Source organism: Bos grunniens, chromosome 27 (assembly GCF_055505025.1).
Source record: "Bos grunniens cultivar Pamir isolate PY7600 chromosome 27, Bosgru_T2T1.0, whole genome shotgun sequence".
Taxonomy (NCBI): Eukaryota; Metazoa; Chordata; class Mammalia; order Artiodactyla; family Bovidae; genus Bos; species Bos grunniens.
The window spans coordinates 8,078,685-8,133,277 of NC_141191.1; the positions used below are offsets into that span (position 1 = coordinate 8,078,685).

General features: G+C 46.5%; 1 long non-coding RNA gene across 1 annotated transcript; it reads left to right on the plus strand.

Annotated features, from left to right (window-relative positions):
• Positions 1 to 22,778: 22,778 nt before the first annotated feature.
• LOC147343479 (uncharacterized) lies at positions 22,779 to 24,662 on the plus strand. The gene is made up of 2 exons (XR_015156405.1): positions 22,779 to 22,929; positions 24,433 to 24,662. It is a non-coding gene; the product is annotated as an uncharacterized LOC147343479 (long non-coding RNA).
• The last annotated feature ends 29,931 nt before the right edge of the window (positions 24,663 to 54,593 follow it).

A 54,593-nucleotide genomic window follows, 5' to 3' on the forward strand; every position in this document is an offset into this window, starting at 1 on the left:
GACAAGAAAGATGAGAAGGTAAGACAGCTTCAAAGCTGGTTCAGAAGAGACTCCTTGCAAGTTCCTGGAAAGGAGAAAACAAACAGCACTTCAGCGGGTTGAATAAAAAGCGACCCAAAGCTTCTTTTATAGGTCCAATCAGGGTGACTGCATGTGGAAGACAGTGTTCAATTCTGATCTGAGTACTAACTAAAATATTTGCTGGACTTCGAAAGCCCATGATATGCACAGGAGCAATGATTAACAATGTTCCTGGCAAAGCTGGCGGGGTTGCTTTTGTTAGCTCTTAATGGGTGCAGGACCTGAAGAGAACAACAATGATGATGACAGTAAAAAAAAAAAAAAGAATGAATAGATGGGATCCCTGGCAGTCCAGTGGTTAAGACTTGGCCTTCTAATGCAGGTGATGTGGGTTCCAACCTTGACTGGGGAGCCAAGATCCCACATGCCTTGTGGTCAGAAAGACAAAACATAAAGCAGAAGCAATAGGGTAACAAATTCAATAAAGATTTTAAAATGATCCACATCAAAAAAATAAAAATCTAAAAGAATGATTAAAACTGATGGAGCACTTACTCTATGGGAACCTGTGAATAGTTCAGATGACGTTTTCCCATTTGCTTTCACGGAGTTAGTACCACCCGCTACTTCAACTCAGGCACAAGTACAGTCAAGATACAATCTTTTATTTTTCCGATAGTCACTCTTGCACTTAACCCAATGGGACTTTGAGAAGGAAAACTATCACAGGGTTTAGGACTCACTTCTCTTCAGATGCCGAGAGTTGTCTGAGATCTATTGTAGCATGTCACTTGGCTCAGTTTGTACAGAAGACGGTCCCCCTGAATCTGACAATGGGCTTTATCTGTGCTCTAGGAATGACCCTGCTGATTCATGGCCCTATGCAGGCCATGGTGATGTCTAGTGACCCATAAAGCCTCATGTTCTTGACTCTTGTGCTATAAAATACAGCATAGTTCCAGGGTAAGTGAAAGTCGAAGGGCTTTGCTCCTTAGCCAAAGCCTGAATCAAAACAAGTTTGGGACAGGGGCTTAGTGTCCCTGATGAAGTACAGAAGGAATGAAAACAGCTCACCAAACGGAGATGGCATCTTGAGACCAAAAAATGAGGAGGCCGCTGGGTATAATCAATAAGTCCATTATTTACCAAGATGGGGGGAGCAACTTACTTACTCACAGAGCAGGACTCCAAGGCTCCGTCTGAGGAGCCACTGGGGCTATTTTGTTGCTAACCTGGTGTATGTGGGTGGGGGCTTGGAAATAGGAATCTATTTTCCTAAGATTTGTGAAAGGGTAACTAGTCACATGGGAATACATCAGGGAAGGTTATCCTCATTGTTTGGGGACTAACAGAGCATAGGGGCTGCCTGGTCCTAATGGTTATTAAACAATATCTATTAACTACAAGACCCTCATGACAGAGATGTGATTCACCACACAGGCCAGTTCCGGGCAGGGTCAGCAGAAGGACAGCAGGAGCTGCACGAGCCCAAGATGGCATCAGTGATGCTAACAGACATCCAGGAACCCTCCTCCTGGTTTTCCTTAACCTGCTGTTTCTCTCTTCTGTCTCCGGGCTTTGGCTGAGCCATCCTTAACCTAAGTCTCAGCAGCTGGGGGTGAGATTTCAGTTTTTTCTCACCCAGAAAATCTTGGGCTTCTCATAAGAAATGATCCCCCTTATTCTGAATGAAGCATTTTTCTGTAACAAATGTCTTCAGAGTGACTGACTCAAGAATTCTTTTATTTTCCCTCTCATCTCAAGATGATGGCTGATTACTAATCCTACATTTATGCAATTAATCAGAACCCACCAAGTGAAGTGTATTGAAGGTGATTATGATGGCCTTCCTACAACCAGAAGTAAACTAGTCTTACCTTATACCAATACTAATATCATCCCTAATGGTATCCATGGGGAAAAAACAAGACTAGAGATATTCAGTGTGGTGTTCAAGTTTGTATGTGGTGAAATTAAAGTTGGAATCAGGAATCTGACTCTAGATACTGAATTCTTTATTACTGCAGGATGTTCTACTGGTCTCCTTCCTCAAGGATTAAGTATTAGAATCAAGTGAAAATTATTATACATTTTAAAAGAATGATAAATTGGCTCACGACCTTTCATACACTAGTAATAATCTAGAAATTAGGATTTAAAAATATTTTTATGTTGACCAAGTTGATTTTAAAATACCCTGTAAAGGGAAAACTTGCAAGAATAAGCAGGATAATTTTTATGAAGAAGAACGCAGTGACTTTCATTACCAGTTATTATAATTAATGATCGTGCTGAGGCTTGAAATATGTGACTTTGGCTGAGGAATTAAAAAAAATGAAACCTGAGGCAAAACAAAGAAGCCAGAAACAGTACACTGGTTGTTCATCTGCTAACCTGTTCTGAATTTTCTTTAATTATTCATGATTGAAAGTCAAGTGAAAGTGTTAGTTGCTCAGTGGTGTCTGACTCTTCCTGACCCCATGAACTGTAGCCCACCAGGCTCCTCTGTCCATGGGATTTCCTAGGCAAGAATACTAGAGTGGATTGCTGTCTCCTCCTCCAGGGGTTCTGTCCAACCCAGGAATCTGCATAGCAGGCCGATTATTTACCATCTGAGCCACAGGGAAGCCCACTCATCACTGATTGGGAGCCAGTTATAGAACTGGTCCTGGTCACATCACCACAATGCCAGTCACACTCTTTGTTTCCTGTGAGATTGTTCAGGTTTTGGAAGAATGCTCGTGTCTCTTGTCCTTCCTCTTTGTCCCCCACTTCCTGGGCACCTTGCGTCCTGTCTCCGTCCTCCTCGCCTAAACCTGCTCTGTAAACTGCAGAGAGCTGTGGTCCTGTCAAGGCCTGCTCCCTCCCCAGAGGGAGGAGAGTGACACTTGTATGGAGAGGCGGCCTACTCAGCTAACTACAGACGAGGCCACGCCTTGGACAAGACAAGTGAACAAGGAAGACACCGAATGATCGCACCTCTCTCAGGACTCCAGCCTCGGGCCAAAGTGGCTTAAGGGTCACATTTGGTCTGTGAATGAAAACACTGTTGCAACATTTGTGTTCAGTCACTCAGTCCTGCCGAACTCTTTGCAACCCCATGGACTGTACCCTGTCAGGTTCCTCTGTCCATGGAATTTTCCAGGCAAGAATTTAAAGCATAATAACTGTCTCCTTCCCACTGCCTACCCTGCCATAGAAAACATCAGTCCCAATGATAAAACATTCAATTGTGTAGATGTGAGAACTGTCTGCTTTTATTTGCACAAGAGGAGACCTGCTCAGGGTCTCCCGCCAGGTTCCTCAGCTGGGCTGCTTACATCAGCTCGACTTTATTTTGCAGCAAATGGTGGATGCCCGCAGGGTCCTCTGAAGGGCTCACAGCTCGGCGTCCCTTGCTTCAGGCAGATTCCACCCAGAAGACGGCAGGGTCTTTCAAAATTGAGCGCCCTAGTGCTGTCTAGAAGGAAAAGACATTTATATGAAGCCTCATGGAAGTCCCATGAGGAAATCTGGGGGTCTCAGCATCTGACTGGGATCCCCTTCTTTCCCAGCTAAACACCAATAGCAAACATCCCCCTCGTATCCCTCACCTTCTGTTCTGATGTAAGATGTCAGTGTTGCTGATGAACCTGGTTTGAGAAGATCCCACGTGTGGGAGCAACTAAGCCCCTGAGACACCACCGTGAGACTGTACTCCGGAGCCTGGGCTCCACAGCGAGAAGCCCCTGCAATGAGAAACCTGTGCCCTGCAACTGGAGAGTAGCCTGTGCTCTCCAAAACTAGAGAAAAGCCCATGCAGGAACGAAGACCCATCACAGCCAAAAGAAAGAAAGAAGAAAAAAAAAAAAAATATATATATATATATACACACACAAACCCTTCCTGCCACAGGAACACCTGGTTGTTAACCGCAGGGTCAGTAACCACTGCCCCGTGTGCCTCCCCAGTCACCCCACCTCCCCATCATGCAAAACCCACCCAGCTCTCACAGCCTCGTCAGATGGAAGCCTTGTCCAGTGGAACTCAAGGTCACACCGTGACAGGTGGCAAGAGGTCTCCAGTCTGGGCCTGAATAAAGGAACTTTGTCTCATACTGGGTTATACCAGCCAAGTGATTCAACTGATTTAGTTCACAAATCATCTAGATTATTCCAGGGATTTGGGAGGAGGGAGAAGGTTACCACCAACAAGACTTTTAAGGTCATGAAGACGCAACAACATGCTTTGGAAAGAATTCTCTAATCACTCAATGCCTACTTTTGGGTGTGGAAGTGACCTACTAGTAGCTCTATCATGCTTTACTTTCTGATGATGGTTGACTCAGGGAAGGAAAAACCAAGTAATGATAGGAAAGGGCATGATGGCTGGTATTTACAGGGCAGTACCTGGAAGAGGACCAAGAGAGCGGTGAGGAAGACACAGAGGAGCCTCATTGTCCCGGAATGGAGGTCCCAGAAGGCCTGGTGGGAGGATCAAGGACACAGTCAGAAATCCAAGCAGCTCAGGGCCTCCAGGACCAGAGCAGACACGACCTCCTGCCCCGGGGCCCTGTGCCTGCCTCAGCAGGAGGAGTGTGACTGCTCCGTCATTTCTTGCTCTCTGAGCCCCAGCTGTCGCTTGCCTTGGGTTCGCTCACACCTGGGGTTTAGATCTGGGGTTGAGGCCCTCCTGTGCCCACATCTATGGAGGCGGCATCCCCGTGAGGCAGAGGCTGGAGCATCCAAAGCCAGTCATAGGGCGGGAGTCCGGCTGTTACAAAAGGAGGGTAAGGCCAGACCCTTGCGGGTGAAGAGGTTCATTAGAAAAGATTTAGAGCCCAGTTGATTGGATCTTCAGGGCTACTTGAAAGGAAGATCCAGAATGGTGTTGGGTTATAATCTTCCTAGAGAATCCATGTTAAAGAAAGAAAGAGTTTGTATTGATTAAAAATTAGTGGAGAAATATACCCAATTATTTCTAGGATTTTAATTTACTTTCATTTAAATCTATCATAGTTTTTCTGATTATAAAAAATAATACACATCAGAAAGTTTCAACTAAAAACACCCAAAATTTCAGGTCATAAGTAAATGCAAAAATGAAAGATTTTTTAAAAACCCATAGGCCCACCCTTCAGTTATAACTACTACCTACAATTCAGAATATTTCAGCTCTTTTCCTTTGCAAATGAAATTGTGTAAATATTTATTTTTGTTTTAAAACATAGAATCTTACTTCACACTCAATGCCAATGTGTTTTTACCACTTAAATATTATCTTGAAAAAATTTTATATCTGTTCAAATGAATTTGCCTCATAAATTTGTATGACCATATATATATATCTTGAAAAATGTATACAACACTTACTTTTGTATAAATTCATACAAGTGGAATCTCTCTCTCTCTCTCTCTCTATATATATATATAATATGCATTTTTCATGTCTTAATGGGTTTTTCCTAATTGCCCATGCTAGAAACTGTTGTACCACTTTTTCCTCTTAATGACAATGTTAAAAAATATATTTGACAGTCAATATTCTCATTACTAGTGGTTTTAAAAAGTTTTTCAATTTTTCCAAATTGAATGAGGGGATAATATTTTCTTTTTTGTTTTAATATATTAAAAAAATTGTTTCTGAGGTTGAACATTTTTTTAAATGCTTTATGGTTATTTTTATCTCTTACACTTTACCCATTTTTCTATTCATCTTTCCTTGCTGACTTCTCAGAATCCCATGTATATTTAAGGTCCCTAATCCTATATTCGGAGAAGGCAATGGCACCCTACTCCAGTACTCTTGCCTAGAGAAACCCATGGACGGAGGAGCCTGGTAGGCTGCAGTCCATGGGGTCTCAAAGAGTCAGACATGGCTGAGTGACTTCACTTTCACTTTTCACTTTTCATGCATTGGAGAAGGAAATGGCAACCCACTCCAGTGTTCTTGCCTGGAGAACCCCAGGGGCAGGGGCACCTGGTGTGCTGCTGTCTATGGGGTCGCACAGAGTTGGACATGACTAAAGCGACTTAGCAGCAATCCTATATTCTATGTGTTGCAAAAATTGTTTCTGGCTTGCTTTTGGCTGTGTGCTTGCTCATCTAACAGATGAAATTTACAGCTACCCTTAGAGATTACCTTTGGTTTTCTTCAAAGATATTTATTAGTATGTTTATCTACTTCTGTCTGTATTCCTGGTTGGTTTCATCCTTAATTCTTTCAGTCCTGGAATGGAGGCTTTTCTGAAAACCTATGACAGACAAGTCCCCAGCAGTGACCTGAGAACTGTTGCTTGCACCATCCAGCATTATGAATTTCCTGAGCCCACAGACATGCCCTCACTCCCACATGTCTCATATGGAAGGCTGATGTCTGAGTTCACATCTCTGTCCTCTTAGGAAACCTAGTCTTGCATGGAAGAGAAACAAGCTCATACATGATTGGAAGGAATTGAAAATGATCAGGGCCACCCTGGTGATCCAAGTACAGCAGGCCGTCTGGGGGAGGACGGGGGCGAGACACATTTTGTACACCCATCAGAGCACCTAAACCACACAGCCTGCCTGGCACCTACCTAGTCCTGGTCAGAGACGGTTCTCTTCCTTCTGCTTCTCTGTTGGTCTCTGCCAGAGGCAGCACTAAGTGATCTGAGCTACTAATAACACAGCTCCTCGAGTTCAAGATAATCAAATCTCCCTCTTCAGTCTCTTTCAGAGTGCATGGCTAGGCTCAGTGATTCTCTATTACCAAATAACATTTAAATTACTCCATCAAGTTAAACACAATGTTATCACTTTATTGACTGATTCTTCATTGAAATTACAGGTTTTACTAAAGAAAAAAAAAAATGACACGTGGGTGATTGTGTCTAAGAACTAGATTTCCCTTTACATGTTTTCCTCCTTTTAGTATAACCTTTCTGGGTCCTTCAGAGTATTTTTTGTAACTTGATTCTTAAATATTGTATAGTTTTGCTTTTTCAGTCACCTTCTTTGGCTATATTTTATAATTGGCTACTGTCTGCATAAGAAAAGCTGTGAATTAGGAGTAATAATTTTGTCACTAGCCCACATTGAACTCTTATTCATTTAGATTTTTTTGTGGTTACTTCTTGATAGTTTTCCAGTCCTAAAACTATAGATCTGTAGGAATTATCATTAACCTCTTTGATTTGATGTATAGGCTTCTTATATTCTGCTCTTAATGAATGGCATTGACTCACAATGGCTGGAACCTTTGGAGACCATCTAAGCCAACTTCCTCTTCACAGAAGAGGAAACTGTGCCCAGGCAAGGTCAAAATCATGTCCTGGGTTTATCCTGTGGCAGATATCTTTTATGTTGCTAAATCTTCCTCAGTTGCGTGTGTGTGTGCTTTGTTACTTTAGTCATGTTTGACTCTTTGTGACCCTATGGACTGTAGCCCACCAGGCTCCTCTGTCCATGGGATTCTCCAGGCAAGAATATTGGAGTGGGCAGCCATTTCCTTCTCCAAGGGATCATCCTGACCCAGGGATTGAACCCAGATAGCCAACACTGCAGGCAGATTCTTTACTGCTGAGCCACCAGGCAAGACTCCTTTCTCAGTTACCACAATGCAAATATTACCCTATTTTTACGCATTTCCCCTGTTTTCTCATTTTTCTTATTCCTCCTTTAACGTCAAAGATCAACTTCCTCAGTCTTCAAAAATGAAACAAGGTTTTTCAAAAACAGTTCTTTAAAGACAGTTTTTTTTCTTTTTAAATAAATGCTTTCATTCTTTTTTTTTTTTAAACATGTGATTTATTCCGTAAAAATCTTTGATTTTTCTTCAAGAACTTAATGAAGAATTTCAGCTGATGCATGAAGCACAAATTGTGGTTTCAGCCAAGATGTCCCTGGGTGGTCAGAAATGACTGTGTCCAGTGAAGAAATTGAGGGAATTTTAATGACAACACTAACACCCACAGCTTCTGCGACCCTGGGATTGAATCTAACCAGTCTTGTGGAGTCAAAATTGAGATGACTGAGTTCACATCAAGATTTCTGTCTTAAAAGTTAGTTCAGTTCAGTTCAGTTCACTCGCTCAGTCATGTCCGACTCTTTGTGACCCCATGAACCACAGCACGCCAGGCCTCCCTGTCCATCACCAACTCCTGGAGTTCACTCAGACTCACGTCCATCGAGTCAGTGATGCCATCCAACCATCTAATCCTCCGTCAGCCCCTTCTCCTCTTGCCTTCAATCTTTCCCAGCATCAGGGTCTTTTCAAATGAGTCACATCTTTGAATCAGTTGGCCAAAGTATTGGAGTTTTAGCTTCAACATCAATCCTTCCAATGGACACCCAGGGCTGATCTCCTTTAGGGTGGACTGGTTGGATCTCATTACAGTTTAAGGAACTCTCAAGAGTCTTCTCCAACACCACAGTTCAAAAGCATCAATTCTTCGGCGCTCAGCTTTCTTCACAGTCCAACTCTCACATCCATACATGACCACTGGAAAAACCAGAGCCTTGACTAGACGAAAGTTAGAGCAAGATAAAAAAAACACATTGGGTCTAGGAATGTGGGCTACTACTATGTATTGACCCTGAGAGAAGTCGCTGGAGGATGTCTGCGCAGTGAGAGAAATTGTCCAAGGCAAGGATGGTTGCTACTTCAAAGGAGAGAAAATAGAAATGGAGGGGAAAAGGGAGGGAGAGAGAGCAGTCACAGAGTTTTTAAAAATTCTTCTTCAGTTTTGGGGCCATAAAAGGCCCCAGTCTGCTCCCCACGTGCTCCTCCAGCAGAGCAGGGCTGGGAGCATGTGGCCCTGGGTTAGCACGTCTCTTCTCTGTCAGGTGCTGGCAGCTCTGTTCCCACTCGGCTGTGCCCTGAGGAGCTTCCTGACTGCACTCTGACAGGACAGGCCTCACTCTGAGCCCTCGTTCTCTCCCTAGAGAAACAGAATGACGTCCTTGAGTCATGAACAAGTTGGGAGTCCTGTTACGTGTCGACCTTGTTTCACTTACAAGACTCCAAGGTCTTGAAAACCCAAGACTGAGTCTCCTCAGTGTTGAGCCCTTAGGTGTGAACCAGACAGAGAATAACTCAAGCCTGGAAACAGGAAGCACCTTTGACAGAACCATAGGAACATGGGATTCTTCTCCTTCTTCGTCTGTACCCAGACTTCTCCCATCTGACCCCGGGCTCCCACGCCTTCCGCACTGGACCCCGATGGGGCTCACTCATCGCTCCTGAATCAGGGGCTCAGGAACCCCGGCCCCCATCCCGCCCACCTCTGCACACACTCCAGTCTCAGGGTCCTACTTCCAGTGAGAACAAGAAGGGGCCCTTCAAGCCCCCGATGCTCTGCTCTGGTCGGTCTGGGGGAGGCACCATCCCACGTGCGCAGGGGCGGCTTCAGTGAAGTGCGTCAGTTGAGTCCGGAAGTGTGTGGGCATCGGGAGGCACCGTGCCAGCTTCGTGCGGAGCGCCCGGAGACCCTCTCCGTGTGGAGTGCGCTGGGACCCTCCATGCAGCCTCCGGGAGACAACCTCGAGCAGCCGTTCCCTTCATGAGGAGCAGGACCACACCGAGGTCAGGAGGACTGAGCCCCGGGTGGACGCAGAGCAGGCCCCGCCACCGCACGTGTCCTGTCCCGCAGCCCCCTCGCTCCCTCAGAAGCAGCCTCAGACACCTCTTGGATGTCGGGTGGAAAGATGACGCTGGACTGAGGCTTCGGACTCCGGGCTCCGGTCCCGGCTCCACCTCCAACTAAAGGTCACGTCCCTTTGCAGCGCCTCCGGGCCCTCGTCAGCGAGATGCCAGAGCTCGGTGAGCTGACCCCCAGGTCCCCCCGGTTCTGAGGCGGGTGGCTCCAGGTGCTTCCGAGAGGCACTGGGGCCCAACTCAGAGCGGGACCACAGGAGGACGGCCGCTCGCCTGGTCCTCTGGCTCCTGCCTGGGGTCCCCCGAGCCGAGACCCCATCCGTCCAGGCCCTGAGCTTCACTAACTTACTTCCTCTCCCTCCTGTGGGCAGCGGGGCCTGAGGAGACTCTTCTTTGTCCTCCAGGGCCTGTTCTGGAGGCGCCCTGATGGCCCGCCGTGTTCCCATCACCGGATGCTAGTGAACCAGAGAAATCAGAGTGGGCACCTGCGGACACGTGGCACCTCCTGGCAGGGACCCAAGGGCCAGGGCCTGGTGTCCGGGCTTCTGTACCCGTGCCTGGCTCATCTGCAGAGACTGGAGGGGAAGCGAGGCTGCAAAATGCGAGGGACTCATCACTACCTTGCCTCTCAGCAAGCTCAGGGATCCAGTCACCACCGACCCCCGAGAGCTGAGCTGCTGGGCGAGTGGAGGGTGTTGGAGGGTCCGAGCAGTGCTGTAGCGCCAGGAACACTGAGGATGGGAGGAGACAGAAGATGGAAAACAGCTCTCTGTGACACCGTGGCATGGCCTTCGGGCTCAGATGGTCAGATCCCCCTGCAGAAGGGAGGAAATCAAGAGGAAATAGGGCGGCATGCCAGCAAGAAAAAGAGAAAACCTATCTGGGGAGACAATGCCATAAATCATAGCTAGACGTGTGCTTTAATCATCGCATCAGCGGGCAAGCAGGGGGCAGGGACGGGGAAGCAAGGAACTCAGCTGAGAAGAGGCAGGAGTCTTGGGGTCTTCAGTACCTTGGTCTGTGGAGGGTGCTTCATCAGGTGCATTTGAAATAGGGAGACATAAAAATGGTTTAGGTTGAAAATGACAAAAATACTTTGGCAATAATATTAAAAAGTGCCCATAAAAGGAAGTAGCACAACATTGCCTAATTTCACCATTTTAATCTTTCATTTTCTGATTTCTCTTCTGATTATTATTCAGAACTCTAGACATTTCCTCCATGAAAGAGTGTCATTACTGAGTCTTAGGATTATCTGACAAAACACCAGTTTTAGAGTCAGGAAACCAAGGCTGTGGCTCCAGAGATACCACTTGCCTCTGGACCACTGGGAAGTAAGTAGCCTCTCTTTTCTGGACCTTACTTTTCTCATCTGGAAAATGCAATGATGACTTAGGCCCCTCCAACCCTGAGATACTACAGCATCGGAGCCCAGGGCTTCCACCTGCTGACACTGGGCTCCAATGAATGGTTTCTTAGCACAAAGATACTTCCTGCACTAAGTAAAAGCCAAATTATTTGCCTCTGGAGAAAATATGTTTGTCCCTCCTGCTTAATAAAAGGAAGTAAGTTACTCAGAATGTAGACTTATCTTCCTGCTTCATGTTACACGAGTATAGTAATCTAACATCCTTGAAGTTTCTGGGCAAAGCACTCAAGTGAGAGGAATTACACAAAGATAGGAAACAGTCAGATGGGTCCCTTCGGGCATCACCTGGTTCTCAGTTTCTAGTACTCTCCTGGCCCCCTTTCCAGGCACAGGGCAGCTTGGTTCAGCACCATTCTTCCTGAGACCCATTTCCTCTGTTCCCACAATTTCCAGTTCCTAGGCAGAATCAGATACAAAATGAACAAAATGTGCTCCCAGAATGCAGGAGATTTCAGCTGGATCAAACAGATCCACACTGTAACAGTTCATCACTATTCACTGGAGTGAGGAGGAGGGGTCTTAAAGGAAGGAAGGGCTGTTCCTGTTCCTATGGTGTGGGGGTGGGAGCAGGGGGATAGGTTGAGAAATCTTTGCTGTGAGGTCAGTTTTTGATTTATGGTCTAAGGGATGAGTCAGTATTTATGAGGCAGACACACACACAGTGGTGAAGCCAGTCCTGGAAAAAGGAAGATCATAGGCAAAGATAGAAAGGTGTAGATTGCAATGTGAATTTGGGAAGTCATGTGTCCTTTGGCTAAAGAAAAAGGAAACACTGTAGGATATGTAGACTCAGGTTTGGATATTTGAATTTGTCTTGTAAGCAGACAAGAAACTGAAGGACTTTAAATGAGAAAATAACACTGTCAAGTTTGTAATCTGGAAATAACTCGGTAGCTATATATAGACTGGATTCAGGAAGTGAAGGTAAAGGACTGTTATAAACCCACCATATATAAAACAGCTAGCTAGTGGGAAGCTGCTTTATAGCACAGGAAGCTCAGCCTCAGGAAGGAGAAGAGATGTGCTAACTTAACCATGACATGAGGGGCCACACTGGTAGGAAGCAGTCTGCTTAGGAGGCAGCAGTTGTGAATCTGGTTATGAGAATGTGGATGGTCCATTTGTGTTATTCTCATTGGTTACCCATTGAAAGAAGGTATTCATAGTAACAATCATGCATCATAGGGAGAGATCCCTGTAGCTTGGAACCCAATTCTGTCTACCCAACCTACAAAACCTCTTTAAAGTAGATTGTACAGGGACAGCCCTGGTGGTCCAGTGGTTAAGACTCTGAGCTCCCAATGCTGGGGCACAGGTTCCATCCCTGGTCAGGGAACTAGATCCCACATGCCACAACTAAGAGTTCACGTGTTGCAACTAAAGATTCTGCATGCAACAGCTAAGAGCCGGCACAAATTAAAAAGCAAACAAACAAAAAAAAGAATCAGTATAAAGCAAGCAGTTAAATACAATAAATTAAGAAAAATAGCACAGGAATATTTCACCTGGACAAAGAGCAGTCATCATCAAAGAGAAACCTTTCAGAATCTCTCCAAAGATGCTGAAAGAAAAAGGAGGTGGTGGGGACCATGGAAGAGGGGCAGGGAGAAGAGACAGGAAGGTGTGCAGGGAGCTTGGAGAGAATTACACGCCACACGTGGGCACAGATGTAGACACACCTGGGGGATGCAACTGGGGAAATTCACTTCTGGTTGCTTTGATTTTCTTTGAAAACCTGGCATGACGTCTCTCAGCTGAGAGTGGGAGTTGGGAGCTGACGGGAACTTTGGAGGAAAAGGTGCCACATGAAGCAGTCGTGGGGAATGAAGGCAAGCGGAGGGGGACGGAGGCATCCAAGCAAGGCCAGTGGGGAGACAGGACCTGCTGTGCATGAGGCGTCCTGAAAAAAGGCTGAACCCGGGGGCATGGCAAGGGGCTTAGCAGCATCAGGTTAAGGATTCTAGGTTCTTCATCTACAAAGGGTTGAGCCAGAAAGACAGGAGGTGGAAGTCAAGAGCAGTTGCTTAAAACTGAGATTAAAGAGGGTTTTCAGGTCCTGGCTGAGAGGGTTTTGTTTGTGTGTTTTCCCTTCTTGACACCAACTGTGTGTCCAGGGCTTCAGCTCAGTTCTGACACTAACCACCCCAGAAGGAAGGGTAGCCTCACAGGTATGATACCAGTTCCACAAGACTGTCCCCACCTCAGATGCCAACCCTTGGGTCCCCAGCTCCCCTACACTTCTGCCCAACTTGGCTACAAACTCAGGAATCCCAGTACCTCCCCCTTCAGGTTGTATGATTTGCTACTGACTCACAGAACTCCAGAAAATGCCAGAGGAAGGGCCAGGCCACGGGCCCCTCCCCAGGCTCCTTTGTTTTAGAAACCTTGGTTGATTTCTTTACCTGGCCATTTGGGTCACTTGTTGGTTTGTTTCTCTTCCTACACTTTAAATTCTCCCTTGTATGTTTTCAATTCACCAATAGTGCATCCTTGAATGGAGAAGACAGTGGAAAGCCCACTCTAGTATTCTTGCCTGGAAAATCCCAAGGACGGGGAGCCCGGTGGGCTACCTTCTGTGGGGTCGCAAAGAGTTGGACATGATTGATGCTACTTAGCAGCAGCAGCAGCAGCATCCTTGAAAACCCAGACTCCCAACCCTATACCTGAACAAAAATAAAAGCCTAGGTCCCCCATGCATTCTCTCCCTACCTGACACCATGGTAGGGAGAGTGTGCTGTGTAAGTTTTAGGTCTCCTAAGCAAAAAGCCTCTATTTTTCTCTGTTTTTGAAGCTTCCTGAGTGCATCAGAGCCACATCATAGTAGGAAGGTGTGCTGTGTAAGTTTTAGGTCTCCTAAGCAAAAAGCCTCTATTTTTTTCCTTTTTACAGAGCTTGCTGAGAACATCAGACCCACAGGGGGCAGTCTGACCACAACACTGGTGATTCAGAGGCTGAGAATAGCATAAAATAGTGCAGGACACCCTGGGCTCCCCTTGCCACCCCAGTGGTGCCTGCAGCTCCCTGCTGCAGAGGCCACATGCATAATCTGAGCCCAGTAAATGACCAAGCCCTCCTTGGTTCTCGGTGTTGGCTCCACACTCACTGAGGCAAAAGACTTCATGCAGTACCTGTCAGGAGCCAAACACGGACAAGTTCGTGGTCCCTTCCCCCTCCCAGAGTTCACTGTTGTTGTTCTTGTTATTGTTCAGTTGCTTTCCCAGTCATGTCTAACTCTGTGACCCCACGGATTGCATCACTCCAGGTTCCTCTGTCCTTCACTATCGCCCCGAGTTTGCTCAAATTCATCTCCATGAGACTGTGATGCCATCCAACCATCTCATCCTCTGCCACCTCCTTCTCGTGCCCTCAATCTTTCCAAGCATCACGGTCTTTTCCAATGACTTGGCTCTTTGCATCAGGTGGCCGAAGCATCAGAGCTCCAGTATTAGGCTTCCAATGAATATTCTGGGTTGATTTCCCTTAGGATTGACTGGTTGGATCTCCTTGTAGTCCAAGGGACTAATGCCCACCATTCAGTGAAGATGAGGGTAAATGTTATTTAAAGGTAAACTACAATGAAAAACCATGTGAGTTGAGAACTACTGGCATTAAACTATGGGAACTTATCAGAACTACTGGAATACAAAGCCAGAGGTCCTTGCACTGCTGAGAATGTGTCCTGACCCCACCACCCAGATTCCACAGAGTTCTCCAGACGAGATGAGCAGGAGAGGGTCAGAGAGGAGGAGGGGAGGGGGTCAAGGTCACTTGGGGCTGGATGGGGCCATCCCAGAGTTTGACAGGGATTTGGGTTCCAGCTGGACACTCAGGATCTGTGCTCCTCACTCTGTGCAAGCTCTGCTTCAGTTGAAAATTGGCAAAGACAAAATGCAGGGTTTGTAATAAAAAGAGCCCTTTAGGTCTCATTTTAAAATGGATACATGGGCCGGACAGGAGGGATGGAGGACCACTCCCAGGTGTCCTCTCACCTCTAAGGGACCACAAATGCTGTCCATCTCAAAGCTCCTCACGGCTGGAAACCCACAGTGTGAGGGAAAGGGAGACAAGACAGAGAAGAGCGAACCTGAGAACCTCCCTGTGGTGCTTCATCTCACGTACAGACGCGGCTGGGCCTTGCTGCCTGGATATTTGGCCAAATGTCATTCTGGATGTTCCTGTATGGATGTTTGGAAATGAGACCTATATTTAAATTAGTGGACTTTGGTAAAGCAGGTTATTATTACCCCTGAGTGACATGGGTGGGCCTCATCCAATCAGTTGAAGGCCTGAACAAAGACTGACTTCCCCCCAAAGGGAAGGAATTCTGCCGGCAGCCAGCCTTCAGATTTGAACTCCAGCATCAGCTCCTCCCTGAGTCCTGCTGGTCTACCGCACTGGCACTGGATCTGTTTGTTTGTTTGGGGACTTGCCAAAACGTTTATTAGTTTGGGGGCTTACTTTCATAATGGTGTGAGATGATTCCTTAAAGAAATGGGCTATTTCTCTGGAGAACCCTGACTGGCTCACAACCAAATCTGGACAAGTGAAGAGGAAAAAGATGGAAACACCCCCAGAAAGCCCCACAGGGATGGGCTGTGGGTGTCTACACTCTGAAGTAACTTTTCCTGGGTTGCAGAACCTTTTGAGAACACACCACCCCCGTCACCCCTTCACCTGCCACACACACAGATACAAGACAGTCTTGGACAATTTCAAAGTTTCTTCACCAAAACTGGCCACAAACTGCAGCTGAAGTTGCCTTAGATGATGTGGACCACGTATTTTTGCAACCCTGCAATAACTGACACAGAGACACAGTTGGTGGGAGAAATGAACAGAAGCTAAGAAACACAGAACAAGAAGGGCAGTCCCAAATGCCAGGGCTGGGAAGCCGGGAGTGGGGTTGGGGGTGGGCAGAGGACAGGGGAGTCCGGGGAGGCTCAGGGGGCAGCCACTCCCGGGGAGCACAGGGCTCAGGGAAGAGCTTCCCCGGAGACCCTGGGTGATGATGGCGGGTTTCTGGGAAGCCCCGCTGACCGGCGGCCACGTGGTGTCCATTGCTTCCTTCCTCCCATGGTCCATCAGAAGAGACCTCCACCCCCAAGCCCCTCTGAGCAAAGTAGACAGAGCTCCCGTTTCTAAGGTCTTACCTCCTGCCTGAATCTGCTGGGTAAAATAAGTGAGGTGGTACAGGCAGCTCACTGGAACCACCGTCTATACAAGCTTGAAGCCGGGTTACCTCTCCTTTAGCAGTTTCCTCTCCACAAGATGAGACAGCCTGAGGATATAGAAAGAGGGTGAGAAAGAGGAGGGGAGGGAAAGGGAGGGAAGCAAAAGGAGCCAGAGCGACGGAAACCTGCTCATAGAACCTGCATCACTGCCCCTGAAACATGCAGGAAAATAACAGGAAAGCTCGAAGGGACTGGGATCTTCAGCAGAACTAAAGCAAGGGGCATCATTCAGGAACATGCAGCTCCAGGAGAGAACAGGAATGTTGCCAAGGTGAAGGGAGTTGTTTACCTGAGTATATTCAGGGTTACAATATTATCTCAGGAACAAAGGGCACACCCTCAAAGACAAGAGCTTGGACCCCACAATTCAGCATTTAAAGAAAAAAAAAAGGACTGTGATGGGACTGTATACTGCCCTCCTACAGTACACACCTAAGGAACCAGGCAAAACCTGTGAAACTACTGATTCAGACTCTGGCACAAGCAGTCCAGGACTGTAATTGAGGAGAGAAGAAAACAAGTGAGGTGAGGGACTTCCCTGGTGGTCTGGTGGCTGGGATTCTGTGCTCCCCACGCAGGAGGCGTGGGTCCACCCCTGGTCAGGGAACTAGATCCCACATGCCACAACTGAGATCCTGCCTGCCATGATTAAGGTCCAAGACAGCCAAATTAATGAATTAGCTAAATAAATATTATGTGCTTAATCATTTATAAAAAAAAGAAAAGAAAACAAGTGAAGTGAGACTTCTGACATCTCCAGCCTCTACAGATTTCCAGGCCTAAAGCTCAGGCAACAAGAACCCAAACAGACCAACAATTCTTGAGTTGAGTTGAAGAGAGTGGGGTCAAAGTTCAGACAGTGCAGGCATCTTCACTTCTGGATAGAAAACCAGCAATGGGTGTCAGGATCAGGGGTGTGTGCCTGTGTGCTAAGTCGCTGTAGTTGTGTCGGACTCTGCTACTCTGTGGACTGTGGAGGTGCTGACCCTTTGTGGACTGTAGCCTGCCTGTGTAGCCTGCCTAAAAACTCTGTGCTTTTCATTCAATTCTAAAACTGCTCTGAAAAATGAAGTCTATGATACTAGATGGAATTTTGGTTCAGCTTGATGGGATAAAGTGTGATGCTAAGATTCTAGACCCTATTTTAAGGAGACAGATGGTCCTTTCAGTAAAAAAAAAAAAAAAGAATCAGATATAAACTAACTATAAAAAACCCACTTGAGACATCAAATAAAAAGGCAAGTGGATTTAAAATGAAAGGATGGAAACAGATCTGCTGTGGTCATTGTTTAGACCCTCAGTCGTGTCCAACACTCTTGAGACCCCCATGGAATCATCCAGTCAAGATTACTGCAGTGTGTTGCCATGCCCTCCTCTGGGGAATCTCCCCGACCCAGGGATCAAAACCATGTCTCTGCATCTCCTGCATCTCAGGCAGATTCTTTACTGTTGAGCTGACAGATATGCTATGGAAACATAATTTAAAGAAAACATGGTAGGCTGTATTGGTTAATTGACAGGCTTCCTGGTGGCTCAGATGGTAAAGAATCTGCTTCCAATGCAGGAGACCTGGTTTGATCCCTGGTTTGGGAAGATGCACTGGAGGAGGTCATGGCAACCCACTCCAGTATTCTTGCCTGGAGAATCCCCATGGACAGAGGAGCCAGGCAGGCTACAGTCTATGGGGTCACAAAGGGTCAGACATGCCTGAGTAACTAAGCACAGCACAATCAATTAACTTTTAGGACAAGGACCAGATATAGAGAGGGGTAAGGAAAGATATAAACATCTGAATGCAGAGTTCCAAAGAACAGCAAGAAGTTATAAGAAAGCCTTCTTCAGCGATCAATGCAAAGAAATAGAGGAAAACAACAGAATGGGAAAGTTAGGGATCTCTTCAAGAAAATCAGAGATGCCAAAGGAACATTTCATGCAAAGATGAGCTTGATATAGGACAGAAATGGTATGGACCTAACAGAAGCAGAAGATATTAAGAAGAGATGGCAAGAATACACAGAAGAACTGTACAAAAAAGATGTTCACGACCCAGATAATCACGATGGTGTGACCACTGACCTAGAGCCAGAAATCCTGGAATGTGAAGTCAAGTGGGCCTTAGAAAGCATCACTACGAACAAAGCTAGTGGAGGTGATGGAATTCCAGTTGAGCTATTCCAAATCCTGAAAGATGATGCTGTGAAAGTGCTGCACTCAATATGCCAGCAAATTTGGAAACTCAACAGGAGCCACAGGACTAAAAAAGGGCAGTTTTCATTCCAATCCCAAAGAAAGGCAATGCCAAAGCATGCTCAAAGTACTGCACAATTGTACTCATCTCACACGCTAGTAAAGTCATGCTCAAAATTCTCCAAGCCAGGCTTCAGCACTATGTGAACCGTGAACTTCCTCATGTTCAAGCTGGTTTTAGAAAGGGCAGAGGAACCAGAGATCAAATTGCCAACATCCGCTGGATCATAGAAAAAGCAAGAGAGTTCCAGAAAAACATCTATTTCTGCTTTATTGACTATGCCAAAGCCTTTGACTGTGTGGATCACAATAAACTGTGGAAAATTCTGAAAGAGATGGAAATACCAGACCACCTGATCTGCCTCTTGAGTAATTTGTATGCAGGTCAGGAAGCAACAGTTAGAACTGGACATGGAACAACAGACTGGTTGCAAATAGGAAAAGGAGTACGTCAAGGCTGTATGTTATCACCCTGTTTATTTAACTTCTATGCAGAGTACATCATGAGAAACGCAGGAATGAAAGAAACACAACCTGGAATCAAGATTGCTGGGAGAAATATCAATAACCTCAGATATGCAGATGACACCACCCTTATGGCAGAAAATGAAGAGGAACTCAAAAGCCTCTTGATGAAAGTGAAAGTGGAGAGTGAAAAAGTTGACTTAAAGCTCAACATTCAGAAAACAAAGATCATGGCATCTGGTCCCAGCACTTTATTGGAAATAGATGAGGAAACAGTGGAATCAGTGTCAGACTTTATATTTCTGGGCTCCAAAATCACTGCAGATGGTGACTGCAGCCATGAAATTAAAAGATGCTTACTCCTTGAAAGGAAAGTTATGACCAACCTAGATAGCATATTCAAAAGCAGAGACATTACTTTGCCAACAAAGGTTCGTCTAGTCAAGGCTATGGTTTTTCCTGTGGTCATATATGGATGTGAGAGTTGGACTGTGAAGAAGGCTGAGCACTGAAGAATTGATGCTTTTGAACTGTGGTGTTGGAGAAGACTCTTGAGAGTCCCTTGGACTGCAAGGAGAACCAACCGGTCCGTTCTAAAGGAGATCAGCCCTGGGATTTCTTTGGAAGGAATGATGCTAAAGCTGAAACTCCAGTATTTTGGCTACCCCATGTGAAGAGTTGACTCACTGGAAAAGACTCTGATGCTGGGAGGGATTGGGGGCAGGAGGAGAAGGGGACGACAGAGGATGAGATGGCTGGATGGCATCACTGACTCGATGGACATGAGTCTGAGTGAACTCCGGGAGTTGGTGATGGACAGGGAGGCCTGGCGTGCTGCGATTCATGGGGTCGCAAAGAGTCGGACACACGTGAGTGACTGATCTGATCTGATCTGAGAAGGAACTATGATCAAGACAATTTATTTTCCATCAGAAAAATCCTATGCCTGGGTGCCAGCCAGGGGTTTTGTCTCTCGAGGCAGCCTCCATGGCTTTGCCGAGCCTCAGATGCCAGATTGTGAGCCACAGCGGGGGACCTGAACAGGACTGAAGCTCCAGGGGCTCCTTCAGGATGGGGTCCTCCTGGATCCCCACATTTCTAAAGGGCTTGGAGTTCTACTCAGAGCTGTATGGCAAGTTCCATCCTGAGATTTAGCGTTTCGTCTCTCCGACACTGAGATGGACGGATGTTACTAAGTGAGGAATGTTACTTGGTGATGGAGGTCCCCCTCAACCCAGTGAAGGGGTCCCCACTGCTGGGCCTGCTTCGTGATACTAGGCTGGGTGATGCGTTTAGTGGCAGCATCATTCTCCCACTCTGTCTCTGATGAAGGGAAACAGAGCACCCATCTGCCCATCATGTGTCCCACTGAGATTTCATGAGACAGGTGTGTGATTGTGTTGCAGAGAATTAATAAAAGTTTTTTTCCCCTCTTTCTTTCTTTTTTCCCTTTTCTGTCTTTCTCCACTTTAACTGTTCCTAACGTACATTCTGTATGGATAACCAAGTTTCTTCTTTGCAGAAGACTAAACTATTATGCGAACTATACCTGACACCTATGGCTCTCCATTTCTGCAGGAGCCACATTCTGCATCTATTATCCTTTTACTTATTCTAGCCACATCCTGATACTTAACTTTATCGCATCATAAACCTCCCCTTGTAGTTTGTTTTTCCCTTCCTTTGCTCTATGTTACCTCATGTTGATGGTTATCTTTATGGTCCACTCTCTTTGGAAGCCATCCCATAGTGGTTTGCTTTCCCCCTTTTGTATTAAAGGAAGAAAGTCACCAGGAAATCCCCAAAGGACAATGGACCCAACCACCGGGACCAACTGCCAGACCCAAATACCTAGCTACCTGACAATGGCCTATTGACTGTTTCCCAACAGTGCAAAAGAGAGAATTCAGGACTCCTACACCTTTTGTCCCGTATCTCCAAGCCCTGACTGTAAGCCCTGACTGTATGATTCCCTGGATTCCCAATGGAGGGGAGACAGGCTCCTTGAGGCAGGGCCCTATCGTGTTCTCCCTTCTGCCGGCTTAATGATTAAAGCCATCTTTCTGTGTCCTCCAAACTCTGTCTCCACAATTTTTATTCAGCTCTGGTGGACAAAGAAAACCAAGATTTTGGTGGTGACTGTGGCTAGCCTGTGTGGGGATCAGGTCGGGACCACTGGGTCTCTTCCCTCAGTGCACCAGGGGCCAGAAAGAAAGAGCGTGGCTGTCTCTGCAGATGCTGGGAGTCAGCAAGTCTTGCCCAGGGAGTGAAACTGCCTCTGATCGAGTTAGTCCCTTTTTGGGCCTGAAACAGCCTTTCATGGAAATAGTGTATGTGTTAGTTGCTTAGTCGTGTCCGACTCTCTGCAACCTTTTAGACTGCAGCCCACCAGGCCCCTCAGTCCATGGGACTCACCAGGCAAGAACACTGGAGCCGGTTGCCATTTCCTTCTCCAAAAGGAACTATCAGTTCAGTTCAGTTGCTCAGTCGTGTCCGACTCTTTGCGACCCCATGAATTGCAACATGCCAGGCCTCCCTGTCCATCACCAACTCCTAGAGTTCACTGAGACTCATGTCCATCGAGTCGGTGATGCCATCCAGCCATCACATCCTCTTCGTCCCCTTCTCCTCCTGCCCCCAATCCCTCCTAGCATCAGGATCTTTTTCAGTGAATCAACTCTTCACATGACATGGCCAAAGAATTGGAGTTTCAGTCTCAGCATCAGTCCTTCCAAAAATCACCCAGGACTGATCTCCTTTAGGATGGACTGGTTGGATCTCCTTGCAATCCAAGGGACTCTCAAGAGTCTTCTCCAACACCAAAGTTCAAAAGCATCAATTCTTCGGCACTCAGTTTTCTTCAGAGTCCAACTCTCACATCCGTACATGACCACTGGAAAAATCATAGCCTTGACCAAATGGACTTTTGTTGGCAAAGTAATATCTCTGCTTTTCAAATGCTATCTAGGTTGGTCATAACTTTCCTTTCAAGGAATAAGCATCTTTTCATTTCACAGCTGCAATCACCATCTGCTGTGATTTTGGAGCACCAAAAAATAAAGTCTGACACTGTTTCCATTGTTTCCCCATCTATCTTCCATGAAGCGATGGGACCGGATACCATGATCTTAGTTTTCTGTATGTTGAGCTTTAAGCCAACTTTTGCACTCTCCTCTTTCAGTTTCATTAAGAGGCTTTTTAGATCCTCTTCACTTTCTGCTGTTGAGGTGGTGTCATCTGCATATTTGAGGTTATTGATATTTTCCCCTGCAATTTGATTCCAGCTCATGCTTCTTCAAGCCCAAAAGGAACTATAGAAATAAAGAAAGTGAAGTCTCCCAGTCATGTCTGACTTTCTGCAACCCCATGAACTGTAGCCCACCAGGCTCCTCCATCCATGGAATTTTCCAGGCAAGAGTACTGGAGGGGGGTGCCATTTCCTTCTGCACAGGAAAACAGTGGGCAGATTCAAAGCCCTGGAAGGGCGAGGGTGGAGCTGGGGAGCAGGTAAGCGAAGGTGCAGCAAGAAGTCTGTGCCCCTGCCAGGGAAAACAGGCAAGTCTGTGCCGCTTGCCACACCCCTGCCCATCAGCTGAACTGACTGCCAGGGAGAAGTTTGTGGTTAAAAGGGCAGCAGGAAAGCTTTTCCTGGCCTTTCCACAGCCTCATTAGCATACAAGTGACTGCCCCTGCTTTGTGCTATAAAGGACACTCCCATGACACACAGGGAAGAGGCTCAGTTAACCAGTTCCTAATAACCAAATCCACAGCCAGTGCAGAATTCCTCCCGGAACCTGGGACCTTTATAAAGCGGCAAGCGCAGCCTCTTCTCCATTGTCAGCCGCAGAGCTCGGGACGCCAGCATGAGGCTCCATCACCTGCTCCTCGCGCTCCTCTTCCTGGTCCTGTTTGCTGGGTCAGGTGAGCTCATGGCAGCCCCAGGGGGAGCCGCAGGCTCTCTCTCCTGTTTCTACCTCCTTCTGTCCTGCTACCCCCATCTACACGTGGTCAGACTAAACCCACCATATTTGATGCTTCTGAGAAGCCAGCGCTGAGTCCTTCAGAAGGAAGAGGGGGCTGAGAACTGCCCTGCAAAATACCTGGTTGTTTCTAAGCCATTGTAGTGAGTCAAAGCTTCTGAGCCTGTCTCCTCATTGGTTTCATGAGGAGTAAACAAAAGATGCCTCAGTTAAGTGACTCTCCTTTTTTTCTTTTCATAAAAGCAAGAAATTTGATTTTGTCCCATGACAGAAGCACAGTATGTCACTGTATAAATCTCTCTATCTGAAGGGTGGCAGCTCTGGGTGACCAGAGAAGTCCAGAAGAGAGTCAGCCCGAGCATGGGCTTCAGGAGCTGCCCTTGGGATGCTCCGTGCTCAGTCTCCTCAGCAGGAAGGTCCTCCAGGACACGTCGCTGATGCTCCCATGGCTCCATAGATGGGAGGCAGCACATTCAAAGCAGTGTGCAGGATCGGCTGTCTGATTTTCATCTTACCCTTGATATTTCCTGAAATAGGATGAAAATAGGTAGGAAGGAAGGAGGGAGGGAGAGAGGGATGGAGGGAGAGGATGTGGAGACTGAGACCTGAGACAACTGATTAGATGTCAAAATCAAGTTGAAAAGGCCTTGTCTGATTAGTGTTGTTTATGACTGTAACCCAACTCTTAGCACAGTGGCAGGAAGCGAGGACAGGGGTGTAAGGAATGTGGCCTCTCAGTGCCCGGGGCCTGGGTTCAATCCCTGGGCGGGGAACTAGAGAGGGACCAGAGGTACCTTGTGGTCAAGAGGAAAGAGGCATGTGAGGAAGACAGGAAGGCGGCTGGTCAGGAGGAAACCACAAAGGGAGGACAAGAGGGGCTACTCGCACCAGCGCTGAGTGCGTTCTGAATCAGCAGAGACGATGATACAAAACTTTTTTTTCTGAGCCATTGTCACTGTCAGCTGTAAGTTACTTTGAGAGTAAGTTCTCTTTAAACGGTTCTTACACTTTTAGCTGCATCTTTTCCTCCTATCTCAGCTCCACTACTTGACTGACTCCATGAGTTGGAAAACTAAACGGTGAAAATAGAACCCGTGGGGGGCTTCTGACTCCTGGCGGGAAGGTGAATGTAGCAGAGCTTCCCAGTCTTTGCCCTCATGGTGGAGCTGACCCCGCACACAACCGGGGTCCTCACACCCCAGTCCTTCAGCCTGTGGTTCTGAAAACGTGAGGGTCCACCAGAGCCTGGGCACGGTCAGTGTCTGTCTGGAAGCTGGTCTACGGGGTCCTGGACTCATATCTTGTTGTCATGAGGCCGTGTGCGCATCTCAGCACAGAAAGCCCCAGGGCCTCGCTCAGAGGGGACACAGTGGGCCTTCTCGAGATGCCGCTTTCCTGCTGACACGTTTTTCCCTCTTTGTTCTCTTTTTACGATTTACTCAAGGAACAAGTGGTCCTCTAAGCTGCCGTAGGAAAGGAGGCATCTGTATTCTGATCAGGTGCCCTGGACCCATGAGACAGATTGGCACCTGTTTCGGGCGCCCAGTAAAATGCTGCAGGTCGTGGTAGAAGAAGGCGAAGATGCGGCCGGGACCTAAGCGGAGACAGAAACTGTGCCCTTCGACAGAACGTCTAAAATTTAAACCAGAATAAATTTTGTTCAAAGTTAAAGAATCTTGCCCACTGGTCATTGAGGTTGTTGTGTGGTGTCTGATCCCAGGCGAATTCCGAAATCCCTGAGGATACTCTCTGAGCTCCCCACGCGAACCATTGGGGAATCGTGGTGGGGTGCCTTGTGCTCCCACGGGTGTGACCCCCTGTTCCTTGGGGGCCTGACCTTCCCCAGCCCCTCTGTCTGCCGTCCTTCCTGCTTCCCAGCCCAGGGCACCCTGTCCTGCCCCGCGTCTCTCCTCAAACATGCACCCCAGGGGTCCAGAATCACCAGCACACCAGTCCTGTACGAAAGCCCCCGGCCCCGCTCCAGGAGGAAACCCCCCTCCCCTGTCCCCTGCAGCCCTCACGTCCATTTGGTTTCTGCTTCTTATACCTGCCTTGTGCCCACTGGATACACTTCTGATTACCTTTTGGGCTATAAGATCTCTACAGACATGGACTTGTCCTATTCCTCTATGTGCTGGGCATTGAGATGAGGCATTGCTTCACAAATTGTCATCAACTGAATGACAGAGTTGACATGAACAAAGCATGTTTCTCTGTGTGTACATGATATGATGCAACTAGATGCTATGGAAAAACAAGTCCTGTGGAAAGCACAATTCAATGAAGACAACACAGCACAGAACACAGAGACCGCAGAGGGCAGGGCGAGCAGGCTGACCTCAGCCTGCTTGCAGTTTCTTCAGAGGGTTTGCTAGTTAAACCAAGAGCCTTGCTGGTGCACGCTGTATGTATGAGCAGCTCTCTGGTCTTTGCACTAACTCTTCCCTCAGTGCAAGCTGAGGTCACCAAGGGGATGGTGTTAGGAGACAGGGCCTTTGGGAGGTGATTTGGTCATGAGGGTGGGACCCTCCTGGGTGGAATGAGGGCCTTTTTGAAAGAGACCCCAGAGAGATGGCTCACCCCTTGTGCCCTCTGAGGACACAGGGAGAAGACCACCATCTACCAGCCACCTGCTCTGTCTTGATCGTGGAGCTCCAAGCCTCCAAAACTGAGATGTAAGCGTCTGTTGTTAGTAAGCCACCTATTACAATACCACATGTAAAATAGATAGCCAGCAGGAATTCGCTGTGTGACTCAGGGAACTCAAACAGGGACTCTGAGACCAGCTAGAAGGGTGGGATGGGGAAGGAAATGGGATGAAGTTTCGGGAGGGAGGGGGCATGGGTGAACCCATGGATGATTCTTGTTGATGTATGACAGAAAACCACGAAATTCTGTAAAGCAATCATCCTTCAGTTAAAAAACAAAGTGCAAAAAAAGAGCCACCTGGCCTATCGTGTTTCTGTTTCAGTAGCCTATAAGGGCAGACACATGACAAGAGAGAATTGCAGCACAGGTGGAATTAAGGTACCTAATCATTCAGCCTTAAGATAGGGAAATGACGTGGAGTCTGGCTGTGCCCAATGCCATCTCATTACAAGGAGCCTTAGAAGTGGAGGAGGGATGCAGACCAGTGTCAGAGATGCATGCTGAGAGGCTAAACCAGCCTCTCATCAGCTCACACTGATGTGCAGAGGCCATAAGCCAAGGAGGGCAGGCAGCTTCTAAGCGTGAGAAGGAAGGAAGCCTCCAGAAGGAACGGCATCCTGCTGACACAGTGATTTGAAGCCAATGAGATCCATTTGGGACTTTGGATCCTCAGAACCACAATAACAAGTATGTGTTCCTTTAAGCCACGTAGCTTGTGGCAATTTGCTACAGCGGCAACAGGAAATCAATACAGCAGTAGCTTAAAATCGTGCCTTGAGCCTAAAATTATCAGCTCAAAAGAGACAAACCTGCGTGTGTTTAATGGAGGAAAAAAATGATAACAGCTGTCAACATTTTACTCAACTTTATATTTCTTTTTTCACAGAAATGCCCATGGTGTATCTGCCAACTCTTCTTCATCTCGAAGGTTGTATTTGGGACTCAGTCTTACACCTCATATATCTTGTATCCCTTTTATCCTTTATTTTTAGTTTGTTTTATTTTCATGGAATATTTATCTGCCATTAAGTGTGGTTTCGGAGAAGGCAATGGCGACCCACTTCAGTACTCTTGCCTGGAAAATCCCATGGACAGAGGAGCCTGGTAGGCTGCAGTCCGTGGGGTCACTGAGTCGGACACGATTGAGTGACTTCACTTTCACTTTCATGCTCTGGAGAAGGAAATGGCAACCCACTCCAGTGTTCTTGCCTGGAGAATCCCAGGGACGGGGGAGCCTGGTGGGCTGCCATCTATGGGGTCACGCAGAGTCAGACATGACTGAAGCGACTTAGCAGCAGCAAGTGTGGTTTGTGGTACTGTTTATATTAAATTTTTATCATAGTCTTTGTTGGGATTTCAGTTTTTAATTTCTACTTAATTTTAAGTTTCATTCTTGTATCTGTTGATGTTTTATTGCCTTAACATTTCTGGGTGTCATGTTGGACTCCTGCATGGGAGGAATGCTCGTGTCATTTCAGCACCGGGAAGATGATGGCTTTCCCATGTGACTCATGAGCTCATGCTCTGGTCCAAGGCCAGCCTTTCCACCTGGGTCCTGGGTCTCATTTCTCATGTTTACTCAGGAGTGACACCCAAACCCTCTCTACCTCTTGCCCCTGTCTAGTGCAGCTACAAAAACTAAAAGCAGAGACTTCCCTGATGGTCCAATGGTTAAACTCCAGCTGCCAGTGCAAGGGGCATGGGTTCATCCCTGGTCAGAGAACTAAGATCTCATATGCTACAGTTCAGTTCAGTTGCCCAGTCATATCTGAGTCTTTGTGAACCCAAGGAATGCAGCATGCCAGGCCTCCCTGTCCATCAACAACTCCCGGAGGTTACTCAAACTCATGTCCATCAAGTTAGTGATGCCATCCAACCATCTCATCCTCTGTCATCCCCTTCTCCTCCCACCTTCAATCTTTTCCAGCATCAGGGTCTTTTCAAATGAGTTACTTCTTCCCATCAGGTGGCCGAAGTATTGGAGTTTCAGCTTCAGCATCAGTCCTTCCAATGAATATTCAGGACTGATTTCCTTTAGGATGGACTGATTGGATCTCCTTGCAGTCTAAGGGACTCTCAAGAGTCTTCTCCAACACCACAGTTCAGTGGCATCCATCCTTCAGTGCTCAGCTTTCTTTATAGTCCAACTCTCACATCCATACATGACTACTGGAAAAACCATAGCTTTGACTAGATGGACATTTGTTGGCAAAGTAATGTCTCTGCTTTTTAATAAGTTGTCTAGGTTGGTCATAGCTTTTCTTACAAGGAGCATGCGTCTTTTAATTTCATGGCTGCAGTCACCATCTGCAGTGATTTTGGAGCCTAAAAAATAAAGTCATCTATTGCTTCCACTGTTTCCCCATCTATTTGCCATGAAATGATGGTATCATAGACCATGATTTTAGTTTTTGGAATGTCGAGTTTTAAGTCAGCTTTCTCCACTCTCCGCTTTCACCTTCATCAAGAGGCTCTTTTGTTCCTCTTCACTTTCTGCCATAAGAGTGGTATCATCTGCAATCTGAGGTTATTGATATTTCTCCCAGCAATCCTGATCCAGCTTGTGTTTCATCCTGCCTGGCATTTTGCATGATGAACTCTGCACAGAAGTTAAATAAGCAGGGTGACAATATACAGCCTTGACTTACTACTTTCCCAGTTGGAACCAATCTGTTTTTCCATGTCTGGTTCTAAGTGTTGCTTCTTGAGCTGCATACAGGTTTTGCAGGAGTCAGGGCAGGTGGTCCATCTCCTTCAGAATTTTCCACAGTTTATTGTGATCCACACAGTCAAAGGCTTTAGCATAGTCAATGAAGCAGAAGTAGATGTTTTCTGGAAATGTCTTGCTTTTTCTATGGTGCAACATATGCCAGCAATTTGATCTCTGGTTCCTCTGCCTTTTCTCAATCTAGCTTGTACATATGGAAGCTCTCAGTTCATGTACTGTTGAAGCCTAGCTTGGAGGATTTTGAGCGTTACTTTGCTAACAATCAACAGTCTGCATTGATAATTAAGTTTCTTCTTTTCAGAAGACTAACCTATTATGCAAACTACATCTCTACCAGTTGCCCTCTAACTCTGCAGAAGCCACACTCTGCATTTAGGATTCTTTAACTTATTCTAGCCACGTCCTGGTACTTAACTTTATGGCATCATAAACCTCCCCTTGTAGTTTGGTTCCTCTCTTTGCTCTATTTTAACCTCTTGTTGATGCTTAAGTTTATGATGCACTCTTTTTGGAAGCCACCCCGTAGTGGTTTGCTTTCCCCCTTTTGAATTACAGGAAGAAAGTCAGCAGGAAATCCCCAAAGGACAATGGATTCAACAACCTGGACCAAGTGCCAGACCCAAATACCTAGCTACCTGACACTAGTCTATTGACTGTTTCCAAACAGTGCAAAAAAAGAGAATTCAGGACCCCTACACCTTTTGTCCCGTATCTCCAAGCCCTCACTGTGAGTCCAACTTTTTGATCCCCTGGATTCCCGATGAAGGGGAGACAGGCTCCTTGAGGCAGGAACCTATTGTGTTCTCCCTTCTGCCGGCTTAAGGGTTAAAGCCATCTTTCTGTTTGCCCCAAACTCTGTCTCTGCAAATTTTATTTGGCTCCAGTGGGCAGAGAAAACCAACATTTTGGTGTCAACAATGCCATCGAGTCTGGCTGTCCCCCACCGCTCCGCCAGGATGACTCCTGCCAACGGGGATCAGGAGGCATCCTGTGTGACCTCACTCACCTCTTCCTCTGCCCTTTGTTGATCTGGCCTTTAAGCATGTAGCTGTAGACAGGGGCTCCCAGGTGTCTCTGCTGCAGTCCACCTGAGAAGGGCAGAGGATCCATCTGCAAGGTAGGTTTCCAGGAGAGAGTCAGAGACATCTGTAGTCGAAGAAGGGGTGGGAATAGATGCGTAACAATTAGGGAATCAGTGTAAAGAAACACTTTCGGTATAAAAGTGCAAGAGAGAAATGCGGCCAATGCCTATAGTCTATACTTTCTTTTCTATTATTGTAAAAGTACTGTTGCTGGGGCCAAGGAAGTAAAACCCTCACAGCTATTCTGTAGAATTAAGTAAGACTTATTTAAACAGCTTGCTACAAACACTTGCTCTGTTCTTAGGTTGATGTCACTAAACTAAAATAGAATTCCACTTAGTGAAAGATTCAAATGCTGATCAAAAGATGAAAAGTGAAAACATTTTATTGCTAAGTTGCCTCAGGACAGAGAGAAAAACGTCAGAACATATACTTCAGGTAAGATGGAAGAGAGGTGGTGAGGGAAGGCTAGAGACCATGATGTATTATGACCTGCTATGACCTGTTATGTTGGGAATGGGTGAGTGGGTGCTTGTGCTTGGGAACACTTTGGGATAAAGCAACTTAATGGACTCTCTCCAGACCTTCAAAACCCTAAGGATTATGCCCAAGCCTTCCTTTCTTTTCTCCTTTCCTCCCTCATTCCCTCCATTCATCCATTTATTTATTCACTTATTTGTTGACTTTTCCACACTAGTACCTATTCATAGAAACAAATGTTTGACTACCTGCTCTATGCCAGCCACTGTTCTAGGTGCTGAGACTGTAAGATAATAAAACAGGACTTGTTACTTTGCAGACTTACATATAAAGAAAAAGAGAGATATGAACACTGTAAAGCAAAACCAAGTGGAGAGAAGGAAGATATGCAAAAAATATCAATGATTTACCTGGTATGTGTGTGTGCTAAGTCACTTCAGTTACATCCAACTCTTTGTGACCCCATGGACTGTCGCCCACCAGGCTCCTCTGTCCATGGGATTCTCCAGGCAAACATACCAGAGTGGGTTGCCATTCCCTTCTCCAGGGCATCTTCCCAACCCAGGGATCAAAACTGCATCTCCTGCATTGGCAGGTGGGCTCTTTGTCACTAGGGCACCTAGGAAGCCCCTTATCTGGTATCCTTTGGTGCTTTTCACTCAGGAATACATTGATGAATTATCTGTATTAAGAAATACTCTAGCCCATAAAGCCTCACCTGATTGTGGTCTATGCAAGAGGTTGCTTAGGATGGATCAATTCTCTCTGGAAATGGTAGCAAAAAAAAAAATATATTGAGAGAGACAAAATATCATTTTAATTTCCAAAACTCCCTCTCATTTTTCGATTGTAAAATGTGTATGTGTGATGAGTTGTTGTTGTTGAGTAAATCCGTCATGTCTAACTCTTTGCGACCCATGGATTAAGGGTGTTTATTCTGAAAGGAGAAATGGACAGATACAGAGACATGAAATAAAGGTGAAAAAAAGAAATGAATAATTTTCTAACAGAATTCAATGTTTCATGATTTTTCTCCAAAAAATGCACCAAACCTCAGAGCCATAAGCAGAAGTGAGAATCAATGTGGAAACCCTGACTTCCTGCAATCCGCTTCCTTTATGACAGGCAAACACTTGGACCATGTGTTGATAGATGAAACATCCTCAAATTAGGCCCAGACCCAGCTGAACATCTCTGCTAGGATAAAAGCACTTTCTTTCCAGCTGAAATTTTCAAACTCTCTCCCAGATCGCCTGCCCCGATTCAGGTGTGCCACCAGACACTTGTACTACTTGGAATTCCAAAAACTCCTTTCCCATCATGAAGCTACTGTACCTTCTCTTCCTCTTACTTGTGTGTCTTATCCAGACAACATCGGGTAAGTGGCAGATGCAACTGGTCAGGTGATATGGTGCATGACCTTGGAGCCTAGAGTAGGGAAGTTCAAGTTGATTCATCAACCCGTGATGTGCTAAATGGAATAATATAAAATCTGAGAAAAGCATAGCATACGCGACATGCTCCATTTTACAAAAAATGAAAGAGAAGCTTAAAGAAGTGAAAAATAGCCTCCCATGATTGCCCTTAACTAGTTGGTGGTAAACCCATAAATTGTAATGGTGATAGAAAACATTTACAGGAGACTTTATGGCTTACGAATCATTTCCATGTGACTAACAGTAATACTAATAATAATAGTAAATCATGTTGACCATTTCCAATCCCAAAGAAAGGCAATGCCAAAGAATGCTCAAACGAATACACATTGCACTCATCTCACACGCCAGTAAAGCAGTGCTCAAAATTCTCCAAGCCAGGCTTCAGCAGTACATGAATTGTGAACTTCCAGATGTTCAAGCTGGTTTTAGAAAAGGCAGACGAACCAGAGTTCAAATTGCCAACATCCTCTGGTACATCGCAAAAGCAAGGGAGTTCCAGAAAAACATCCATTTCTGCTTTCTTGACTATGCTAAAGCCTTTGACTGTGTGGATCACAATAAACTGTGGAAAATTCTGAAAGAGATGGGAATACCAGACCATGTGCCTGGCCTCTTGAGAAATCTGTATGCAGGTCAGGAAGCAACAGTTAGAACTGGACATGGAACAACAGACTGGTTCCAAATCGGAAAACGTGTATGTCAAGGCTGTATATAATCATCACCCTGCTTATTTAACTTATATGCAGAGTACATCATGAGAAATGCTGGGCTGGAAGAAGCACAAGCTGGAATCCAGATTGCCGGGAGAAATATCAATAACCTCATATATGCAGATAACACCATCCTTATGGCAGAAAGTGAAGAGGAGCTAAAAAGCCTCTTGATGAAAGTGAAAGTGGAGAGTGAAAAAGTTGGCTTAAAACTCAACTTTCAGAAACTAAGATCATGGTACCTGGTCCCATCACTTCATGGCAAATAGATGGGGAAACAGTGGAAACAGTGCCAGTCTTTATTTTTGGGGGGCTTCAAAATCACTGCAGATGGTGGCTGCAGCCATGAAATTAAAAGACGCTCACTTCTTGGAAGGAAACTTATGACCAACCTAGATAGTATATTGAAAAGCAGAGATATTACTTTGCCAACAAAGGTCCATCTAGTCAAGGCTATGATTTTTCCAGTGGTCATGTATGGATGTGAGAGTTGGACTGTGAAGAAAGCTGAGTGCCAAAGAATTGATGCTTTTGAACTGTGGTGTTGGAGAAGACTCTTGAGAGTCCCTTGGACTGCAAGGAGATCCAACCAGTCCATCCTAAAGGAGATCAGTCCTGGGTGTTCATTGGAAGGACTGATACTGAAGCTGAAGCTCCAATACTTTGGCCACCTAATGCAAAGAGCTGACTCATTGGAAAAGACCTTGATGCTGGGAGGGATTGGGGGCAGGGCGAGAAGGGAATGACAGAGGATGAGATGGCTGGATGGCATCACCGACTCGATGGACATGAGTTTGAGTGAACTCTGGGAGTTGGTGATGGACAAGGAGGACTGGCGTGTTGCGATTCATGGGGTCACAAAGAGTCAGACACAACTGAGCGCCTGAACTGAAGTGAACTGAACTTCCACTTTAACTAAAACAATGAAACTTTTAATGTCTTATCCCAAATATATTCCTCATAGCAATATTTATGAGGCAGGCCATTTTACAAGATGGGAGCAAGAGATGAAGTAATTTGTTCAAAGGAGTGCAGATTGAATGTAGGGAGCACTTTAACTCAAGCCCAAATGGGTTTGACTCCAAAGACCTTGCTTTATTTAATATTCAACAATCTCAGAAAACTGATTTACTTACTGAATTACATAAAACCAACAAATACTCTAGCTCAAGTGTGATCTGTGCATCCGTCGGGACATACTTATCCTACAATGTTATGTGTTGCTCACCTGCAATCCAAGCTAAACTGGAGGTCCTGCATTATCCCTGCAGCCCTCCTCAGGATACAGCATGCTCCAGGCTGTGCTGTGGTGACAGCACCTCCAGATCTTAGCATCTTCAAAGAGCCAAAGTTTATTCTTGCTGTAATGATGCCAACCCGGGAGGGTCCGAGTGCTCTGATCAGACCCCCGACCCCCGAGGAGCAGCCACCACCGTGGGTGCTGCTGGTCCTGTGCCTGAGCAAAGCGCTCTCAGGACTCTCATCCTTGGGATTAAGGGCCCCAGCCCTGAAGGGAAATGTCAGCTCCGCTCAGAATTCATTAACAAAGCAGGTCCAGTTGTTTAGTTACTCAGTTGTGGTCCACTCTTTGCGACCCAATGGATTGTCGCCCACCAGGCTCCTCTGTCCATTGGATTCTCAGGCAAGGATACTGTAGTAGGTTGCCATTCCCTTCTCCAGGGGATCTTTATGACCCAGGGATCGGAGCTGCATCTCCTATGTCTCCCCCATTTGTAGGGGGATTCTTTAACAGCTTACCCATCAGGGAAGCCTGAGGGAAGCCCAGTAGACCCTGTGTAAATGAATGAGCATGATCACCTTCCTATAGAAAAATTTAAGTCCCCTTCTCAGTTCTTAGTATAATTTTTAAAAATGTGGAAAAACATTCTAAGCTTGTAGGTCACACCAAACCAAGGAGAGTGCCAGTTGTGTCCCTGTGGACTGTAATTTGGAGTTCCTTGCTATATAAGACAGAGAAGGCAATGGCACCCCACTCCAGTACTCTTGCCTGGAAAATCCCATGGATGGATGTGCCTGTTAGGCTGCAGTCCACTGAGCGACTTCACTTTCACTTTTCACTTTCATGCATTGGAGAAGGTAATGGCAAAACACTCCAGTATTCTTGCCTGGAGAATCACAGGGACGGAGGTGCCTAGTTGGCTGCCATCTATGGGGTCGCACAGAGTCGGACATGACTGAAGCGAGTTAGCAGCAGCAGCAGCAGCTATATAAGATGAATTCTGGTAGCGTTAGTTACACAGGTCTTATTTATTTGTTTGTTTTTCACCTCCTCTTCCTTTATAGGGAAAGGAAAAAAAAAAAACCTTGAATGTGATAAAATCGGTGGTGCCTGCAAGTATCAGAACACCCATGGGTGTGTCATCCTGCCTGGAGAATGCAAGAGTCAGAAGAAACACTGCTGCAGAGTCTAGTTTCAGCATCGGAGCATCCTCAGCAGCACAAGACACTCCCCACAGCTGAGTCCTGTTTAAAAAGAGACACTGGTCATTCGGGTCCTATGGGGTCTTTCTGAGTGCATGAGGTCATGAACTGGATGGGAAGATTTCAGTTGGAAGTCTGGTCACACCACTCGTTAGCTGATTAACTCTGGACAGGTCTTGCCTTTCCTAGGTCTCAGTCTCTGCTCCTGTGACTGTTGAAATGGATGTTCTCCACAACCTCATTTGTTGGTGGTGGGGTTTAGTTGCTAAATCATGTCTGACTCTTCTGTGACCCCATGGACTGAGTCCGTGCGATTTTCCAGGCAAGGATACTGGAGTGGGTTGTCCTTTCCTTTTTCAGGAGATCTTTCTGACCCAGGGATCAAGCCCACATCTCCTGTGTCTCCTGCAATGGCAGGCAGTCTTTAGCACTGAGCCCCAGGAAACCCAACCTGTTAATCTCTGTCTACAAATGTATGGACTGAGGGAAAGAGCTTTGAGTGTGTGTGTGTGTGCGTGTTATAGTATGAAAAGTCACCGAGGTTTTGTGTCCCTTTGTGGAAGGATATCTGTGTTTCCATTGGCATATGGGTTTCCACATGGTCAACATGTGCTTAACGTCACAAGAGGCAGCAAACTGCTTTCTGAAGCAGCTGTGGTCAATGCTGATAATCTCAGTGGCCTCTGACTTCCCAGTCTCTCCATGTTCCCATCCCTCGTCACACCTCCATGTTAAATTTTTAGTGTTTCTCTGTTAAAAGGATGAAGGACAAATTCTCTAGTGTCTCAGGTCCTTCACCCATTGGCCATACTTTCTCGAGTTTCATGAACCTCATTCTCAAACTAACCCCTGACACAGTGTCAGTCGTCTTTCTGGCATATTGTGTTCTCCTCACACTGAAATACACTTAAGCTACTTGTCCTCTGACTTTCCCTGCCTGATTTGTACTTTCTTTCTTAGTCTCAGCTCACACATGGCCTTCACTGGGAAGACATCCTTCATTCACCCAACTTGAGTAACAGAAGAGACTTTGGTTCCATGGCCTCAGCTACCAGTACAGTTTCTAGCACACAGTAGGTGTTCAATAGATGATGACAGAATAGTCGATGAATAAAGAAAATGATAGAATGAGTCTTCAGCTTTCCAATGTAATTCAGGGATGATCCATTAAATGTTAATTCCTCAGGTCACTTTATTCAGGGAGTTCTATCAAACATGAGTCCATCATACAATGGAAGTATTTACCATGTGATGAAGACCATTTATTTTCTTCCCAGGCACACACTTGTGTGAGAGTCACACAAATTAAGCATTCTACAACCTGAAGAAAGAACAAAAACATCTGTTTCTGGAAGAAAGTCTTGAGATCACTATTCCGGGGAAGAAATAATTCAGTTCAACCAGGAATCCCCAAAATACACTGCCAGGAAAGCATTCTGTCTTATGCACCTCTTTTCCCTCACTTTGTCCCTCCTATTACACTTGCTTGTTCAGTAGAAGAAAGGCTGATTTTCAAATTTGTTGTGAATAGAAAGTTTATGCTGTAATTTGGAAACTAGGATCAGAGAGTGTAAACAGCTCTCTTGGGCTGACATTTACCGCCTGTTATTGTGCCCTCTGAAATGCGCCATTGTGGGGTTATCAGATGTCTTTTGGAAACAGCACATTAAAATTTTGTTAGTTTGTGTTTTCATCTTCCTGGCAAGGGATCCCGCTGAAGACAAGATGGTAGCACAGCCCTAAAATATTTACTAAAATCTGCGGACATACTCACACATATGTCCCACGCAGTTGAAGAGTGTCAGCAATACTCTGAATGTCACTCACCATTCCCAGGCTAAGAACATACCCCTGCTTTCAGGGTTTCTCAGATAAGTCTTACAATTAAGATTAAAGATCTAAACATTAAGACCCTGAAGCCAAGGACCTAGAATGATCAGAGCACCAGCTGAGGGGAGAGAGGCTTCTAAAAGAGAAAAGGAATAGCCAACCTGGCTCCAAACCAGGACTAAGGTTGATTTGGGACTTCTCTGGTGGTCCAGTGGCTGGGAGTCCTCCTGCCAGTGCAGGGGACATGGGTTTGATCCCTGGTCCTGGAAGATCCCACATGCCTTGGTACCTAACCCCATGTGCCAAATGGCTGAGCCTGCGATGTAGAGTCCAGGACCCGCAACAGGGGAAGCCACTGCAATGAGAAGCCTGAGGAGCACAACTAGAGAGGAGCCCCCAGTCACCGCAGCTAGAGAAAGCTCAGGTTCAGCAGCAAAGACCCAGCAGCAAAGACCCAGTAAATTAAAAAAAAAAAAAAAAAGGTTGCTTTTCCTGCCTCTTAGGAGGTGGGGGAGATAAGCAAGTGCCCCCCAAGGACCCTCTAAGTCCAGCGTGTCCACTCTGGGTCATTAGTAGAGGTCACCAGCTTTGGAGACCTGGTTGAGTGGTCAGAGGGCTGGCTCTCATTGACTTTGGCCTGGGGGGTCAACGCCCTGTGGGGTCAATGCCAGGGCTGGCGGCACGGTCACACTCCCCACTCTGCCCACTCATGGACATCAACCTTGTTTCCACTTTCTTGAACTGCTCATTCTACCCACAGGCTGGAGGGAATGTGCTAGCACTTGGCTTCCAGCAGAGAGCTTGCTCATCACGGGTCCTCACACCTGCAGCTCTGTTCCACATCCTGGAGGCTGTCCTGATGCCCAACCATGCCATGCTTGGCTTCATCATGGCAGCTGTGACCCAGGAGCTCTGACCTCTGGACTGCCCATTGCTGGGACCCATCGATGTCCTAGCGCTGTGCCGAAAATCTCACATGAGGAGTTCTGCGGCTCTGTCTTCATTCTTACCCAGGACATCCCCTCAGAGCCCAGTGGAGGAAGGGAATATACACCCTCTTCTCTCTGATTGAAAGTTAGCCCAGTGGGGAAACTGACTTGGGGTCACTCATCTGTGAGGCCACAGAATCGCTGACTGTGTCCAGTGAGCCCACAGCAGAGATCAGCTTGTTGACCAGAGGCAGACAAAGGACAGGGTCTGGGGGTGGGCATCGGGGGAGCTACTGCATCCATCCAGCCCCTGCTCGCTTAGCTCATTATCTGTCAGGTTTTGTGAGCTAACACCCTGGGAAGCACGAGGAGCCCTGGGCAGTGAGACCCAGTAAAGAAATGATTGGTCAGATGAGTGTATTTACATTAGGTGGCTCAGGTGGTCCAGAATCTGCCTGCAATGTGGGAGATCTGGGATAGATTCCTGCGCCAGGAAGATCCCATGGAGGAGGGCATGGCTACCCGCTCCATTATTCTTGCCTGGAGAACCCCATGAGAGCGGAGCCTGGCCAAACCATGGGGTCACCAAGAGTCGGACACGACTGAGCGACCACGTGGTGTGATGTGATGATTTTAGGAAGTGAGTGAGGGGAGACAGAGGACGAATGGTGCTGGGCACCAAGCTCAACTGGCGGAAAAAGACAAGACTCCCTGCAGGAGGCGAGGCGATGGCTCTCAGGGACCCTCCAGCGCCTCTCAGCCATACCAGCCACTCTCCTCCCACACATCGAAGTGATCTTACTGCCCTCTGAGCTGTCCCATGACATTCAGCACTTCTGTGATGCGGGGAGCAATCACACAGGGGCTCAGACCCCCACCTCCCCTTCTTTTCTCATCCCTGCCACCGCTTGCTCAAGATATGGAGCAGAATATACATCTGTGTTTTTTCCCAAAATGCCGTGGTTCTACCTATATGAATTATCTCCTAAAGAATACCTCTAAGCTTCCTCTTTTTTCATGCTCTGCAGCCAGGAACAAAATGCCTCTGGAATGAGGCAAATGGTAAACTTTAGGTACCGCTCTCAGCTCAGATACACGTCAGTAGGTGGAAGGTTTAAAAAAGGAGACTATATATGTTATGACTATGTCATCATATTAGACTTTAAGGAAAGCAGATGATGGTTTGTTTTCATTCTTTCCCATTGATTTCAGGGTTTCTTCTCTATGCCTCCAGGCCAGATAGCCTTCTGCAAACCCGGCTGGGAAACTTCCCTTTTCTACTCTTCCCAGATTAGCATCCCTGAGGTGCTTTGGGGACACCAGGGTATCTCTCTGAAAGTGGAGCAGGTTGGAGAAACGAAATTGAACTCAGATATGACAGGGAAATGCCAGAGACCATTTTCCCGGGATCACATGAGAAAAGAAGACAACAAAGATGAGGAGGTAAGACAGCTTCAAGGCTGGTTCAGAAGAGACTCCTCACAAGTTCCTGGAAAGGAGAAAACAAACAGCACTTCAGCGGGTTGAATAAAAAGCAACCCAAAGCTTCTTTTATAGGTCCAACCAGGGTGACTGCATGTGGAAGACAGTGTTCAATTCTGATCTGAGTGCTAACTAAAATATTCGCTGGACTTCGAAACCACGTGACATGAACAGGAGCAACGATTAACAATGTTCCAGGCAAAGCTGGAGGGGTTTCTTTTGTTAGCTCATAATGGATACAGGACCAGAAGAGAACAACAATGATGATGACAGTAAAAATAAGAATGAATAGATGGGATGTCCCTTGCAGTCCAGTGGTTAAGACTTGCCCTTCCAGTGCAGGTGATGTGAGTTCCAACCTTGATTGGGGAGCCAAGATCCCACATGCCTTGTGGTCAGAAAGACAAAACTTAAAGCAGAAGTAATAGGGTAACAAATTCAATAAAGATTTTAAAACGGTCCACATCAAAAAAAATAAAAATCTAAAAGAATGATTAAAATTGATGGAGCACTTACTCTATGGGAACCTGTGAATAGTTCAGATGACGTTTTCCCATTTGCTTTCACGGAGTTAGTACCACCCGCTACTTCAACTCAGGCACAAGTACAGTCAAGATACAATCTTTTATTTTTCCGATAGTCACTCTTGCACTTAACCCAATGGGACTTCGAGAAGGAAAACTATCACAGGGTTTAGGACTCACTTCTCTTCAGATGCCGAGAGTTGTCTGAGATCTATTGTAGCATGTCACTTGGCTCAGTTTGTACAGAAGATGGTCCCCTGCATCTGACAACGGGCTTTATCTGTGCTCTAGGAACGACCCTGCTGATTCAGGGCCCTGTCCAGGCCATGGTCATGTCTAATGACCGATAAAGCCTCATGTTCTTGACTCTTGTGCTATAAAACACAGCATAGTTCCAGGGTAAGTGAAAGTCGAAGGGCTTTGCTCCTTAGCCAAAGCCTGAATCAAAGATGGCATCTTGAGATCAAAAAATGAGGTGGCTGCTGTGTATAATCAATAAGTCCATTTTTTTACCAAGGTTGGGGGAGCACCTTACTTACTCACAGAGCAGGACTCCAAGGCTCCCTCTGAGGAGCCACTGGGGCTATTTTGTTCTAACCTGGTGTATGTGGGTGGGGGCTTGGAAATAGGAATCTATTTTCCTAAGATTTGTGAAAGGGTAACTAGTCATATGGGAATACATCAGGGAAGGTATTCCTCATTGTTTGGGGACTAACACAGCATAGAGGCTGCCTGGTCCTAATGGTTATTAAACAATATCTATTAACTACAAGACCCTGCTGACAGAGACGTGATTCATCACACAGGCCATTTCTGGGCAGGGTCAACAGGACAGCAGGAGCTGCACGAGCCCAAGATGGCGTCAGTGATGCTAACAGACATCCAGGCACCCTCCTCCTGGTTTTCCTTAACCTGCTGTTTCTCTCCTCCGTCTCCGGGCTTTGGCAGAGCCTTCCCTAACGTAAGTCTCAGCAGCTGGGTGTGAGATTTCAGTTTTTTCTCACCCAGAAAATCTTGGGCTTCTCATAAGAAATGATCCCCCTTATTCTGAATGAAGCATTTTTCTGCAACAAATGTCTTCAGAGTGACTGACTCAAGAATTCTTTTATTTTCCTCTCATCTCAAGATGATGGCTGATTACTCATCCTACATTTATGCAGTTAATCAGAACCCACCAAGTGAAGCGTATTGAAGGTGATTATGATGGCCTTCCTACAACCAGAAGTAAAGTAGTCTTACATTATACCAATACTAATATCATCCCTAATGGTATCCATGGGGAAAAAATAAGACTAGAGATATTCAGTGTGGTGTTCGAGTTTGTCTGTGGTGAAATTAAAGTTGGAATCAGGAATCTGACTCTAGATACTGAATTCTTTATTACTGCAGGATGTTCTACTGGTCTCCTTCCTCAAGGATTAAGTATTAGAATCAAGTGAAAATTATTATACATTTTAAAAGAATGATAAATTGGCTCATGACTTTCCATACACTAGTGATAATCTAGAAATTAGGATTTAAAAATATTTTTATATTGACTAAGTTGATTTTAAAATACCCTGTAAAGGGAAAACTTGCAAGAATAAGCAGGATAATTTTTATAAAGAACAACGCAGTGACTTTCATTACCAGTTATTATAATTTATGATGATGCTGAGGCTTGAAATATGTGACTTTGGCTGAGGAATTAAAATAAAATAAAGCCTGAGGCAAAACAAAGAAGCCAGAAACAGTACACTGGTTGTTCATCTGCTAACCTGTTCTGAATTTTCTTTAATTATTCATGATTGAAAGTCAAGTGAAAGTGTTAGTTGCTCAGTGGTGTCTGACTCTTCCTGACCCCATGAACTGTAGCCCACCAGGCTCCTCTGTCCATGGGATTTCCTAGGCAAGAATACTAGAGTGGATTGCTGTCTCCTCCTCCAGGGGTTCTCTCCAACCCAGAAATCTGCATAGCAGGCCGATTCTTTACCATCTGAGCCACCAGGGAAGCCCACTCATCACTGATTGGGACCCAGTTATAGAACTGGTCCTCGTCACACCACTGCAATGCCAGTCACACTCTTTGTTTCCTGTGAGATTGTTCAGGTTTTGGAAGAATGCTCGTGTCTCTTGTCCTTCCTCTTTGTCCCCCGCTTCCTGGGCACCTTGCATCCTGTCTCCAACCTCCCACTCTAAACCTGCTCTGTAAACTGCACAGAGCTGTGGTCCTGTCAAGGCCTGCTCCCTCCCCAGAGGGAGGAGAGTGACACCTGTATGGAAAGGCGGCCTACTCAGCAAACTACAGACGGGGCCACGCCTTGGACAAGGCAAGTGAACAAGGAAGACACCGAATGATCGCACCTCTCTCAGGACTCCAGCCTCGGGCCACAGTGGCTTAAGGGTCACATTTGCTCTGTCAATGAAAACACTGCTGCAACATTTGTGTTCAGTCGCTCAGTCCTGCCGAACTCTTTGCAACCCCATGGACTGTAGCCTGTCAGGTTCCTCTGTCCATGGAATTTTCCAGGCAAGAATTTAAAGCGTAATAACTGTCTCCCTCCCACTGCCTACCCTGCCATGGAAAACAACATCAGTCCTAATGATATAACATTGGATTGTGTAGATGTGAGAACTGTCTGCTTTTATTTGCCCAAGAGGAGATTTGCTCAGTGTCTCTCTCCGGGTTCCTCAGCTGGGCTGCCTCCATCACCTCGGCTTTATATTGCAGCAAACGGTGAATGCCCGGCAGGGTCCTCTGAAGGGCTCACAGCTCGGCGTCCCTTGCTTCAGGCAGATTCTACCCCGAAGATGGCAGGGTCTTTCAAAATTGAGCACCCTAATGCTGTTGGAAAAGGAAAAGACATTTATATGAAGCCTCGTGGAAGTCCCATGAGGAAATATGGGGGTCTCACCATCTGACTGGTATCCCCTTCTTTCCCAGCTAAACACCAATAGTAAACGTCCCCCTCATATCTCTCACTCTCTGTTCTGATGTAAGATGTCAGTGTTGTTGATGAACCTGGTTCGAGAAGATCCCACGTGTGGGAGCAACTAAGCCCCTTAGACACCACCGTGAGCCTGTGCTCTGGAGCCTGGGCTCCACAATGAGGAGCCCCTGCAATGAGAAACATGTGCCCTGCAACTGGAGAGTAGCCTGCGCTCTCCAAAACTAGAGAAAAGCCCACGCAGCAACAAAGACCCAGCACAGCCAAAAGAAAAAACAAATATATATATATATATATACACACCCTTCTTGTCACAGGAACACCTGGGTGTTAACCGCAGGGTCTGTAACCACTGCCCCGTGTGCCTCACCAGTCACCCCACCTCCCCATCATGCAAAACCCACCCAGCTCTCACAGGCTCGTTAGATGGAAGCCTTGTCCAGCAGAACTCAAGGTCACACCATGTCATGTGGAAGGAGGTCTCCGGTCCAGGCCTCATAAAGGAAGTTTGTCTCATACTGGGTTATACCAGTCAAGTGATTCAACTGATTTAGTTCACAAATCATCCAGCTCATTCCAGGGAAAGGAGAGGATGGAGAAAGTTACCACAAATAAGACATTTAAGGTCATGAAAACGCAACAATATGCTTTGGAAAGAATTCTCTAATCACTCAATGCCTAATTTGAGTGTGGAAGTGACCTACTAGTAGCTCTGTCATGCTTTACTTTCTGATCATGGTTAACTTAGGGAAGGAAAAACCAAGTAATGATAAGAAAGGGCATCCTGGTTGGTATTTACTGGGCAGTACCTGGAAGAGGATCAAGAGAGCGGTGAGGAAGACACGGAGGAGCCTCATTGTCCTGGAACGGAGGTCCCAGAAGGCCTGGTGGGAAGGATCAAGGACACAGTCAGAAGTCCGAGGAGCTCAGGGCCTCCAGGACCAGAGCAGACACGACCTCATGCCCCAGGGCCCTGCACCTGCCTCGGCAGGAGGATTGTGACTGCTCCGTCCTTTCTGGCTCCCTGAGCCCCAGCTGTCGCTTGCCTTGTGTTCGCTCACACCTGGGGTTTAGATCTGGGGTTGAGGCCCTCCTGTGCCCACATCTATGGAGGCGGCGTCCCCGTGAGGCAGAGGCTGGAGCATCCAAAGCCAGTGGTAGGGCGGGAGTCCGGCTGTCACAAAAGGAGGGTAAGGCCAGACCCTTGCGGGTGAAGAGGTTCATTAGAAAAGATTAAGAGCCCAGTTGATTGGATCTTCAGGGCTACTTGAAAGGAAGATCCAGAATGGTGGTGGGTTATAATCTTCCTGGAGAATCCACGTTAAAGGAAGAAAAAGTTTGTATTGGTTAAAAATTAGTGGAGAAATACACCCAATTATTTCTAGGATTTTAATTTTAATGTTTACTTTCATTTAAATCTATCACAGTTTTTCTCATTATAAAACATAATACACATCAGAAAGTTTCAACTAAAAACACCCAAAATTTTAAGTCATAAGTAAATGCAAAAATGAAATATTTTTTGAAAACCCATAGGCCCACCCTTCAGTTATAACTACTACCTACAATTCAGAATATTTCAGCTCTTTTCCTTTGCAAATGAAATTGTGTAAATATTTATTTTTAATTTAAAACATAGAATCTTACTTCACATTCAATGCCAATGTGTTTTACCACTTAAAATATTATCTTGGAAAAATTTTATATCTGTTCAAATGAATTTGCCTCATAAATTTGTAGGACTATATATATATATATATATATATAGAGAGAGAGAGAGAGAGAGAGAGAGAGAAATTTATATAACACTTACTTTTGTATAAATTCCTACAAGTGGAATCTCCATATATATATATATATATATATATATGCATTTTTCAAGTTTTAATGGGTTTTTCCCAGTTGCCCATGCTAGAAACTGTTGTACCACTTTATCCTCTTGCTGACAATATTAAAAAGTGTATTTGACAGTTAATATTCTCATTACTAGTGGTTTTAAGAATTTTTTCAATTTTTCCAAATTGAATGAGGGAATAATATTTTCTTTTTTGTTTTAATATATTAAAAAAATTGTTTCTGAGGTTGAACATTTTGAAAAATGTTTTTGGTTATTTTTATGTCTTACACTTTATCCACTTTTCTATTCATCTTTCCTTGCTGACTTCTCAGAATCCCATGTATATTTAAGGTCACTAATCCTATATTATATGTGTTGCAAAAATTGTTTCTGGCTTGCTTTTGGCTGTGTGCTTGCTTATCTAATAGATGAAATTTATAGCTACCCTTAGAGATTACCTTTGGTTTTCTTCAAAGATATTTATTAGTATGTTTATCTACTTCTGTCTGTATTCCTGGTTAGTTTCATCCTTAATTCATTCAGTCCTTGAATGAAGGCTCTTCTGAAAACCTATGACAGACAAGTCCCCAGCAGTGACCTGAGAACTGTTGCTTGCACCATCCAGCACTATGAATTTCCTGAGCCCACAGACATGCCCTCACTCCCACATGTCTCATATGGAAGGCTGATGTCTGAGTTCCCATCTCTGTCCTCTTAGGAAATCTAATCTTGCATGGAAGAGAAACAAGCTCATACATGATTGGAAGGAATTGAAAATGATCAGGGCCACCTGGGTGAGCCAAGTACAGCAGGCCATCCGGGGGAGGACGGGGAAACACATTTTGTACACCCACCAGAGCACCTAAACCACACAGCCTGCCTAGCACCTACCTAGTCCTGGTCAGAGACAGTTCTGTTCCTTTTGCTCTTCTGTTTGTCTCTGCTGGAGGCAGCACTAAGTGATCTGAGCTATTAATAACACAGCTCCTCGAGTACAAGATAATCAAATCTCCCTCTTTAGTCTCTTTCAGAGGGCATGGCTACGCTCACTGATTCTCTATTACCAAATAACATTTAAATTATTCCATCAAGTTAAACACAATGTTATTGCTTCATTGAAATTACAGGATTTACTAAAGAAAAAAAAAATGATATGTGGGTGATTGAGTCTAAGAACTAGATTTCCCTTTAGATGTTTTTGCCTCCTCTTAGTACAACCTTTTGTACTAAGAAACTTACCTTCAGTAAGTTTCTTTCTGGGTCCTTCAGATTGATTTTGTAACTGACTCCTAGATATTTCATGGTTTTTCTTTTTGAGCCACATTCTTCATTATTACATTTTATAACTGCTACTGTCTGCATAAGAAACACTGTGGATCTGGAATAATAATGCATCACTAGCCCACAAGTTGAACTCTTATTCATTTAGATTTTTTGTGGTTACTTCTCAGTGGTTTTGCGGTTCTAAAATTATAGGTCTGTAAGAATTATCATTAACCTCCTGGGTTCTGAACTGTAGGATTCTTCCTTTCTGCTCTCAATGAAAGACATTGACTCACAATGCCTGGAACTGTCAGAGATCCTCAAAGCCAACTTCCTTACTTCACAGAAGAGGAAATTGTGGCCAAACAAGGTCAAAATCATGTCTAGGGTTTATCCTCTGGTAAATGTCTTTTATGCTGTAAACTCTTTCTCAGTTATGACAATGCAAACATTAACTTGTTTCTATCCATTTCCCCTGTTTTCCTGTTTCTTTTATCCCTTCTTTCTCCTGTCAAAGATCAACTTCCTCGATCTCCAAAAATGAAACAAAGTTTTTCAAAAACAGTTTTTAAAGACACTTGATGTTTTTTAAATAGATGCTTCCACCTCTTTTTCTTTATGTGTAATTTCTTCTGTAAAACCCTTTGATTTTTCTTCCAGGGCTTGATGAAGAATTTCAACTCATGCATGAAGCACAAGTTGTAGTTTCAGCCAAGATGTCCTTGGGTGGTCAAAAATGACTGTGTCCAGTGAAGAAATGGAGGGAATTCTGATGACAACACCAACACTCAGTGCTTCTGGGACCCTGGGATTAAGTCTACCACTCTTGCAGGGTCAAAATGGAGATGACTGAGTTCATGTCAAGATTTGTTTGAAAAGTTAGAGTGAGATAAAAATCCATGTTGGGTCTAGTAATGTGAGCTAATTCTGATCATGGGCCCTGAGTGAAATCTCTGGAGGATGTATGAGCTGTGAGAGTAACTGTTCAAGGCAAGGACGGTTGCTACTTCAAAAGAGATTAAATAGAAATGGAAGGAAGAAGGGAGGGAGAGAGAGCAGTCACAAGAATCTCATAAAATTCTTCTTCAGTTTTGGGGCCATAAAAGGCCCCAGTCTGCTTCCCACGTGCTCCTCCAGCAGAACAGGCCAGGGAGCATGTGGCCCTGGGTAAGCACGTCTCTTCTTTTTCGGGTGCTGGCAGCTCTGTTCCCACCCGGCTCTGCTCTGAGGAGCTTACTGACTGCACTCTGACAGGACAGGCCTCACTCTGAGCCCTCGTTCTCTCCCTAGAGAAACAGAATGACGTCCTTGAGTCATGAATGAGTTGGGAGTCCTGTTACCTGTTGACCTTGTTTCACCTACAAGACTCCGAGGTCTTGAAAACCCAAGACTGAGTCTCCTCAGCATTGAGCCCTTAGGTGTGAACCAGACGGAGAATAACTCGAGCCTGGAAACAGGAAGCACCTTTGACAGAACCATAGGAACGTGGGATTCTTCTCCTTCTTCGCCTGTGCCCAGACTTCTCCCATCCAAGCCCGGGCTCCCACACCTTCGGCGCTGGACCCCGAGGGGCCTCACTCATTGCTCCTGAATCAGGGGCTCAGGACCCCTGACCCCGGCCTGCTCACCTCTGCACACACTCCAGTCTCGGGGTCGTGCTTCCAGTGAGAACAAGAAGGGGCCCTTCAAGCCCCCAACACTCTGCCTCAGGTCGGTCTGGGGGAGGCACCATCCCACGTGCGCAGGGGCAGCTTTGGGTCTTGGGCTGGGGTCGGCCGCCATGAGCGTAAGTTGTGCCTGGAAGTGTGTCGGGCGTCGGGCGGCACCATGCCGGCTTTGTGGGGAGCGCCCCGGGACCCTCTCCATAAGGAGTGCGCTAGGACCGTCCCTGCAGCCTCCGGAGAGCGACCTCGAGTGGCCGTTCCCTCCGTGGGAGCAGGACCACACGGAGGTCAGGAGGACTGAGTCCCCGGAGGACACAGAGCCGGGCCCCACCACCGCGCGTGACCCATCCCGCAGCCCCCTCGCTCCCTCAGAAGCTGCCTCAGACACCTCTGGGATGTCGTGTGGAAAGATGACACTGGACCTAGGCTTCGGACCCAGGCTCTGGTCCCGGCTCCACCTCTGACTACAGGTCACATCCCTTCGCGCGCCTCCGTGCCCTCATCACCGAGATGCCAGAGCTGGGTGAGCTGAGGTGTGGTTCTGAGGCCCGTGGCTCCAGGTGCTTCCGAGAGGCATGGGGGCCCGACACAGAGTGGGGACCGTGGGAGGACGGCCGCTCGCCTGGTCCTCGGGCTCCCGCCTGGGGTCCCCTGAGCTGAGACCCCATCCGCCTGGGCCCTCAGCTTCACTCACCCACCTCCTCTCCCTCCTGTGGGGCCTGAGGAGCCTCTCCTTCATCCTCCAGGGCCTGTTCCTGGAGGCGCCCTGACGGCCCGAAGTGTTTCCATCATCGGGCCCTAGTAAACCAGAGAAATCACTGAGTGGGCACCGGCAGAGGGGCGGTGCCTCCTGGCAGGGACCCAAGGGCTAGTGCCTGGCGCCCGGGGACTCTGCCCGGGACTGGCTCATCGTTAGAGACTGGAGGGGATGCGAGGCTGCAAAATGCGGGGGGCTAGTCACTGCCCCTGCCTCAGCAAGCTCAGGGCGCCAGTCACCAATGACCCCCGAGAGCTGAGCTGCTGGGCGAGTGGAGGGTGTTGTAGGGTCCGAGCCCTACTGCAGCGCCAGGAACACTGAGGACGGGAGGAGATAGAAGGAGGAGAACAGCTTTCTGTGACACCGTGGCACGGCCTTAGGGCTCAGATGGTCAGATCCCCCTGCAGAAGGGAGGAAATCAAGAGGAAATAGGGCGGCATGCCAGCAAGAAAAAGAAAACCTGTCTGGGGAGACAATGCAGTAAATCATACCTAGATGTGCACTTTAACCATCACATCAGCGGGGAAGTAGGGGGCAGGGGCAGGGAAGCAAGGAACTCAGCTGAGAAGAGGCAGGAGTCTTGGGGTCTTCAGTACCTTGGTCTGTGGAGGGTGCTTCATCAGGTGCATTTGAAATAGGGAGACAAAAAAATGGTTTAGGTTGAAAATGACAAAAATACTTTGACAATAATATTAAAAAGTGTCCATAAAAGGAAATAGCACAACATTGCTTAATTTCACCTTTTTAATCTTCTTTAATTTTCTGATTTCTCTTCTGATTATTATTCAGAACTCTAGACATTTCCTTCATGAAAGAGTGTCATTACTGAGTCTTAGGATTAACTGACAAAACACCAATTTTAGAGTCAGGAAACCGGGGCTGTGACTCCAGAGATGCCACTTGCCTCTGGACCCCTGGGAAGTACCCACTCTCTTCTGGACCTTAGTTTTCTCATCTGGAAAATGCGATGATCACTTAGGTTCCTCCAACTCTGAGATGCTATAGCATCAGAGCCCAGGGCTCCCACCTGCTGACACTAGGCTCTGATGGATGGTTTCTTAGCAAAAAGATACTTCCTGCACTAAGTAAAAGCCAAGTTATCTGCCTCTGGGAAAAATATGTTTGTCCCTCCTGCTTAATAAAAGGAAGTAAGTTACTCAGAATGTAGACTTATCTTCCTGCTTCATGTTACACGAGTATAGTAATCTAACATCCTTGAAGTTTCTGGGCAAAGCACTCAAGTGAGCGGAATTACACAAAGATAGGAAACAGTCAGATGGGTCCCTTTGGGCATCACCTGGTTCTTAGTTTCTAGCACTCTCCTGGCCTCCTTTCCAGGCACAGGGCAGCTTGGCTTAGCACCATTCTTCCTGAGACCCATTTCCTCTCCTCCCAGGATTTCCAGATCCTAGGCAGAATCGGGTACAAAATGAACAAAATGTGCTCCCAGAATGCAGGAGCTTTCAGCTGGATCAAACAGATCCACACTGTAACAGTTCATCACTATTCACTGCAGTGAGGAGGAGGGGTCTTAAAGGAAGGAAGGGCTATTCCTGTTCCTATGGTGTGGGGGTGGGAGCAGGGGGAGAGGTTGAGAAAACTTTGCTGTGAGGTCAGTTTTTGATTTATGGTCTAAGGGATGAGTCAGTATTTATGAGGCAGACACACACACAGTGGTGAAGCCAGTCCTGGAAAAAGGAAGCTCATAGGCAAAGATAGAAAGGTGTAGATTTCAATGTGAATTTGGGAAGTCATGTGTCCTTTGGCTAAAGAAAAAGGAAACACTGTAGGATATGTAGACTCAGGTTTGGATATTTGAATTTGTCTTGTAAGCAAAGAGAAGAAACTGAAGGACTTTAAATGAGAAAATAACACTGTCAAGTTTGTAATCTGGAAATAACTCGGTAGCTATATATAGACTGGATTCAGGAAGTGAAGGTAAAGGACTGTTATAAACCCACCATATATAAAACAGCTAGCTAGTGGGAAGCTGCTTTATAACACAGGAAGCTCAGCTTCAGGAAGGAGAAGAGATGTGCTAACTTAACCATCACATGAGGGACCACACTGGTAGGAAGCAGTCTGCTTAGGAGGCAGCAGTTGTGAATCCGGTTATGAGAATGGAGATGTTATTCTCATTGGTTACCCATTGAAAGAAGGTATTCATAGTAACAGACATGCATCATAGGGAGAAATCTCTGTAGCCTGGAACCCAATTCTGTTTACCCCCCTACAAAACCTCTTTAAAATAGATTGTACAGGGACAGCCCTGGTGGTCCAGTGCTTAAGACTCTGAGCTCCCAATGCTGGGGCACAGGTTCGATCCCTGGTCAGGGAACTAGATCCCACATGCCACAACTAAGATTTCACGTGTCACAACTAAAGATTCTGCATGCAACAGCTAAGAGCCAGCACAAATTAAAAAACAAACAAAAAAGAATTAGTATAAAGCAAGCACTTAAATACAATAAATTAAGAAAAATAGGAAGGAATACTTCACCTGGACAAAGATGAGTCATCATCAAACAGAAACCACTCAGAATCTCTCAAAGATGCTGAAAGAAAAAGGAGGTGGTGGGGACCATGGAAGAGGGGCAGGGAGAAGAGACAGGAAGGTGTGCAGGGAGCTTGGAGAGAATCCCACGCCACACGTGGGCACAGACATAGACACACCTGGGGGCCGCAACTGGGGAAATTCATTTCTGGTTGCTTTGGTTTTCTTTGAAAACCTGGCATGACGTCTCTCAGCTGAGAGTGGGCGTGGGGAGCTGACAGGAGCTTTGGAGGAGAAGGTGCCGCCTGAAGCAGTCGTGGGGAATGAAGGCAAGCGGAGGGGAAGGAGGCATCCAAGCAGGGCCAGTGGGGAGACAGGACCCGCTGTGCATGAGGCGTCCTGAAAACAGGCTGAACCCGGGGGAATGTGAAGGGGATTAGCAGCATCAGTGTCAAGGATTCTAGGTTCTTCATCTACAAAGGGTTGAGCCAGAAAGACAGGAGGTGGAAGTCAAGAGCAGTTGCTTAGCACTGAGATTACAGAGGGTTCGCAGGTCCTGGCTGAGAGGGTTTTGTTTGTGTGTTTTCCCTTCTTGACACCAACTGTGTGTCCAGGGCTTCAGCTCAGTTCTGACACTAACCACCCCAGAAGGAGGGGCAGCCTCACAGGTAGGATCCCAGTTCCATAAGACTGTCCCCACCTCAGATGCCAACTCTTCGGTCCCCAGCTCCCCAACACTTCTGCCCGACTTGGCTGCAAACTCAGGGATGCCAGTACCTCCCCCTTCAGGTTGTATGATTTGCTAGACTGACTCACAGAACCTCAGAAAATGCCAGAGGAAGGACCAGGCCACGGCCGCCTCCCCAGGCTCCTTTGTTTTAGAAGCCTTGGTTGATTTCTGTAACTGGCCATTTGGGTCACTTGTTTGTTGGTTTCTCTTCCTACACTTTAAATTCTCCCTCGTATGTTTTCAATTCACCAATAGTGCATCCTTGAATGGAGAAGGCACTGGCAACCCACTCTAGTATTCTTTCCTGGAAAATCCCAGGGATGGGGGAGCCTAGTGGGCTGCCTTCTATGAGGTCACACAGAGTCAGACATGGTTGATGCGACTTAGCAACAGCAGCAGCAGCATCCTTGAAAACCCAGACCCCAGCCCTATACCTGAACAAAAGCAAAAGCCTAGGCCCCCCATGCATTCTCTCCCTACCTGACACCATGGTAGGGAGAGTATGCTGTTAAGTTTTAGGTGTCCTAAACAAAAAGCCTCCATTTTTTTCTGTTTTCAGAGCTTCCTGAGTGCATCAGACCCACAGGGGTCGGTCTGACCACAACACTGGTGATTCACAGGCTGAGAATAGCAGAAAATAGTGCAGGACACCCTGGGCTCCCTTTGCCACCCCAGTGATGCCTCCAGCTCCCTGTTGCAGAGGCCACATGCATAATCTGAGCCCAGTAAATGACCAAGCCCTCCTCGGTTCTCAGTGTTGGCTCCACAGTCACTGAGGAAACAGTCTTCATGGAGTACCTGTCAGGAGCCAAACACAGACAAGTTTGTGGTCCCTTCCCCCTCCCAGAGGTCACTGTTGTTGTTCTTATTATTGTTCAGTTGCTTTCCCAGTCATGTCTAACTCTGTGACCCCACGGGATTGTAGCACTCCAGGCTCCTCTGTCCTTCACTATCTTCCGGAGTTTGCTCAAATTCATGTCCATGAGACTGTGATGCCATCCAACCATCTCATCCTCTGCCACCTCCTTCTCGTGCCCTCAGTCTTTCCAAGCATCACGGTCTTTTCCAATGTCTTGACTCTTTGCATCAGGTGGCCAAAGCATAAGAGCTTCAGTATTAGGCTCCCAATGAATATTCTGGGTTGATTTCCCTTAGGATTGACTGGTTGGATCTCCTTGTAGTTCAAGGGACTAATGCCCACCTTTCAGTGAAGATGAGGGTAAATGTTATTTAAAGGTAAACTACAATGAAAAACCATGTGAGTTGAGAACTACTGGCATTAAACTATGGGAACTTATCAGAACTACTGGAATACAAAGCCAGAGGTCCTTGCACTGCTGAGAATGTGTCCTGACCCCACCACCCAGATTCCACAGAGTTCTGCAGATGAGATGAGCAGGAGAGGGTCAGAGAGGAGGAGGGGAGGGGGTCAAGGTCACTTGGGGCTGGATGGGGCCGTCCCATAGTTTGACAGGGATGCGGGTTCCAGCTGGACACTCAGGATCTGTGCTCCTCACTCTATGCTCCTCACTCACCTGCTTCAGGTGAAAATTGGCAAAGACAAAATGCAGGGTTTGTAATAAAAAGAGCTCTTTAGGTATCATTTTTAAATGGGTAAATGGGCCAGACAGGAGGGACGGAGGACCACTCCCATGTATCCTCTCACCTCTAAGGGACCACAAATGCTGTCCATCTCAAAGCTCCTCACGGCTGGAAACCCACAGTGTGAGGGAAAGGGAGACGGGACAGAGAAGAGCGAACCTGAGAACCTCCCTGTGGTGCTTCATCTCACGTACGGATGTGGCTGGGCCTTGCTGCCTGGATATTTGGCCAAACGTCATTCTGGGTGTTCCTGTGAGGATGTTTGGAAATGAGACGTACATTTAAATCAGTGGACTTTGGTAAAGCAGGTTATTATTACCCCTGTGTGACATGGGTGGGCCTCATCCAATCAGTTGAAGGCCTGAACAAAGACTGACTTCCCTGCAAAGGGCAGGAATTCTGCCAGCAGCCAGGTCCAGATTTGAACTCCATCATCAGCTCCTCCCTGAGTCCTGCTGGTCTACAGCACTGGCACTGGATCTGTTTGTTTGTTTGTTTGGGGACTTGCCAAAACGTTTGTTTGTTTTGAAACTTACTTTCATAATGGTGTGAGATGATTCCTTAAAGAAATGGGTTGTTTCTGTGGAGCACCCTGACTGACTCACAATCAAGTGTGGACAAGTGAAGAGGAAAAAATGGGAGGCACCTCCAGAAAGCCCCTCAGGGATGGGCTATGGGTGTCTACACTCTGAAGTAACTTTTCCTGGTTTGCAGAACCTTTTGAGGACACACTCCCCCCCACACACACAACCACCCCCCCAAGGAAACAGACACAAGACAGTCTTGGAAAATTTCAGTTTCTTCACCAAACTTGGCCACTTACTTCAGCTGAGGTTGTGTTAGCATGATGTGGACAACGTGTTTTTGCAACCCTGCAATAACTGACACAGAGACACAGCTGGTGGGAGAAATGAACAGAAGCTAAGAAACACAGCAAGAAGGGTGGCCCCAAATGCCAGAGCCGGGAAGCCAGGAGTGGGGGTTGGGAGTGGGCAGAGGACTGGGGAGCCGGGGAGGCTCAGGAGGCAGCCACTCCCGGGGAGCACAGGGCTCAGGGAAGAGCTTCTGCAGAGACCCTGGGTGATGATGGCGGGTCTCTGGGAAGCCCCACCGACCGGCGGCCACTTGGTTTCCATTGCTTCCTTCCTCCCATGGTCCATCAGAAGAAACCTCCACCCCCGATCCCCTCTGAGCAGAGTGGACAGAGCTCCCGTTTCTAAGGTCTTACCTCCTGCCTGAAGCTGCTGGGTAAAATAAATGAGGTGGTACAGGTAGCTCACTGGAACCACCGTCTACACAAGCTTGGAGCTGGGTTACCTCTCCTTTAGCAGTTTTCCCTCCACAAGATGAGACAGGCTGAGGGTATAGAAAGAGGTTGAGAAAGAGGAGGGGAGGGAAAGGGAGGGAAGCAAAAGGAGCCAGAGTGATGGAAACCTGCTCATAGAACCTGCATCACTGCCCCTGAAACATGCAGGAAAATTACAGGAAAGCTCAAAGGGGCTGGGATCTTCAGCAGCAACTAAAGCAAGGGGCATCATTCAGGAACATGCAGCTCAAGGAGAGAACAGGAATCTTGCCGAGGTGAGGGGAGTTGTTTACCTGAGTATATTCAGGGTTACAATATTATCTACATTTGATATATGGGGGCACAACTTTTATTTTTGTATTACAAGCTTCAAGAAAGATTGGACCAACTCCTAGCTGATGAAAATATGTAGCAAGTTGAATGAATTCTTGGCAAGCATCCCCAGGAATCTTTGGGTGGAAAAGGGGAGGACTGTAAGTGTGGGGCTTTCTTGTTTATCAAAAGGAATGGAATCTAAGAAAGAGTACAAATGAACTAATTTAGAAAATGGAAAGAGTCACAGATGTGGAAGATAGCCTTATGGTTACCAGGCTGTTGTGGGGGTGAGGGAGGGAAGGTCTAGGAGATTGGGACTAACATATACACACTACACACTACATATACAAACTACACACTACATGTACAAGCTACCCACTACGTATACATACTACATATACACACTGCACACTAC